The 71,303-nt window shown below is 41.2% G+C and overlaps 5 protein-coding genes across 5 annotated transcripts in view; 1 reads left to right on the forward strand and 4 right to left on the reverse strand.

Annotated features, from left to right (window-relative positions):
• Nucleotides 1-3,876: 3,876 nt before the first annotated feature.
• hsf4 (heat shock transcription factor 4) lies at nucleotides 3,877-22,001 on the reverse strand. The gene is made up of 12 exons (XM_070831391.1): nucleotides 21,876-22,001; nucleotides 18,596-18,704; nucleotides 18,314-18,441; nucleotides 16,260-16,384; nucleotides 12,488-12,563; nucleotides 11,157-11,224; nucleotides 9,985-10,084; nucleotides 8,387-8,505; nucleotides 7,858-8,088; nucleotides 7,567-7,684; nucleotides 7,283-7,348; nucleotides 3,877-3,936 (listed from the first exon to the last, which is right to left on the reverse strand). Exons 1-12 carry the CDS (start codon nucleotides 21,999-22,001, stop codon nucleotides 3,877-3,879), a joined length of 1,326 nt encoding a protein of 441 aa, XP_070687492.1.
• Nucleotides 22,002-24,477: 2,476 nt separating this feature from the next.
• LOC139202053 (cytochrome P450 2F2-like) lies at nucleotides 24,478-30,869 on the reverse strand. The gene is made up of 11 exons (XM_070831525.1): nucleotides 30,670-30,869; nucleotides 29,996-30,158; nucleotides 28,026-28,190; nucleotides 27,686-27,846; nucleotides 26,916-26,984; nucleotides 26,365-26,469; nucleotides 26,105-26,243; nucleotides 25,790-25,875; nucleotides 25,553-25,654; nucleotides 24,835-24,976; nucleotides 24,478-24,724 (listed from the first exon to the last, which is right to left on the reverse strand). Exons 1-11 carry the CDS (start codon nucleotides 30,829-30,831, stop codon nucleotides 24,531-24,533), a joined length of 1,488 nt encoding a protein of 495 aa, XP_070687626.1. The 5' UTR covers nucleotides 30,832-30,869; the 3' UTR covers nucleotides 24,478-24,530.
• Nucleotides 30,870-31,823: 954 nt separating this feature from the next.
• LOC139202054 (cytochrome P450 2F2-like) lies at nucleotides 31,824-43,872 on the reverse strand. Its single transcript, XM_070831526.1, has 11 exons — nucleotides 43,698-43,872; nucleotides 42,495-42,657; nucleotides 41,198-41,350; nucleotides 40,684-40,844; nucleotides 37,905-37,973; nucleotides 37,551-37,655; nucleotides 37,261-37,399; nucleotides 36,349-36,434; nucleotides 35,872-35,973; nucleotides 32,898-33,039; nucleotides 31,824-32,773 (listed from the first exon to the last, which is right to left on the reverse strand). Exons 1-11 carry the CDS (start codon nucleotides 43,857-43,859, stop codon nucleotides 32,586-32,588), a joined length of 1,470 nt encoding a protein of 489 aa, XP_070687627.1. The 5' UTR covers nucleotides 43,860-43,872; the 3' UTR covers nucleotides 31,824-32,585.
• Nucleotides 43,873-48,575: 4,703 nt separating this feature from the next.
• psme3ip1 (proteasome activator subunit 3 interacting protein 1) lies at nucleotides 48,576-57,615 on the forward strand. The gene is made up of 8 exons (XM_070831531.1): nucleotides 48,576-48,631; nucleotides 50,188-50,324; nucleotides 50,422-50,520; nucleotides 51,891-52,012; nucleotides 54,132-54,271; nucleotides 55,401-55,486; nucleotides 56,414-56,620; nucleotides 57,167-57,615. The coding sequence occupies exons 2-8, from the start codon at nucleotides 50,198-50,200 to the stop codon at nucleotides 57,169-57,171; spliced, it is 786 nt and encodes a 261-aa protein (XP_070687632.1). The 5' UTR covers nucleotides 48,576-48,631; nucleotides 50,188-50,197; the 3' UTR covers nucleotides 57,172-57,615.
• Nucleotides 57,616-60,849: 3,234 nt separating this feature from the next.
• The window catches only part of cpne2 (copine II), a 48,838-nt gene continuing 38,384 nt past the window's right edge, over nucleotides 60,850-71,303 (reverse strand). Inside the window, exons 15-16 of the mRNA XM_070830049.1 lie at nucleotides 65,865-66,101; nucleotides 60,850-62,175 (exon numbers count right to left, since the gene is read on the reverse strand). Of these exons, the coding sequence (XP_070686150.1) occupies nucleotides 62,068-62,175; nucleotides 65,865-66,101 (345 nt within the window). The 3' untranslated portion in view covers nucleotides 60,850-62,067. The remainder of the gene's footprint in view (nucleotides 62,176-65,864; nucleotides 66,102-71,303) is intronic.

The following is a 71,303-nucleotide window of genomic DNA, read 5'->3' on the forward strand; positions in this document are numbered from 1 at the left end:
ATGTCATCTGAACACACATCCGTTCATTTCCAGTGCAAATGATTAAAATGGAAAACAGAATAAATTAAGAACACAACAGCAACTGAATGTATGTATTCATCACTCTTTGAAAAAGAAATCATTAACACTCATATTATCATGGAGAACAAGAATAAATGCTATGTCTAAAATGTACTGTATACTCTCAAATATCATACAACTGTGATTTTTAGTGCAATTTCACTTGTTATACATCACGGTTTGCTTTTTCTCCTTTCTCCCCTAAGTATGCACTGAGAAGGAAGGTCTGTCATAGAAATGTTAACCTGTAAGGGCAGTTTGCATTAGCTTTTTAATTTGGCAAATTCAGTATAATGTTTAGATAAATCTACACAATATGAACAGTTCATTTTCCCCGAGTAATTTATTTCCCAAATTTTGCAGAACCACACTGTACCAAATCTAGATGCAAAGTTATAATATTATGAATCAAGTTATAATAATGATTATGATGAAGTTATAGAAATTGAAGTAATAATAAATGGTAGTAGTACACAAAGATTCAAGTACCATATCATAGAGAAAATCAATTTCCAAGCCATTTTCAAAAAGGTAATGCAAATCGCTGACCTGATTTTCAGCCTTGCTAGCAGCAGCATGGAGTCCTTTTGGTCTGACTCTGTGTAAAGAGCTAAAAGGGCTTTTAAATTCAGACAGGGGACAAAATGTACAGCTATTTCATGCAAAAATGCAAATTCCTAGAGCTGAATTTATAGTTTTCTGTTAGGGGGTAAAGCCGCCATAGCTTTGCTGTAAACTAAGATGTAGCTGGCGTGCGTCTTCCCAAAACTGTAACTACAAGTTTATACTTTTGTCCGGCTTTTAGACTCACAGGCTAACATTGTCCTTCTGCAGGGCATCTTACTACAGTGTGTTCCAGTCCACCACTCACAGTTGCTCATTCCTACATTCCTATGGTCATCCATGTATTGCAATTTTGTCAGTTCTCACAGTTTTGTACAGTATTGCACGATTCAACTCATCTCCAGGAAGCTTCCCATGAGAATATTTAGCACAAAGTTACCCTTTAAACTGTTGCCAGCAACCAGTGCTGAGGAGGAATATTTTACATCAAATGGCATGATCTGTTGTTATTGATTTTTAGTAATCCAGAGAATTAATATGCATTTTTTCAAGCAGGTATTCATGGTTCGATTAAATTCTCAAGTAACCACCCCACCATACATTTAATGAAACACAGTCAACCATAATAAAGTCTGGCTCCTGGACAGTTGAGTATCATATGTTTTTTTTTTTTTTTACTTTTGTTTTTTTTTTACAAAGTATGAAAAGCAGCATCCCACTGTCGTGACTGTTTATCAGGGTTTCTACGTTCTATGCACACTCAAGTCTTCAATCAACGTGTGGCCTTTGTTTCCAAATGAAAACAGTAATAACAGTGACGGGCTTCAGAAAACCCCGTTATTGAGGCCAGTATCTCTTTTAGACATGCATGTGTAGAGCAACAAAGTGTTGGTCATCTACAAACAGAAAATAAATGACCTGTTGTCATAAACTATATATAAGTAATGATACAGATTGTGCAAAAATGCAGTGGTGTTCATGGTTTTGTCAAATGAGAAGTCTATCTTTCAATATTTCCTTTAAACTTCACATTTAAATGGACAGAAGAGAAGTAACTCTAAGTCTCTGGCTACATGTCAGGCCTGTGCAAAGCTACATTAGATGGGTACTTAAGTGTGTAAAACCTCCTATCATCATATGCTCCAAAAAACTAAAGGTTCCTTAATGGATTTATGAGTGGCTTGAATCCATATTTTTGCCAGAAGAACCTTTCATATCATGGAAGGCGAACTCACCTCTGATCTATGTCATCACATTTATCATTATTTGAAATGAATTAGGTGTATGAGGAGCTTTTAAGTTTTCTACACTCTTACACAGACTGAAAAAAAAAAAGAAAATCACAAAACTTGTAATATACAGCGTGGTACATTGCCCCCCCCCCCCCAAGATGTTTTTTCACAGTGACTTTTTTGCCAAAGTTCTCTCTTGGATACATATACAGTATTTTTGTAATAAGGATAAAATAATAAAAATATTCATTTGTACATCAGTAATAGATTCTTCATACAGTAAGAAGAAAAAGTCACTTCCACAAGCAGGAACTCCCTCTCACACAAAGACTAAAGTGCTGGAGCCAAGAATGCACTGTCTGCATCCAGCTGGCTTAATACTGGAGTCTAGATATAATTATGTCATAACACACTTGTCTGTTTGTCTGTTTGTTTGCTTGGGTAACTATGAAAAACTTAGATCAGCTCTCCTCATGCAGGCAGCGGTCGTACCCACGGAGCAGGTAGCTCATAGGTCCACTGGCAGTCAGCTGACCAGGAAATATAAAGGTACCCGCTTTTTCAGCGCTGCATTTTGTAGGTACGAGAATGTAAAGAAAGAAAACAGAGGCAGGTGTAAGATACAGCCTGGCAGGGCCGCGGGATCAAACTCCTGCAGAGTTGAGTAATGAGAGGAAGAGCAGCCTCTGTGGCCTGAGGAAAGAAACAAGAAGAGATGACAGTCAGTCTGTTTACACATGGAGGAAAGGAGCTGAGAAAAACAGCTGAATAACCTGTAACTGTTGGATGAAAATACACTATGGGACACTGTTTGCAATAAATAAAGCTGCAGGGGAGCAATCGAGCTGAGTCGCAGTTCTCACAAATTGGCAAGAAGGAACACTTGAAGATTTTGAGTTCACTTTTTGTCTGTGTTAGTTTACTTTTCTGTTTAGCTCCTGTGCTGGTTTAATGAAGTGCACGAAACACAAAGAAGCTGCATGAGACAATCATTCAGACTCTCATTCATTCAATCAAAGTTCAATCAAAGCTAATTCGTAGCGTTAGGAGTGTGAGTTAGCTGAATCAAGCCATTGTTGAGAGACACACAAAGGGAATTTTATACTAACAAGACTGAAGGATACTGATGTGATGTATCTAACTCAGACTGGAGCCTCATAGCAGCGTCAGCCAAACCTAAGATTTAATTTTTGTGTCGTTTTCCCCTGCAGATAGAGCCCCCTCAGTGCAGGTAGGATTCTCAGTTGATCTTCATCATCTTCAATGAGACACACAGGAACAACAGAGGATATCGAAGGGACGGTGTTCTCTGTTCTCCATATATGTGACTGTAGGGTTTTGCACAAAATTACCAAATACTGTACCATGTGCTACCCACAAGTTTAAAAAAAAAAAAAAAGAACCACTCTCTTATCATAGATACAAAATATGAGTAATGTAATAAGATGGACTTGAAAAAATCTGACTTGAAAACCCTCCAATCCTCTTTAACTACTACAATATAACAACACTAGACCTGCCATAGTGTTGTCCTGTCCTGGTGGCTGGTGGAGGCTGTTTGACACATAAATATCTGGTGTTCCCGTTCTAAAGGATAAGTCTGTAGTCTATATTTTTCTTATCGCCAACAAATCCAGTGCTCTAACTATTATAAACACCTGAATGGGCCACAGTGGTGTGTCAGTCACAAATACACTGTCCTGTTGCTGGAAATACTCATCAGTGCACCAAATGTTTCTGACACTATTTACCCCTATTATCATTTTTCAAAGTTGTGCGTGTTTAGTAGGAACTAACAGGCTTGAGTGCCACAGACAGGCTGTATTTCATTTTGATGTTTTCTAGGATTTTGTTGAAATCACCAAAAACATACAGCATCACCAGCCTTATCCTTTAATGTCTTGGTACTGTGACATCACTGTGTCATCCACCTGTTGAAGTACTGACCACATCACACTCACACTGAGTCACACGACAGTTACCTTCCACTTTGAAAAGGACAGTCCACAGCACAGATCGATCACTGTTCCTCACAGCCGGTGGCTGGAAAGGCCTCCGCTTCCTGGTTCTGAAACATGTACTGTGGAGGAAGAAACAGACATATTAAGCATCTTTATACCTTTCATTTTATAACAAATAATAAAATGTTTGTATCTATCTAGTCATTATCCAACTAGGGCTGCCAAAACCTGCACCGGGACTATCAGACTCAACACTTGACCCGCTGCAGCCCTTGTTGCTCCACTTTGTTGCTAATATGAGAGCCCTGGTTGTGGTCATCTGGCTAAGTGACCAGGAATGATTCAAACCCACAAAAACTGGATGGGTGTTTTCTAAAAGCACATTAATGCAAATTTGAATGTCTCCTTCCTTATTAACCACTACATCCTCTTGCATTAAAGTGCTTCTGTTAAGCTACATAAACTAGTCAACAGTTCTCAGTGCTCTGCGGTGCCTCTGGAGGAAGTCTAGCCCAGTTGGGCAACAGAGAGGAAGACAAGGAGCAGTAATGAAGAGGCTAAGAGGAAGAGGGCACAAAGAAGGAGCATGAGGAAGAAGTGGATGGATGAGAGAGCAATGATAAGAGGAATATCTTGATTTGTCTGTTGACCCAGGACTGTGGCTAAAGGGAATAAACAGACATATGACTGCCTGTGAATGAAGCACTTGAGAGACAGACCTAACACAGCAAAGCCGGAGCTCTGTGGGGGCAAGTCATTTCTTGAGTAATACTCAAGAATCAGTGAAAGCACCAATGCATTGTATTGCTTCTTGTCCCTAATGAGTGAAAAAAAGATCTTCACGCAGTGCAGAGGCTCTCTAAATATGCTTTACAGAAAAAAAACAGAAATTAGCAGAACATGGGTAAAAACAAGGCGCACACAGACTGGGACTAGAAAACCTGCAGCACTCCCTGATTACTGGGAGTGGTGTTGACTGTCAGCTGCACAAACAGAGACAGAGGAGGAATGAGCTCTCTTTCATATGAGAGATTACTTGAAGCATCAACAAATCTGCCTGTGAGAAGCATAACCACAGCTCTGGATGACGGAGGATGGGAAGATTTCCTACGCAGGAGCTGCTCATGCTGTAATCCACTCTTTTACAGAGGCACTTGCAAAAAGTGAGACATAAAAAGGATGACTATCAAATCAGATTCTCCCATATGCAGAAGAAAAAAAGGTTATGGCGCTCAGACATGTGCCCTGTGATGCAGGAAAGACTAAATGAGATATCAGTGAACAGTTTGGGGAATTTTAAGAGCTTTGTGAAAAAGCAGCCAGCAAAATAATTGCAAAAATCAATTGTATATTATACGACCACAGTTTGGCCGTGCGGAAGGCAAGGGAATGATATATAATGTTTGATCTGTACACTGTAAAAATGACCAGAAGGGGTTTAATGAGGGGTTTTGTGCTGGAAGTATTTCTTGGCGACCAGTAGCCGGTCTCTGCTGGTCACAGGAAGTCACAATAACAAGCCAACTCCATATTTGCAAATTATAATAAAATAAATACACCCACTACTGTTATGTGAATATTAGATGCTGGTTGCACTAATTCTACAGTTGGGACCGTTAAAGAGGAAGAGGGCACAATGAGCAGCAGTCAAACCTCAAATGATGGCAATATGGCATATATGTAAGTTTGAAGTATTAATTAAGTCAAAGCGATAGACTCTCCTGAAGGAGAAGACTGCTGACTCTCTGAATGCAGCAGTCCTCCTTAGACGTAAAAATATTGCAGTGCACTGAGAGAAATGTCCTCCAATCAGAACAAGTGGTCAGAGGAAAAAGAAAACACGATGAGACGGCCGAAACAAGTTCAAGAGAGTGGTGCAACACACGGTTTTATGTTGAATCAGCATAATCACTGATCAGGACATTACGAAACAGTAGCGATCACTTAAGGAACTGTTCGGGGTCACCGATGGGGACACATTGCACAAGTACTCAAATTATAAATCATTTATTCATCATTTCATGGCACCTAACTTCCCTCCACTTCAGCTGTGAAAAGCAGTATTTAAAGTGCAGATGAGAAGCATTTTTGGAGAGCTGCTGTGAACTGTTGGGCTGCTTTGTGCTCTCCCAGCGAGAGCTGTTGGTGGTGACAGAGCTTTTCACAGGTAAGTCACTTTAAAGACTGTGTAAGCTCTGCAACGTGTCGCTATAGACTGAACTGCCTCACCATCCTGATCCAAAGGTGGCCAGAAAATGGACTTCAGTGACATTATTGATCAATTTGCCAGCAGGCTCACTGGCATTGGAGGCACAAACTGTGAAGGGCGGGAGGGGGCAGTTTTTAGCAATGCCCTAAATACAACCAGATCCTGAATTTAAGAGTCACGTTGAACAATTTGATCTAATGTCATTTGTTTATTTGACAGGGACGGTGCACAGTGTTAGGGACAGTGTTGGCTATGAGCTAATTTCCACCTGTAGTCCGTGGGTAGGAAACAAAGAATAAAATATGTTAAGAAAATCTTCAGACTCTTTTGTAAGCTGCATGTAGAGTAACTATTGTAGTTTGGACCTGCAGCAAAACATCCACACCAACGCAGCCCTGTGAGTTATTTTTTAAAAGAGTGCTGTTTTTGCTCTGGACCATGGGTGATTAAACAAACAGGTCTACTGGCCCTGGTCCAGAGACCCAAGTGCTCAGGGGGCCACTAAGCCAGAGCTGCTGTGTGGAGTTGGTGTTAACTTTCCATTTCTTGTTGCATAATTAAAGGTGTTAGTCATTCATGTCAAAAACAGAGCCCCAAAAGTCCTACTGGAATTGAAAGAATAGCCAAAACTTTCATTTTGAAGATGTCACAAGAAAAGTGAGTTTTTAATCCCATAGTTTGTCTGTAAGGACGGGTGGGGGGCAGCACTGGTGATCAAGGGCCTTTCTTAAGGAACTGTGGGATAGCATGTGATACACAGTTGTCTATGCAAGGAGAAGAGCGGTGTCGACAGTTAAAGCTGTTATAATCAATATGACACAATTATGTTTCATGTGAAAGGTGTCGCTCTGGGGGACAAATCCACGGAGAATTAACACCTGACTGATCCTATTTTGGTTCACTGTCACAGCTCTCATCAGCTGCATTTCCAGACGGAGCAGGCATCTGTTTTCAGTGAAAATGCCACGTTAAACCCACTGTACACCTACTCAACACCAACCAGCAGAGAGACAAACTTAGCAACTAGCTGGTGAACATTTAGCAGCTAAAGAGGAGTCGGTGGAGAACAAAACAGAGCTAAACAGACCACATGTTCACCACTTTATAAGGTGAGGTCAGTGTTGTGCTTGTTGCAGTGCCCTCAGGTGGCCAAAAAGAACAGCTAACGGAGGTTTAATGACAAAAGAAATTAAAATACCCTAAGACTCCCCCACCCTGAGACTGAGATTGTACAGTTGTGACACTATACGACTTACTGATTTGAGGTTGGACTCCATTTCTGTGAAGTTCCACTCAGTCAGAGGCAGGCTTAAACTGAAGGGCTACACAGGGGCACAGGGAAAGAGAGAGAGACAGGAGTGAAAAAATGTCTTCATGGCAGTCAGCATGAAGGAATAGTTCAATATATTGATCACTGTGTGCTGTGTTAGCAGCGACAGTTACAACTATCCGTTTGAAATGTCATCGATCTAAATGGATGTGCAGTTAAACATGTCGCCTGTCAGTGTGTTTTTGTGTGTACAGTAACACATCTACTGACATCCATAACAGCGCTGCTCCCAGCTTCCACGGTACTCTGCTGATGGCTCCTGAGCAGCAGCTGCTGCAGCTCCTCCAGGCTCATATCCACGTTCTCCACTGCATCTGAAACCTCCACTCTGTCCACACACACACACACACACACACACACACACACACACACACACACACACACAGTAATAAGTGATGCATGAACAAAGGGTCACTTACTCACTACTTTGCATCGGTGTGCAGTTTTGTGTCTGCATTCTCTGTGTGTGTGTGTCCACCACTGATTGGTGTGAGCACCCACCTGTCCAGGGCGGGTCTCTTACTCCTCCTCTCCACCATAGAGGCCACAGAGCCCCTCCCCTCCAGAACAGACTGGACCATTGCGACGGGGAGGACAGGAGGTTCTGAGGAGCACACCTCGCAGGAAGACGTGAGCGTGGCAGCTTCTCCTCCCCCGACACCGCCTCCTTTCCCTGCTCCCCTCACTCCTGGACTCACAGGCTCCTCTTTGATAAGCATCATGCACTTCTCCCTGTTGGTGGAGTCCGATTCTGTGAGTGCTAACTACCAATAGCTAAAGGTGGGCCAAGAAAATATTAAAACAGGATCCATTGTGTTCACTTTGTTCTGCCCTGCTCTACTGTGAACACACTTTCTCAAGATACATCACACACTGCTATTGTGCACATTACCTGCGATAAACGTTCTAAAATCCAACATCCACAATATCTTTCAGAGTGGTTTGAAAAAAATAGGGTAGTAGATGTAATGCCGATAGCAGAGGTCTGCTTTTATAGTGGGAAATAGTAATGTCATATTGCATTACTCACCTGGTCTCATCAGGCTGCATCTGGAGCGCCATGCTGGCCTGAGATATGTCAGTAACGTCTGATATGATTGGTCCTCCTGTCAGCCCACTAGTGGAGCAAGAGGCAGTATCACTGGAAGGCTGAGGAAGAAGAGGAGAGGACTGATGTGATGTTTGCTCTTATTGTTAATTGTTAGTGATGTAACATTGCAGATTGTACTGCCCTACAAAATAAGGTAAATTCGTAATTTGGTCAGAGTAAAGACCAGAATCCCCATATCAAAAATAAAATGTTACAGGAATGTATTTCGTTGACAACAGCATAAAAATTTACATTACCTACAAAATGGAGCTTAAAACCAAGTCAAATCGCAATAACTGCACCGTGGGTGTGTAGGCACTAATAACTGCACCGTGGGTGTGTAGGCACTAATAACTGCACCGTGGGTGTGTAGGCACCAATAACTGCACCGTGGGTGTGTAGGCACCAATAACTGCACCGTGGGTGTGTAGGCACTAATAACTGCACTGTGGGTGTGTAGGCACCGATAACTGCACCGTGGGTGTGTAGGCACCGATAACTGCACCGTGGGTGTGTAGGCACCGATAACTGCACCGTGGGTGTGTAGGCACTAATAACTGCACCGTGGGTGTGTAGGCACTAATAACTACACTGTGGCTTTTTTATATCTGGGCTATAAAACCCAGTGTTGCACTTACTGCACTCTCACAGAGAAACAGACAACCACACAGCCAAAGCAAACAAGATAGCAACAAGTTAGGCTTAGCTGAAGCTAAATTGAAAATTGAACATATCAATTCTGATGAACAACCATCGTGTTGGTATCCAATACTAAATGAGTAAATGAGACAGAATCTAAATCAGGTTTTAATGAAGTTCCTGGAGTTTTGTATGATTAAACTACTTTTAAATCAAATATTTAACATAGTGAATAGTAGGCCAATACATGGCAAAACACAGAGATAAACCTAATTGCTATTTCAGGTCAATTCAAGGCGTTAGTTGATGCCGCCTGCCACACCACAACACACATTTAACCCTCCAAACCACTGCGCACTGCTTCCCTCTAGTGGCAATATGACATAACAGCTGGACTGATGGCAGCAGGTTAAAGGAGATTAATGTCCTGATAATATATTCACTATGATGTAGTGGACATGCCATTATTCATGTACTCTATAAATTTAGATTCAAATAAACGTGTTGAACTGCTGAAGATTTCCTCTGTATTAGGAACGGTGTGTGCTAAATCAACTGGCTTCAAAGATGAATCTAAAATCCCATCAGGGCTTTTCTTACAGTAGAAAAGCCAGCCAGAAACTTCAAAGTTGATGTTTACTGCATGTGGCTGCCAGCACCATTTGTGCTGAATGTGGAAGGTCAGCAGCACAGGGCTTTACTTATTATAGTTCCCAGCAAAATGTGCCATTGAGAAATGCTGCAGAGCACAAAAAAATGAGCACTAATAATTCTACAGGAGACTCAGATCATTTTTTTTTACCAAAACTATGATAATTCCACTGACTTCATACACAGTCACTGGGTTATAAAGCACAGTCACAAAACACATTAGGTGTGTAGCTTTCATATTTGCTCACCGACTGGATGTAGAAAGGCTCATGCATGGGCTCCATTGGGTGACTATGGCTGAACTTGGAGGCAGGAGGGCTGGGAGAGCCGTCGTCCAACATCAGGGGCCTGGATGCAACATTAGTTTTCAATCAGTAGCACATCTGGAGTCGCACGGTAACTACACACAGTCTATGACAGCAGGCATCGTCATCAGAGTATTAATGAGTTGAAACTGTTTCAGATGGAAGATTTAGTGGGTATGACATCTGTTCACTTCTCTTTGAGCAGTTCCTCTGTTTTTGAAAGTGCTGAATGGTACAAATGTTGGATTCTGATTTTTACTCTACATGGACTCTGCTGCTATTCAGCAAATGTTAGAACACTAACACAGAAAAACTACGATGGTGAACATGGCAAACACATTGTACCTGCTAAACATCAGCATGTTCACATTACCACTGTGAACACATTAGCATTTGCTGCTGATGTTAGCATTTAGCTCAAAGCACGCGTAGAGCCTCAGAGAGCAGCGAGTGTGACTATAGACTCTTAGTCTTTGTGTTTTCTGGAGCACTTTTTGCCTTTTTCAGATTCAGATGATGTGGCAGGAAATGAGGTGGGAGAGTGAAGGGACGAGTGAGTCATGAGAGTGGGTGGATGGTAAACACTGATTCAGAGAGAGAATGAAAGGCCATACATGACTATCAATAAAATATGGGGCAAAATTGCACCTTTGCCAGGTAGCACACTGGCCCTGAAACACACGTTTCTATAGCACTTTTGTGTTGCAGCGTGCCTTTCCTTTCTCATGTCGGCCTTGTTCACACTCAGCAGCAAAGCTGAACCAGCATTTTACACACACAGGCTGTAGCAGGGTCATGCACTCTGCTCAGCCTTCACTGTGTGTGAATGTGCGTGTGTTTGTGTGTGTGTGTGTCTGACTGACTGATTCAGCACTTGTCGCCATTCACAGCGCTTGTTGAGTTAGATTGTTCAGTTTGTCAGCTGAGCCAGCCCTTCCCTCTGCCCCACTGTGGCCCTGTTTGTCTCACTTTTGTTGATTGCTCCGCTGTGTGCCTGTGTGTGTGTGTGTGTGTGTGTGTGTGTGTGTGTGCGTGCATCTGTGCATGTGTGTGTGTGGTGTGTGTGTGTGTGTGTGCGTGCATCAGTGCGTGCGTGTGTGTGTGCATGGACTCACAGCTTTCTCTTTAGGCCCACAGTGCTGGGTGTGTTGGACTGCATCTGGCTGAACAGAAACTGAATCAGCTGGCAAAGAGAGAAAAAGCACAGCATGAATCAGCATCCTCCTCTCTCACACACACACACACACACACACACACAGACCCATTATTTCTGTCTTGAGACATAAAAGCTGGAAATGGAAAATAAGTTGCATGACCCATTAGCCACCACTCTTGTGATAGGAAGCAAGAGCCTGACGCACATTGGACCGTGATTCTATCATACACTGTAGTTGTAATGTGTTGTGTGGAACAATGAGGTAGAAATAGAAATGGCTTTGATTTGGAGCATTTCAAACATGGAGTTTGTACAGTATGAGGAATCGGAGCAGTATTTATGAGGGTAGAAACTTCTACAGTTCACAGTTTTGAGCCAAAAATGAAATACATTTTTTGGTTTTATGAATAAACTCATTCATCATTTTGATGAAATATGCTGTGAGAGTATCCAGACTACAATCTGAACACTCTAAGGCATGGACCAATTCCTGTCAAATACTGGACATTGGTAAAAGAGTGGGCTATAATAGTAATGAAAAAAATCATGACTGCTGGAAGAAGCCACAAAGAAAAAGTCTGCTATACTGTGGTAGTATTCACATCATGCAAGTAAAACTCATTCTACTAGAGTGTCTAAGTATTACCACTGAAATGTATTAAAAGTAACAAAAGTAGCCATAAAGAAAATGGCCCCTCCACAGTATTACTTTATGGAGCCCCAAAGGTCCTGAAAGTTGATATTTTTTATCTTCTGCAAAATAATAATATATAATAATATTCTTTTTTCTTCAAGGACCCGGTCGTTGTTTTGCTGCAGGACAAGTTACATTATTGATATATTGATACTTTATCATTTATGATACATATGATAAGCTCCAACCTGAGCCGGTCCAATCAGCCACATAACTCAAAAGACCTGTGTGGGTATTTTAATACTAAAGGAAATGCTTTCATCAAGAACATTCGGTCACACCACTAAACAAAGTTGAATAACTTATCACACAAGAAAATATTTGTGTGTGATCACATTGAGCCTAATTAGCAACCCAGATCTCAGCAGGCAACTCCCACGAATGACAACTGAGAGTGAAATTATATACTCATTTCACACAAATGCAGATCTCTGGCTGTTGCATCAGTTACAGTAGTAGTAATAGTAGTAGCACTAATGGATGCAGTAGTGGAGGTAGTTCAGAGATAACAGGAAGTGGTAACATAACTAGCAATATGCATACAGATTATTGTCTCACACACACACGCACACACACACACACGCACACAGACTGACCTTGTTCATGACTTTCTGCTGCTGTGTGTGGTTCTGCCTCAGTGAGACCACCTCTCTCCACAGCACCTCATTCTGTCTGCAAACAGGACGAGGAAGATGACAGGGGAAGGTGGTGAGGAGCGAAAAGGAAACAAAAAGTAGTACTTTTGAGTTATTATAAAAGTTGGTTTTATTTTCACCTGGTTAGAAATCTAGACCCCTTTAACCCAAATCTAGAATCACAACAAGAGTCTTGGCAGGTCCAATTTAAAAGAAACCCCTAGTGATAAAGCCTGCCGCACACAAACACTGAAAAACTGTGAAAAACAAATATTTTCTTCTTAATCAAACTCCTAAAATTCCCATTTCTGCGATGTGTTTAAATGGTAAATGGTCTGTATTTGTATAGCACCTTTCTAGTTATTTCAACTACTCAAAGCGCTTTACATGACATCCTCATTCACCCATTCACACATCATTCATACAGGAGAAATGTAATTTGGAGGAGACTATTCTTTCATACTCATTCACACTCTGAAGCCATGCTTCAGGAGCAAGTTGGGGTTCAGTGTCTTGCTCAAGGACACTTCGACATGTTGACCCATAGGAGCTGGGGATCGAACCCCCGACCTTCTGATTGAGGGACGACCCACTCTACCACTGAGCCACAGCCGCCCAATGCAGGTATCTTCCTCTAACCTTTCACTGAAGAGTGTGCCCATTCAGCCCAATGAGCCCCCCCCCCGCTGCTCATTGATATATAAACCTCGTCCACTTGTCCTCTGTGACACAAGACGACAGTCTCACTACAGATTTGTACATCACAAGTGTGTGTGTGTGATATTGCTCTTCCTGCCCAGGCTTGATCGTTACAGTCAGAGCTTATTGAATGTGTCACCACTGTACAGAGGACAGAACAGTGTGTTTATGTACTGCCCCTGTTTTAGTCCTCTTGCTACCTCATGACGGCTGAACCTGAGGCAGTGTACCTGTGATCTTTTTGTTGAGAAATGTAAAGAACTTTACAACAGTTTTTCCAGCGTGATGCATCATGGTAGGTGCAAATGACTCTGCTGCTAATTGCACCACTTGGCTAATTCCACCGCAGGCTACTCAAGAGATCAGTCCCAGGCAGGGATGTTGGGACAAACATTGTTTTTGGGACACATGTAGTCCAACTGTCTCAGTGTAATGCAAAGTGGCTCAACTTGTGCGTGAGATCCCCACGGTTACTCCTGTCCTTCTGCAGAGCACAGAGACTGGTGAGGACAAGCAGCTCAGTCCAGGCTCATCTGTTTCTCTTTCACGTCAGACTAAAGGCATTTGCTTTATAGTTATGCTGATATCATCTTGCATTGTTCAGCGATGGCTTGACCTGTCCACCATTTCTGCTGATTACAAAGAGGTGAATTAATGTGATTTGAGGGTGCAGTTACCCATAAAGCTCAGTTTCATTAGAAACATGAGGTGAAGCAGGATAACTCTTTTATATTACATATAAATATATATGTATATATATTTAAAAAATCTACTGTATTTTTAAACCTCGGTATTTTCACATATGTTGGGTTCGTACTGACTGGTAAACACAAAAAGCTGTAAAGTAGATTGCTTCAACCAGCAGCCGCAAATGGGCTGTAAATGAGCTACAGTGGCTGTAATGTAATCCTACAGGCTAACTGCTCCAATCAAAGCATGTCCACTAGAAGTGCTTGCTTTTGCCGCTGACAGGCTCCGATTGTGTCTGACAACATTATGGAAAAGATCCCTACAGAAAGAAACTTGTAAGATACCCTTTGTTTAACCAGAAACAGCCATTACATCACCACACACAAAAATAGTAATTTTATGTCATAGAAAATGGTCGTTGAAGGTCTACTGCTGCCTCAATTGTCTAATATGTTTGTATTATTGTGTCACTTTTGTGTTTTGAAGAGTTAGTTTGGATCTGAACTAACATGTTAAAACACCAAAGTCACAGCAACTAGAATAGCAACTCCTGTTTTCCACGAGGTAAAAATACTGTTTCTGTTCATTTCGCCTGGCGGCTTTGAACCTAGTGATACAACGTCTGTTCCAGTTTAAGCAAAAAGGATCTTACAGGTCTATTTCTGTAGGGATCCTTTCAGTAATATTGCCAAACAGTAGTAAGTAATCATTTGAACCAAAGACAAACACTTTTAGCGGACGTACTTTGTCTGCCCTTAAGGGCTATATTACAGCTGTTGTAGCTCATTTACAGCCCGTTTGTGGCTGCTGGCCGAGGTTATCTACCGGAACAATTTAAAAACATTTTGTACATTTTGTCTGCCCAGACACATCGTACTTAAAGGACTTAAACACTTTCGATTTTCATGCTCTATGTAGTTAACATCACAAAATACAAAAGACAAAAGTCTGTGGTGGAATATTTTCATAGAGCATTGTACATGTGCACGTGCACACACCTGGTCATCCTTTCTAAGAATGTCATTATTGGTGTGTATGTGTGTGTGTGTGTGTGTGTGTGTGTGTTAGTCAGGTGAGCAGGTGAACATTCTCTCCTGTCATTAGCAAACAATACTGAGCACAAAGCTGCTCCACCACACAATAAACACACAGCAGCTATTTTCAGCAACAATAGCCTCTAGATCACTGAGTGATTTGTTCCAACTTAGTAAGAGGAATAACAGACAGGTCAACTGCTCTTCTCACATTTTCCCCCTAAAATGCATTTAAACTGTATGTTGATGTGTGAAGCTAGAGCAACATTTTGTATTTTCATTGATATGATTATATTCTTAGTCGGGCTACAAAGTCAGCACCCGGTTTAACTGTCCTTCTTTCTTTGTAGAAGATGTTGTTGCTGACTATGCTGTACTAATTATCGTCGTCAAATGCCAAATTGACCTGACATGACAATTTTTATTTTCATTTACATAACTTTCACACCATAAACTGTAAAGGGGCCCAAGGGCTCTGCCACTTTCAAGTTCCCACTGAGCACAACAGCACAAAGGACTGTGTTGTTGAGGGCCAGTTGTTTCAGGTGCTGGTGAGATAAAGACATAAGATCCAGGAATGCCAGTCTTTGTAATAGGCTTTTATCAATTGGAAACACACACACACACACACAGTTTATAAGACTATAAGACAAGATTTAACAACTCTGGAAGGATAGTAATCATTTTATCTTTTGTTATGTTAGTTATTCGCTGAGGCAGAATCCTGAATACTACCTGGCAGCAGATTTCCTGTCTGTCATTTAATTGGGAAGAATTTCATTGAACAGAAGCATAATATTAGCAAAAATAATCCAGGTGTTAAATCTGAATTTAAGGCACCTCTATAAGGCAGGGCCAGAGGATAACACAACATGTTAGCACACTTTGTATACTAGTTTTGCAGATTGCTACGCAAATTTCCCAAACAACCAATTGACACCAGTTGAACATGCGGCCCCTTGGGGATCTGGGGCCCCAGGATAGCTGCCTGCTGCTAACCCAGTTTTGTTTCACACCTGGAGACCACCAACAACTAGCTTCACGGGAACAGTTGTGGTTTGAGTACCTTGCTCGGAGGTATTTTGATGATAACTGTTTCCCCGTTTAAGCGAAGAATCCCAACCGGAGAAAGCTTCACTCCAACAAAACAGTATTTCACCCTGATTTATATGGGAGATGTTCTTTATAATATGAAAAGAAAACATGTTACTGATGTTCAGACGTGCATTAAACCACATCCCTGCTGGTGTCAGTCACACACCAACAGCAGGTAAAGGGGGTGGACTAAGGGCCTGTGAATCTCTACTCACTGTTTCATGTCCTGCATCTGACACTCCATGTTGTCCTGTTGTGTTCTGAGAAGCTGAACTTCATACAGCAGTTTACTGAGGTCCTCCTGACGAACTTTGGTCTCCTCACTCTTCACTATGGATACCTGAACACACCAAGCACAGTCTAATTAGGTAACTTACTGAGATGTCCATTATGTGACCACACAGCTATGTTTGTGAGCAGAGACCTAAGTGGAACCTTTAGCCATGTCAGCAGCGTGGATCTGGGGACATCAGTGTCACTTTGTCCTTCTTTGGTCTTTCAACTAAGAATTGCCAAAATTTTGCTCAGATTTTCATGGTCTCCAGGAGATGAATCCTACTGACTTCGACAATCCCCTGATTTTGGGGTTTTTGAGTGAAATGTCTGTGCGTTCATGTCCCTCTCAGGGTGTAAAATCCACAAGCCTCTGATCCATGAAATCAATTTTACTTTCATAGAGTATCATTAAATCTTCGTGTTTGGATCACATACGGTGCAGCTTGCCAACAAGGGAATGACCAGGTAGATACTGTAGCACTATATGGCAAGACCGGATATATTCAATAACCTTTATTAGCTAGACTGGATATAAACTGCAGATATCCATTGTTCAATTCTAACTAGTCAAAAAGAACATTTCAGATATCCACATGTCATGTCTTGGTCAAATGAGGTCACTTTTGGCATTCATGTGTTTTGGGCTTTGAATTTCAGTGTCATTTTGACATCTATAATGAACATTCTGGATATTCATACTAATAAAAACTTCCATTTCAGATATCTGCAGTCCTACAAGTAATAACTTTAATTTCAGATATCCAAATTGGAAAACTATTCCAGATATCCATAGTGTAACTTTGACTGTCCAGAAATACATTGTGACCAGTGAAAATGCATTTTCAGATATCTATAATTATAAATATGACTAGAGACAATACTACTGGAGATGTCCACAAATATATTTTTACTAGTCAGAATGTGTTTATGAAGGCCCAAAATGCTAATAATGAATGCCAAAAAGGCTCACTTCACTTATGACTTGCAACAATTGGATTGTAGATATCTTCAATAAAAAGAAATATATTTTCTACCAGTAGCATTGTTTTTGTGGATATTGTTAATTACCATTCTGACTGGCGAGAATACAGGTTTGACTGGGAGAAATGCTATTATGGATATCTAAAATGTAATTACAGATAGGGATTAAATGTTAAAACACCTTGCCATACTGTTAAGACTGAGCATTCGGCCCACACCAGGTCCATTGTGAGACGCTATAGTTCATATCTTTCGCTAACTTGTTACTCTCTAATGTGTTGTCCTGCCCGGTATTCCATTTTTGTTTCTAATATTTTATGTGATGTATCTACAAAGCATTAAATTATAACAAATAACTGAGGTTGAAGATCTAGATTATAATCCATCAGGTAATTCCTGCTGGGTTTGATAAAATACTCCACACAGCTCTTTCTCATCTCTCCGCATACTGCAGCATTTTTATCCATTCATGACTTTGGTTAAAGGCCTCTTCATTCTAGGAGGGCAGATGACTTTAATGGGTAAAAACATGCTCAAAATAAATCTAGTGTAGTGCAGATGTGGTGAAAGCATCCTATACATCAGTATTTCTCAACCTTTTTGGTGTCAAGGACCCACAAATTAGTACACATCAGGCCACAGACACGTATTTGATAGGATGCAGCTTCAGGAGTCCTAGTTTGATAAGATTTAGTTATTCCATAAGGGTCTATACTGTAGACTGGCAGATTAACAGTGAAGAGTGTGAAACCTATGAACAGAAATTAATTATTACTCATTTTTCTGGTCACTGGAGCCCCAATTGAGAATCCCCGGGGGGTCCCTGGACCCCAGCTTGAGAACCACTGCTTTACATGCTTCATTTACATGACTTAATGAAATACTTCTCCAATGCTACAAAGGTAAAGCCTGTCTGCACTGTTTTAAGACACTTTCTGATCAGTTTGTCATTTAGACATTGTGTATGGGTGCCTGTGTGTGTGTGTGTGTGTGTGTGTGTGTGTGTCCCTACCTTCCTCTTGATGTGTTCCAGCATGTGTTCGTGTCCCTGGAGGAAATACAGGTGTTGGAACTCTGTATCGTCTCTCTCTGGCTTCACCAGACCGCTCTGCTCGATGTTCACCACCTTACGGAAACCGTCTAGACACACACACACATAAGAGCACACACACACGCAAAGTATGAACACACACTGTAATTAAGAGAAGAGAAGAGAAGAGAAGAGAAGAGAAGAGAAGAGAAGAGAAGAGAAGAGAAGAGAAGAGAAGAGAAGAGAAGAGAAGAGTGTACTCACACATGTTGAGCTGTCGAACGAAGCTCGCCATATTATTGTGTTTAAAGTACTTTGGCAGGACTTCCTTGGCAAAGCGTCCCTGGTCAAACACATGGAAACTAGTCCCAGTCTGAAACAGACAACAGTCAGGAGTGTAGAGTTAGTTACAGCATCTCTGGTCACATCTCATACAGCGCAGAAAGAGGGAGGACGGATCACTGTCGCCTGTAAAAGATGGCTGCCATCTAAGTCTTTTTCTAGTCAGCCAATCCTTAACAGCTTGTCTGCTTGCTCATTATTTCTTTCTCGTTGCTGCGTGACTGAAAACACAGACTTTCAGATGCCAAACTCAGAAGAAGCTTTCAACAGCTTCAAAGATGGAAGAGTTGTTGCAAAAAGAAAAAAAAAAACAGTGTAGAAACCTGCTGCTTATTTGAATCTGCTTTTGAAAAACATAAAGAAGTGCCATCTTACAATGCGTGGGATTGTGTTTAGGTAAGACATTATGCCCTGCAGTGCATACAGAACTCCAAGACCTTTGCAGTGATAGGGAAAACAAAACTACAGCTATCAAATCAGATTTAAAATAAAAGCTATAAAGGAGACTATGAAATTAGTCCGAACTAAGAATCTCATGCTGTGAAGTCTGGCAAGTGTTGAACTTGGTTATTCGAGCATGCTCAGCCTGCAATTACAATATTTGTGACAGTATTTGAAGGCTGTTGTTGGTGACGGTGGGGACAGTTTGACATGCACACCACATCAGCTTGTATTCTTCTGGCAGGGTTACAGCAGCTTTATAGTCACTTTTAATCTGTGTACCCAGGTGTGTTCTTGACTTAAATAAACAAACCAAATACGACAGACAATTCAACTCGGACTGATTACGGTGACAGTGGAATTGAAAGTCTGTGTGTTAAAACGGAGAATAATTTGATCGTAACGTGTCCAGCCTGTCCTCCAGTCTGTGCCCCACTGTGCTTGACTACAGTTCTGCCTCTGATCACAGAACTTGCAGAAATGATCTGAACAAACTGTGATATCATATAACTCCAAACACAGAACGACAAATGAATCATTACTTGGGTGGTAATGTGCATGTAAATCTAAAAGGCAATGTTCAACTTTTGAACCCAAAGCAGACAGGTTTGGCTGTGGAAGACTTTTTTTTTTGCTGATTAGAGATTATTCTGCACGAGTTGTTTGAAGTCATTTGGAGGTCAGTTTTGCACTTTTGTTGCCATTTTTTGTGAATCAGCACTATGTGTATGTTGATACACATTTTTATCTTTACCTCTTCAAAACTGCTGCCAGTCATGTGTACCTTCACAAACCTGACTCACCGCCTGTTACTAGCTGATTCCTGTATGTGAAATAATGTTGCTTAAATGATGAAAGGAGTTTTGTAAGGAGGTTTTCCCCAGTGAGCAGGATCTATTCATCAGCAGCCAAATTCAGTCCAGTCAGCCAATCAAACAGACTCTCTCTCTCTCTGAGTGATGAGTCATGCTCCCCCATCCCAACATTACAGTCTTACTTGGCAACTTCAGCTCTGTTTTACCCTGAAAAGAAGTATTGTGTTAAGTATTGCAAATGCTGTAAATCAGGAGTTACCTAAACCCCTTTACAAAGCTGAGACCATTCTAATAAGGCATTTCTGTCACCTTGTTTATTGTGATGCTCATTTGCCTACTAATAGTCTGACAATGCAACAGCTGATGCTGCACACTCCAACTATAGATGTCATGGGACTGGACAGCATCTGTGTGTGTGTGTGTGTGTGTGTGTGTGTGTTTGTCTCCCTATGAAGAGGAACAGAGAAGCTGTCCTCTTCCTGTTTACCTCTGAAGCCTCATCTTTGTGCCACACATCAGTCCTGCACAGCTCATTCCCTGGGACCAACACACCAAAAGCCACATATGGTCTCTGTTTTCTATCGTCTAGATGATGCTATCAAAACTCACTTCCTCGCTAAAATGCAGGCTCGCAACCTGACAAACAGAGAGTGAGTTTTAAATGCGCACTGTGATGGTTCATCACCGTAAAATACTGTAAAATGTCACTAATAAATGCTTCATCAAGCTATAAAACAACCATTAATACAACCCGTGAACTCTTACTCTTAAACACACCTTGTAGTAAAGTGGTTCTGTGTTAGGTTCACTTTACACAGAATGCATCACGTACACTTGACAGAGGTGTTTCAGCCCAAATGACCACTCTAAAAGATGGATTCAAGAAAAAAAATAGAGGATTTTACATAACTCCAATTATTCTAGGACTGCTTACAAAAATATCAGTGTCTAATTGGGTGACTGATTCTTCTCCTGTAAACTTCTCAAAAGGTTTCATTCAAATCATTGTTGAAGGCCTGAAGAAGTAAATCTATCCAATATTTTACAAAAACAAATGAGAACAGTTTAAAAGAATGAATACAGATTTGTGTAGTTGATCTTGTTATTGTTGTTATTGTTGGGAACCATTTGACTAAACTACCTCACTGTAATTACTCAGTACACATAAATGCATCAGTCACAGCGGCAGAATGAGTACTTTTGATACTCAGTACATTTAGCTGATAAAACTTTTTCTTTTATTTGTAAAGGAGTAGGTCTACATTGTGGTATTGGTACTTTTACTTAAGAAAGGATCTGAGCCCCCCCCCCCCTTGTTGTCCTGGGCTCTCCCTCTGCACCTACCTGGAGTTTCCTATCAGGACAGTGAGACTGTGAAACAACCTGCCCTAACAGCACAGGCCACCGCATTCCTTAACTCAGCTTTATTGACTTTTGTGCTTTTGATTTATGTTATATTGTAGCCTGTATATTATTATGTTCATATTATAAAAGACAAATCACACCAGTTAAATTAGAATCATTAGCTAGGCAGCTAAATAAGCGGGAACAGGTCTTGAGAGTGACCTGTTGGGAAGGGAGTTAACTCACTTACAGTAAAACTGTTGGTTTAATATGCATTCACCTTAGTTCCTCACTTTATTTTCCTCCTAAAGTTTGCCATTTCTACAACTTATGTGCTTTCTGAATTGAATTTGCAATTTAAGAAGAAAAAAAAAAAGATTCTCATGTTGTAAGATCGTTTTGTGAAGATTTGCTGCTCCTAACCAGAGAACAGCAGGTAGATGACGAACACTTGCACCAGTGTTTACTGATGATGGCTAAGAAGACATAGCTATCAAGTCATGAAGTTACCTCGAGGTTTGTTTGCTTTGTAAACTGTAATTAGATCCTATTAGACCTCTTACTACAGCATCATGTACAGGATGTTCTGAGGACTGACTCACAGCGCTCCAGCAGATGAGGTGGTTGGTATCTGGATCCTCCACCAGGGTCCACAGCTTGGTGAGAAAAGCTGGAACATTGCTGGCGTAGCTGCCATCTACACCCATGGCACCTGGAGACTCCTGCATACTGACACCTGTCCACTGCCAAGACGGCTCACAACAGGAAACCAAATGTGTGTGTGTGCGTGTGTGTGTGTGTGTGTGTGTGTGTGAGTAGAAGGTGTATGTATGTATGTCCCAGACTAGTCCATGTCTGAGAAACTCCACTTCTGATGGTCCGTTACTGATAATCCCAAGTTTGTCTCAGTCTCCTTGATTCCATTTCAGTCGGCCACTCTGTACGTCCTCGTCGACACGATCTCACCTTGTCTCTGAATTTCACTTTTCCCCCCCTATCTCTCTAGCTTTCTTCTTTTCTTGACTTGTCCACACTCCTTTAATCTATCTGTGTGGCTCTCTCAGTTTATTTTTCTCTATTGCCCTCCTCTCTCTCTGTCCTCCCTGCCACACCAGTCATCCAACTGAATGTCATCACAGAAGGTCCATGTCAGCACACACACACACACACACAAACACACACATTCAAGCCCCCCCCCCCACCCCTCCAGCAGGCCTCCAGCTAACAATCAAGAGACCGCCCAGTAAAACAATACAGCATCAACACAAAAGCTTCAATAATACGCCGCTGTCCAACCATCAAAGGGCTCCTGGATAACTGAATAGTGCAGGGTTCAGTGTACCTGTATGCCAGGTAGAAAAGACAATGGTCATAAATGTCTTGTGTCGTTATCAAGTGGACACAGTGCACTGTCTGTGCACTAACACCACCAGAATGATACTGCCCTTATATACTTTACTTTTCAACTGATTCATTCCCAATAACAGAGACGGTATTAGTGTCTCACAGTGTACGTATATGACATTGTAAGTTACAGTATCACATATAACAGGAAAACTGGATTTTCTATGTAAAATCTGTACAAACAGCTGTCAGATTAATGTAGTGGAGTACGATGAACAGTGTTTCCCTCCATGACCTTTCCTTTAGTGCCACCAACAGGTCAGAATTTCCACTTGTACACAAGTTATATCAAAATCTAAGGGGTAGATTCACATTGGATGTTATTATACTAATTATTTTCACCTAGATGATAAACACTCTGTCCTTACTGACAGTGGCACCCACTATCAACCATTCTTTATTGAACAGGTGACAAAGTTACATAGGAATTGATGTTGCAGTTGTTGTTTATATAAAATTACACATTACGTAAAAGAATTACAAACACACAATTTTCTTTGAATATATGAGTGTAGTTTATAGACAGTCTTTTCTGTCCACTGTGATTTTAACCCTCATCCTACCGGCTGGGGTCCCTGCAGACCCCAGAGGTACTTTTTGTCATATTTCACATGTATTTTATTTTATCATCCCAATTTCTCTGGACTTTGTAAATCAATTATTCCCTCATACCTTCATATCATTCTTTTCTTTTTCTGTTTTAAATAGTGCGTTTTAAACACACCAATGTATTGGGATAGCCATTCAAGAGAACCCAATTTTGCCTATGCAGTTTTAATAGATGCAACTATTTAATGGGTTAATGTTTGCTATTGGTGTAGTGCTTAGCACTGTTGCCTCACAGCAAGGTTCCAGGTTCAAATCCTGCAGGTTGCGGTTTGAACTTTTCTGAGTGGAGTTTGCAGATTCCCCCCTGTGCTAGCGTGGGTTCTCTCTGGGTACTCCAGCTTCCTCCCACAGTCCAAAGACATGCAGGTTAATTGGTGGCTCTAAATTGAGTGAGTGCCAGTAGTTGTCTGTCTCTATGTGTCAGCCCTGTGACTGACTGGCGACCAGTCCAGGGTGAACCCCACCTCTCGGCTAATGTCAGCTGGGATGGGCTCCAGCCCCCCCCCCCCATGACCCTCAAGATTAAGTGGTACAGACGCTGGATGGTCATCTTGAAGGAGGCAGACACAGATTTCCTACCCTAAATTTTGTTTTACAGAAAATGCAAATTAACTGCAACTTTCCCAAAATAATAATCAAATTTTTTTCAGATGACATTAGTTACTTAACTAATAATGTTTTTGATAAGTAATTTTATTAACAATCTGCTGTGATGGTTGTTTTCTTACACTGTTTTTTTTTTTGGCCACTTGGGGGCAGCGGACAAGCTTTAAATACAACAATGTTGTTGTCCTTTTTTCTGGCTGCTCCCTTCCGGGGTCGCCACAGCAGATGATCCGCTTGTAGATTTTGGCATTAGTTTTTTACACCAGATGCCCTTCCAGACGCAACACTTGCCCATTTCTGGTAGCCGGGACTGGAAGGGAGTCGAACCCGGGTTCCCCAGGCCGATGGCATGCGCAATTATCCACTGCGCTAGCAGGTCTTTAAACGCATAAGTTGGTATGGCTAACATGTTAGCTGCAGATGGAAACTAAGGCGAAGGGAGCTGTTAAACTGAACCAAACATTGTGGGTTGTGAAACCAAAGACTAACTGAACAACTCGATAGAAGCCTTTTATATGACACACAGTCACTTGTTTGATTGTTCAAATAGAAATATTAAAAAGGGATAAATTTGGTTTTATGTCTAAAAGATGAATATTGTTTGGTGTCTCAGTAAACCAATGACAGTATGATAACTTCTATCTTACAAAGGTACTTCTGAGTTGGATGTTCATCCAATAAGGTTTGGGGGTCTGGGTCGTCCCAAAAACAGGAGTGTAGTCTGGCTGTCCTGCATCCTCAGGCCAGATGAACTTAAACTTCCTCAGCAGAGTCACCACGAAGAGGAAGAGCTCCATTCGAGCCAGGCCCTCTCCGAGACACACACGAGGACCTGCGGGTTCAAACCCCCACATATGTTCAACAATCCAATGATATTTCCTTAATCAAACCCCCTAATCAATCTTTCCGTCTGACTATGAATGTGATAATCTTTTCACTCACCTGCAGAGAAAGGCATGAAGGCCAATGGCTTCACAAACTCCCCCTTCTCGTTGAGGAAGTTTTCAGGGTTGAATTCATGGGGGGATTTCCACTGTCCTTCCTCATGGAGCACTGAGGACAGGTTTGGAATGATAATGGTTCCCTGAAGAACAAGAACCAAAGAAGAAGAGAGGTGACTATGAGCCCAGACATATGAAGTTCCACTGGATATGTAAATCAGACACATCGCCACCTTTTGCTCATTACACATTATTCTTTTTTACTTTTTATAAAAAACCATTGAACCTCTTGAACTCTTGATTTGACCCTTAAATTTAGGGTATTGCAGTGACTAAATTTTCTTAAATCTGGAAAAGTTTTGACTGTATTATGTACAGTATACTCAGTGCCTACTTGTACCAACCCTCTATTGACGCTGTATAATACTTAAATTGAGTTATATATTCAGGCCCAAGATGTTATGTTTTAATGGCTACAAAGCTTCATTGTAAAAAGCCCCTTTGAATCACTTTATACACATAGATCTCCCCAACTTAATTCTAAGTGCTGCGCTTTTGAATAGTGCCTCACAGAATGAACATTTTAGCATCAGTTGCTCTCACTCAAAAGTTTAACTACTTCCTCTATAGCGCATTTTAAATGCTCAGAGGGATTTTACTATATGTCATGTCTATATATTTTTTTTTATAATGATGCACAAATTATAATTCCTACTTACTTTGGGTATGGAGTACCCCATTAACTCTGTGTCGTTGGTGGTGCAGTGGAAAACACTGAGAGGAACAGTGTCAGCCACCCTCTGGATCTCATGAATGACAGCCTGCAGACAGAGACAGCTGTCACAGCGTCACACTGTACCATTGTAACATCTGGATACATGAGATCAATGAGATTTCAAAATTAAGTAATAAGAATTCAGAGTGTGACTATGAATATGATGCAGTAATCTTTATACCTGCACATAAGGCATCTGGTGTCTATCTTCATAACTGGCTTGATCCTTCCCATCCAGAACTTTGTCTATTTCGTGCTGACAGCGCTCTGAGGGACAGTGTGGACAAGGGGAGAGAAAGGGTGAGACATGGTGGCGCAAGAGGATAATCACAGTTAGTAAGACAAATCGTCTAGGAATCACGAATCTGTATGAAATTTCATTGACCCATTTAATAGGTGTTGAGATATTCCAGTGAGGTGGACTGAGTGACTGCCAGACTGACTGGGAGCCATCAAGCTAAATAAATTGTGGCTGACAGATGATAGGTAGACTTGCCCTGTATCAGTGGATAGTTCATTAGGTACAGGAAGGCAGTGAGCGTGGTGTTGGCGGTTGTGTCAGTCCCAGCAAAGTGAAGATCCAATAGAAAGGCACAAAGCTGGTCTTCAGAAAATGATGAGTTGTCACCTCCTCTCTATGCAGGCAGGCAAGAGAGAGAAAGAGCGAGTTAATACTGGTCATTCTATCACCACCACCAAAAACTAGCCTGTTCATACCAGCTGCACGCACACACACACACACACACACACACACACCTTATCTAGTTCGTCCAGGTAGCAGTCTATGAAATGCCGAGGTTCACCAGGGACTCTGGTCTTTTTGTTCTCAGCCAACATCTCCAAACGTTTTTCATGTGCAGACTGGCAAGAAGAAAAGTGTTGGTGAAATAAACATCTAATTTTAATCAGAGAATTAAAAAATAAATAAATAATGAGATTCAAGGGATTCTGGAATGAATTTTAATAACCTAAGTGATCATCAAACTTTTCTTCTAGCATCATCATAGGTCAAAAGTTCAATTTCTCAATTTCTTTTTTTCTTATCCTGCAAAACTAAGGACATTGCCATCAGCCTCAGCTGTTCTCTGTCTATAGTGCTAATTCGCTAATGTTAGCATACTAATATGTTTATCTCGCACGCTACACTTTTCCTTGTGCGCTTGTTAGCATGCCGACATTAGCATTTAGCTCAAAGCAGCCTCTCAGAACTACAAACCCATGAGCTTGAACCCATAAGCCATTATCTCTTTAACAAAACAAAACGTAATAGTGGACATTCTTTGAAGTGAGCCCTTTACAAAACGTACCTTGAACAACTTAAAGGCCCTCTGGAAGGGCAGAGGCAGGTTGCGCACTAAAGGAAAAGAATCATAAATCTGTAAAGGAGAGAAAAATTAAAAATGACAAAGAAGCCTGAAACTTATTTGAGTAGTTCTGATAGTAGTGTTTTACTGTAGCTGATGATAAACTACTTAACTTACTACTATAGAACTACACAGAAATAATAAAAAGGTACTACATGGTATTTCTGAGATCCATCTCCAAATCCACTTCCTTTTGTTCTTACACGTGTTTTCTATAAGCTAATTTGACATCTGAACATAATGGTTCAGTATTTATAACCTATCTCCCACTGACTGAGCTGGATTACATGCTTAACATTTAATTTGGTTAAGGAAGGGAAGACATTGTGTGAATGGGCTACTTGGTTCCTTTGACTACTTTGCAAAAGTGTGCAACGTACTACAGTCGTATGTGTTGACATACTTGCAAATGTGGGGTTTCACTCACACACAAGTTTCTCAACATTCCCATCCAAACCACTGTCCAGTCCAGTTGTCTGAAGATTGAGCCCTACCAACCAGGCCGTGAGTCTCACTTACATTTTACTATCCAGAATGTTATTTTCTGAACCACCTGAAAGCACAGTGTTGTCAACTGCCTGCATTTCTGTAAGGACAACCTGGCCCAGTTATAACCCAGGTTCTGCGATTGCAACATTAGAAACTATTTGAAATAAATCAAATATTCTACATTTTTAGTGATGCTAATGTCATCAAGTGGTTTTGTTACTCACCATACCCCAGCGCCCGTTGATTAATTTGGAAGTCTCATGAAAAAGGCCAACAAAAAACTTCATGAACTCATCCTCGTAGTTGAACTGCCTGGCAAACAGAACTTGGCAGATGACGTTGGAGGCTGCATTATGGAACAGCAGGTGGGGATTCGTGGTCTTACCTGGGAAAACCACATAAACAATGACTTCTGGACATAACTAACATATGGTCTAAATCACATGCAATGGATGTTCACTTCTGAGTTCCAAAAATCTATTTCTAGATCCTAATGTCCTGGTTAACATCAGTGTTTGGCCGTATAACAAACGCCCCCCGGTCCTGTCTGTAGAGTGGACATACCGACACTCTGCTCCAATAGCTTTACGACGTAATGTATCTCTCCCAGAATTCTCTGCTCCATGGATTGTTTCCCCATGCCAAAGTTTCTGAGGGTCATCAGACCAAAGCGTCGCTGCTCTCTCCAGTGAGGGCTGTAATCTGCCAGAACCACTCCGGGAGCATGAGCTGCATGACAAAAGGTCAACTCAGAACTTAGAAAGAAAGGTGCATTCACTTCCAAACACAGGTTAGAAATATACTGGATGACGTTTCAGTGACGTGTTTTCACATCTGTGTTATTATTAACAACAGCTTGAGCCGCCTGTTGACACCCCATCATCAACTTGTACAATTATACTGATGCTTAACGTGGATGTGTGTAGAAAAAAGAAGTAATCCTGGTGAAAATGTGCTCAGTAGTATGCACACAGTGTGGTACTTGAGCACTGAACTGTACTAAGTTGTACTTTTACATTTCTCAAGTATTATTTTATCCTGACATGTTTCCGTGTCCATGTCATAGTTTTACATTTTACTACATGCTACATGTATTTGACAGATCTATTAGTTTCTTTTCAGTTTAAGATTTTATATAATACAAACAAATGGTCAACTTATAAAATAAACCATACTGACTTGTTTTTGGCTCATGACCGCTCATAAAAAAGTTGTATCTAGTTGTTAACGGTTCCTAATCAGGACTTTCTCTCATTTGAAGACCTGTTTGAGTCACAAAAAGGTAAAAAGGAGCCAATATTTATACTTTAAAAACAAAGATTCAGCCCAAGTCCAAAAATGAACAGATTTATCTTGTGACCCTTTTAGTGGGCCTGAACCTTATTTTGGTAACCAGTGGTTCATGTTATAATTAGACAATGAAATAATTAAAACTGTCTCACCTTGGCCAACAGTAAAATACTGCTTTTCACATTAGTGCACTAACAATCCTTTATTGTCATATATAATATATCAGTCACAGGGGGGATCTTTTTTATTTTACTTTCGATATTTTAAGCACATTTTGCTGACATTACTCCTGCACTTACTCCAGTACAAGATTTGAATACGTCTTCCACAACTGTTACCACCAGATGGTGCCAAATAATGATTTTTTAAGCTCAGCACATAGTGTGAGAGTATTTATGTTGTTAGTTGGAAATTATGTTTTAATGGCCCGTGTACTGGTATAATATTATATTTTTAGAACAAAGGTATTTCTCTTGCATTGCCAGTTTACTGAATACTGGAAATTAAGTTTACCTAGGTCCTGCACCTAGCCTACTAGCTTTCAGAGAGAAAAACACACATTTTATCCCTCTATATTTTATTTGACAACAGTAGATTCTACTCTTAAAACATATGATTGTCTTATAGGATGCATCATTTAAATGTAACCAGTCAACAGCAGTAGGGAAACTCAGTGTGCCCACTCACAACAATAAAATCACTCCAAGTATGAAGAAATACGATACACACACCATTCTGCTAAAAAATGTACTTTTGACTTTGTTTTCTTGAAGTGAACCTTAAGCACCTCCATTCTGAAAGCAAGCAGGCTCATCTGACTTGTCAAACTCATTTGGGTCAGTATAAAACCTTGTAATGTGTAGATTCTAAATATTCCAAAGTTTAATTATAATACTTCTACGTTGCTACAGAATAGGCAAGATCTGCACATCAAATCAGATTCTAGTGAAGTATTGATCAGTTATCAAAGCCAAAGTTAAATGACTCTCCACTTTTGTCTTATGGCCAGGAAACAATGAAAACCTAAAAAACTATGTTGGAAATAAGGTTCTTTAATGTTCTAGTAAGTCATACTCAATGTTTCACACAGTAATTACAGTGTGCTGAAATATGAGATTTCAGATTGTGCAGACGTTCTTAAATGCCTTTTAAACACTTTATTACTGATAACCTCAATAGACCCTGCACAAGCATGTGCTCCCTGGTTGATGATCACTGCGTTAACGAAAAGACAAAAACTGTACCTTTCATTATTACAGCATCAGTGACCATTATTCCTTTGGGTCTGCCAGAGAAGTCATCTGCTTTGTTGACCAGGGCCTCTTTCAAGGCCTGCAGCCCACTGATGACGACCATGGGCCTGGGACCAATAAAAATGCTATAGATGTTACCATAGCGTTTGGCCAGCTGGGGACAGAGACACAGTTTATAACTACTGAAACTGTGATTGACCTATATTAAGTGCAATGACCAGCTACTCTTGACCCAATTAATGATTAACAAGTTATGATTAGTAGGAATGGCGGCAGTAGAATGAGTGACCCTATTTTTAAGCACATATTACTAAAATAAACCACGTTGATAGATATTTAAAAACAGAAAAACAAAATAAGCTACCCCACATTGAAGCATTATTCAAATCTGGATTTCAATGCTCTTAAATAATCAAGTGTATGATGACAGAATAAGGCACCCCAGACAGACAGACAGCTTTTTCTGCCTCTGGTGTGAAATAAATTAAATGAATCTCACTAAAAGACATGCAAAAATAATCAGAACTGTGCCATCCCATAGAATCTCACATTACATTGCTTACATTAATTTTAATGATTCAATCTTAAATAATGCACCAGAAATTGAAATCAATATAAAAAGAAATAAGCATGTAGGGTCTCCTAGTGACGTTATTCAACTTTACCCTCTCCAGATCTGCAATGGGGTTCTCCAGATTGAGCTGCAACAGGTTTCCAAAGATGGGGATAGGTCGAGGGCCTGGAGGGAAGTTTTTGGCCCTGTGGGTCTGAAGCAGCAGCAGCATGAGCAAAACAGCCACCGAGAGCAGAACCACAGACGCAAACATGATGAAGTCGTGATTCTGATTGACACTGTCCTTCTCCCTCTGTCTCTGTCATTATATGTGCTTCACAAGCACAAACAACCTTTGCACAGTCATGTGGCTTATGGTGACTACATCAGATCATCAACTTGCAAGCAACTGATTTGACCTGAATCTGCAGCAACCATGTCATCACAGTTACATCCGACAGAAAAAAAACAACTGAAGTTTTGGACACAAGCCAAACATTTCTTACTGAGCATGCTTCATTCCTCAGTCCTGTCTGCTGCTATCAACTTTACAAGATTTATCTTTTACAATATTTATCTTTTGTATACCCAGAGCATACAGACATGTAGGCATATAACACTGTCTCTGGCCCCATAACCATGTTCATTCACAAGATTTGGTCTTTTGATTTTCTGCAGTGAAAATACACACATCGGTTTTCTGTAACCATTAAATTGTCCACTGCATTGTGCTGAGTCTAGCAAATCCATTCCACGTTGTCTATACAACCAATAGACACAAGATGGAAGTAATTATAATTTAAGAGAACTCTTCATAACAGGGGCGACTGGGAGACAAATGTGAGTAAATGGCATCTGGCCAGCACCACGGACAGCAACACCTAAAACTGCTTCAGCTCACGTGCATAGACAGTACCTACCTTAAAATGTACTGAGTTACATTTACCAGGTACACCAGCCGCCTACCGCCACAGCATTTGTACTGTATGGATCCTGTATAATGTAACGGAGGCCTGATTGCCTCAACTAAGACAATGTTGCTCACTTGACTGTTATCAGAAGATCCTGACCTTTGGCTTGAGCCCTTTGTCTTAATAACAAAAGCACGCAAGATGTAGAGGAGGAGGAGCGAGCCGAGGTGTGAAGAGAGAGCGCATCACAAACTTTGCCTTGTGTACCGTGCTCTGAGCATTAACAGTGTGACAGCACCGCAGGAGGTTTTTGTCTTGTTCCTCGTTGTCCGAGTGGGATTATGCAAATGCAGCGACAATTAATATGGCAGTTTATTTACTTATTTAACTCATAAATGCATATCATTAAAATACTGTTACAGTGAATGTTACACACCAGACTGAAAACATGACAAACTGGTCAGAATGGCCTCCATCTCATCAGTTCCATATATATCAAAGACAAATCAATGCAGATTTTGGTATACACGAGCAAGATGTAAGTATACATGTGCAATACTATTATTTAAATATGTGAACAAGCTTTAAGTATACATGTAAAAGCATATAATGAAGTCAGCACCTCCTCCAAATTAAACAACAAAATAGATCATTCGTCCGCAGCCTCCAGAGCAACACATAGAGGCATTTTGTGATCCGACGCCTCTATCGGCAAGAGGTCATCTTTTGTCTGTTCCTTGCAAAAGCGTTAAAAATTACTGCTGAAAAATAAAAGCGTTTAATGAAGGAGCATGGAGTAGATCACCTGGTTGAGTTCGTACAGAAAGGACTGAGTCCTTACCCCAGAAGCCCAGGTTCAAGATTAGTGTCATCGATTCAGTGTCCAACTAAAAGTCAAACATGGTCACAATCTCCTCCTCTGGTCCTGAGTTATGGCGTTGAATAATGGCTAGAAAAATTGGTTTTGTGTCATATTTGACCTTTGGAACATAACATGTTCTTACCTCATCACTCTATCCTATTAGACATTTGTGTGAAATTTTGTCATAGCACTCAAAGGCTGCTGGTGTTAATTTGGGTCAACCTCCACATGTCTGCTAGGTGTCTGCAGACCGCCTCACTGCGTTGCCCTGACTTGGACCCTCATGGGATAAGGTTTGGGAGTCAGAGTGACCCCATAGACTGGTGTGTAGTCTGGCTCTCCTGCATCCTCAGGCCAGATGAACTTAAACTTCCGCAGCAGCGTCACCGTGATGAGGAAGAGCTCCATACGAGCCAGGCCCTCTCCGAGACACATACGAGGACCTGGGGCATAAAAAAAAAAGACCTCATCGATAAGTGTTTGACGACACCCGGCCTATCTGTGCATGACACAGCAGGTCTGACACAACGACACTCATACTCTCGTTTGGTTTTTATGCTCGCATACCTGCGGAGAAAGGCATGAAGGCATCTGGTTTAACAAACTCTCCCTGGTCATTGAGGAAGTTTTCAGGATTGAATTCATTAGGGAATTTCCATTGTCCCTCCTCATTCAGCACAGAGGTCAGGTTAGGAATGATCAGCGTACCCTAAGGAGAAAACAAAGCGAAAAGAATTTCTTCTTTTAGAGGAAGGCATATAACATTGAGAAGAGGTTAACGTTAACCTACGCTAAGCCAAGTAAAGCTAATCATGTCTGTGCCATTACTTCCCTACATGTTGAGTAAGTAAGACACTTAAAACCTTCAGAATCAAGCAAATAGTGATTAGATGTGAATTACAATTTGCAGAAAAGTCCCATTTGACTTTGCTGCCTGCAGAGGTTACCTTAACTTGTCTCCACTTGCAACACTGCTACAAACTTCTATTACCACATAAAGCTAAACAGTACTGCAAGGTTTCTTTCCACGACACTGCCACTATTCAAGATGTTTACTCTCACTCCTCTTACACCAGTGCACTCATGTGAAATGCTTTGGCAGGGAACTCTGTTGCAGAACAATGTATATACACTACTCACAAAAAGTTAGGGATATTCGACTTTCAGGTGAAATATATGGAAAATGTAAAAAGTTAATGCGACAGTGATATTATATCATGAAAGTAGGACATTTAAGTAGAAGCATGCAATGGTCATTTTATTCATTTTAAACAATTTATTTGAAGAAAAGCTAACAACAGTGGTGGGTATACCACAACAAAACATTTTCGGTGTCTCAATAAATTGGGATGTGGCCAAAGGACGTCCACTCCTCTCCTTTCTGTGACTCTTCCAGTCTCTGTATCACTGTTCCAACCTCCTGATGACACTCTGTGACCCTCTAAGCTCAGTGAACACCTCCGTCTGAGGACTTCCTGTTTGAAGCCTCCAGTGTTGAGGTGCTGCTGATCAACTGTTAGGTGTCGTCTTGGTCTCATGATGTCAGAATGTGAACAGCATGATGAGGAGGACTGTTTAAATACCAATTCTAACTGAAGCAGGAAATGTATTGGTCGATTCATGGATCAAACCTGTTGTGAAATTTCACCTGAAAGCCTTTTTGTGAGTAGTGTATATATATATATATAATAAGAAAATATAATAAAGATATACATACAGATCTGTATATAGATCTTTTTTTATATAGATATAAAAAAACAGAATGAGGTAATGAGATATGACAGCAATGAAAGGTAATAAGGATATCTATGTATATACAGTTGCAAGAAAAAGTATGTGAACCCTTTGGGATTACTTGGATTTCTGCATAAATTCTTCATAAAATATGTTCTGGTCTTCATCTAAGTCACATCACTAGACAAACACAGTCTGCTTAAACTAATACCGCACAAAAAATTATAAGTTTTCATGTTTTTATTGAACACAACATGTAAACATTCACAGTACAGGGTGGAAAAAGTATGTGAACCTTTGGATTGAATAACTGGTTGACCCTCCTTTGGCAGCAATAACCTCAACCAAACGTTTCCTGTAGTTGCAGATCAGACCTGCACAACGGTCAGGAGGAATTTTGGACCATTCCTCTGTACAAAACTGTTTCAGTTCAGCAATATTCTTGGGATGTCTAGTGTGAATCGGTCTCTTGAGGTCATTCCACAGTATCTCAATCGGGTTGAGGTCAGGACTCTGACTGGGCCACTCCAGAAGGCGTATTTTCTTCTGTTGAAGCCATTCTGTTGTTGATTTACTTCTATGCTTTGGGTCGTTGTCCTGTTGCATCACCCATCCTCTGTTGAGCTTCAGTTGGCGGACAGATGGTCTTAAGTTTTCCTGCAAAATGTCTTGATAAACTTGGGAATTTATTTTTCCGTCGATGACAGCAATCCGTCCAGGCCCTGAGGCAGCAAAGCAGCCCCAAACCATGATGCCCCCTCCACCATATTTCACAGTTGGGATGAGGTTTTGATGTTGATGTGTTGTGCATTTTTTTCTCCACACATAGCGTTGTGTGTTCCTTCCAAACAACTCAATTTTGGTTTCATCTGTCCACAGAATATTTTGCCAGTAGTGCTGTGGAACATCCAGGTGCTCTTTTGCAAACTTCAAACGTGCAGCAATGTTTTTTTTGGACAGCAATGGCTTCCTCCGTGGTGTCCTCCCATGAACTCCATTCTTGTTTAATGTTTTACTTACTGTAGATTTGTCAACAATAATGTTAGCATGTGCCAGAGATTTCTGTAAGTCTTTAGCTGACACTCTAGGATTCTTCTTCACCTCATTGAGCATTCTGCGCTGTGCTCTCACAGTCATCTTTACAGGACGACCACACCTAGGGAGAGTAGCAACAGTGCTGAACTTTCTCCATTTGTAGACAGTCTGTCTTACCGTGGACACATGGACATCAAGGCTTTTAGAGATACTTTTGTAACCCTTTCCAGCTTCATGCAAGTCAACAATTCTTGATCATAGATCTTCTGAGAGCTCTTTTGTGCGAGGCATGGTTCACATCAGGCAATGCCTCTTGAGAACAGCAAACTCAAAACTGGTGTGTGTTTTTTATAGGGCAGGGCAGCTTTAACCAACACATCCAATCTCATCACATTGATTGGACTCCAGGTTGGCTGACTCCTGGCTCCAATTAGCTCTTGGAGAAGTCATAAGCCTAGGGGTTCACATACTTTTTCCACCCTGCACTGTGAATGTTTACATGTTGTGTTCAATAAAAACATGAAAACTTATCATTTTTGTGTGGTATTAGTTTAAGCAGACTGTGTTTGTCTAGTGATGTGACTTAGATGAAGATCAGAACATATTTTATGAAGAATTTATGCAGAAATCCAAGTAATCCCAAAGGGTTCACATACTTTTTCTTGCAACTGTATATCCTATAAATATAAACAGCCTAATATCATATATAAAACAGAATGTAAGCGATAAAAGGTGCTTATGCAAAAACGACCCAGTGCCAGTTGGTTCTTACCTTGGGAATGGAGTATCCCATGAGCTCTGTGTCTTTAATCGTGCAGTGGAAGACGCTCAGTGGAACAGTGTTGGCTATCCTCTGTATTTCATGGATCACAGCCTGGATGGACAGAGATTTATTATGTTCTTAAACTCAGCCACAAAGCACACCTACTTCCAAACTTCCAAAATGGAAACCTGCCAGCAATATGATGACAACCATTGGAAAAAGACCCTAATAAATGTTTGTTTAAAAGCAGCGATTCTTGTGAATCACCAAGCTCATGGAGCAATTTTCATTTACATAAACATTATCACTGAAGGCCTGTGGTAATAAGCAGAGCAAACTGACATAAATGGATTCCCTCGCCAGTTTTATTGACTGACACTTTTGCAAATGAGCCCCTACCTGAAACAGAATGATGTCACTCTAACAAATATGCCTCTCAGACCCAATGAACACATGAAATGACAGATGAAATGTCCGATGACATACCTGCACGTACGGCATGTTGTGCCTGTCGTCAAAACAGGCCCGATCCTTTCCCCCCAACACCTCGTCTATCTCCCGCTGACAGCGCTCTGAGACAGACAGTGGAGAGATAAATGCTAGTGCAGCTACACCGAGGAAGGTGGATATTTATGATAATCACTGCAAACGTCTATCCGTAGAGTGGGAATGTATTGTTGGTGTGGACATAAGGACACTAACAGTGATAATGCTGACCAAGTGAAACATCCAGACGTCCTCTGTGAAAGAGATCCGTGTTGGAAAGCCTGAGTGGAGACTGTAGCTAATTGTCGAACCTTACATAAAAGGAGGAGAGGGACCTGGAGCTGCTCTTTGTTCTTGGCAGAATCCTGGATGGTAATGAGCACCCATCAAATCTGCATGTGCTTTGTGGACTACAGAAGATCCCTCAGGGTATTTTCATTGTCCCTCCAAGGGAAAATCTTCCACAGAGTGTGCATTATGTTTGCCTCCAGTGCACAGACGCAAACAACAACCTACCACAACGATGCATTTATACAGACTATACAGTAAAGTCATTAGTGAGCAATGGAATTCAGCACCACTGTGGCAGAGGGGACAAAACTTGTGCCTTTACTGCAGTAATGTGCAGTGGCTTAGCTGTTGCTATGACATACTATCCTTGTAAAACAGGAGTGAGAGCTTTATCCCTACTTGCAGCAAAGGGCACATCCAAGGTTGCATCTTGACAACTATAGGCCTTTTTCCCAAAAGACATTTTGACACGTGTCCTAAATGCCTATTCTGTTTATGACTGTCATAGAAAGAATTCCTGGGCATGAAAAATGGATGGATGATTAGATACAAATTGTAAATAAAAGACAAGAGAGCCAATGGCAGAAAATGAACAACCCATATTTCCATGTGGAGGCACACCTTGTATGTGTGGGTAGGTCATAAGGTAGAGGAAACCAGTAAGCAGGGTGTTGGAGGTAGTGTCAGTCCCAGCAAAGTGGAGATCTAGAGCATACATAGTCAGCTGCTGTTCTGAAAATGAAGAGCCATCATCGCCTCTCTGAAAAGCGACAAACAGACTTTGACTGCGGTTATACCTTACTGTCAGTCGCTACCACACACACAAACGCAATGCAAGTGCTTGGTTTGAGCTGACACTTCTAGGGCCTCGTATACACACGTGCCACACACACACACACACACACACACACCTTATCCAGTTCATCCAGATAGCAGTCCATAAAGTCTCGTGGGTCTCCAGGAACTCTGGTCTTCTTGTGCTCATTCAGCAGGCCAATAGCAAGACCCTGACAAGTCTGAAAAACATAAGCAAGCATTCATAATTTGTAGATATTGAATATATTTTTTCTTTCTACGGGCAGCGTGTATATATGTTGCTTGTCAGTATATACTGTATGTGTGTGTGAGGTCAGAGAAAAAAATCCATTTTACCATTGATCATTTTTTCTCTTTCAAGTTTAATGCTCAATGTAATCTTTTTTTTTTTCAATTTTCATACGTGATGGTAAATATTTATAGTAAATCTCTAGGCCCAATTAACATACCTCAACATTCTTGAAGGCCTTCATGAAGGGCAGGGGCAGGCTACGAATCATGGGAAGAGAGTCATACAGCTGTAAAAGGAGACAAAGCAATAGTAGTAGTAGTTAGTAACTGCTGGAGAGGATTATTCAGTGGGTTCATTTGCACACTAAAAGTCTGTGAGGCGAGTAGAGGACATTTGTCAAGCTGGAGAAAACAACTCAAATCAATCAATCAATCTTTATTTATTTACTTGAATCAACCCGAGAAATAACCAAGACGCCGACAGCTACCCCTGAAGTTTTTCAGAACTATGGATGGTTTGAAACTGCAGTAATTCAAGGCCTAAAGGGGATTCTGAGGAATGACGTTGGCAAACCACCTCATCCAAACCCTCCTCTTCAACGTGTCCCCGTCTACAGGTGTTTTGTGTTTTTATTCATTCTGATCTTCTGACAACTATTGGATGCACTGTCATGAAATTTTGCACAGACATTAATGTCCCCCTCAGGATGAATCGGTAACTTGTCCTCCAGCACCACCTTCAGATCACAACCTCAGTTTGTCCAATTCTTTGGACCTGCAAAACTTAAGCCAACTAAGCTAAGATATGAACTGAATGTTTGAATCTATTACACCTGGCCTGTAGATCGTCCTCGACAACACCGTGTCTCTAGAGGGAGGTTTTTAAAAAGGTTAAATGTGTTGAACAACACAAAACGAATCCCTTTCACCTACACTGTACTGGGATCTCTCAAACGTCCTCACATATACTGGCTTAACAAGACTTTGGAGCCATTCATTGTACGTGATGCATAGAAGCCGCCTACTTTGTATGACCTGCACCGCTCATTGGATGTTGTCCAAGAACACAGGTATTCAACTCTGCACAGACAAGGGCAATGTGTTATGTAACCGCATGCAAACATCAGCAGCGCTGTTGTGAACAACTCTTGCTCTTTGAAGCATATTACACACACACACTCCCCTCCAAAAGTATTGGAACAGTGAGGCCAGTTCCTTTATTTTTGCTGTAGACTGAAAACATTCGGGTTTGACATCAAAAGATCAATATGAGACAAGAGATCAACATTTCAGCTTTTATTTCCAGGTATTTACATCTGGATGTGATACACAACTTAGAAGATAGCATTATTTGTAACGGAACACCAAATTTTTAGGTGAGCAAAAGTATTGGAACAGATAGACTTAAAATAGATTAACGTGAAAAGACTTAATATTTAGTTGCAAATCCTTTGCTTGCAATAACTGCATCAAGCCTGTGACCCATTGACATCACCAAACTTTTGCATTCTGCTTTTGTGATGCTTTTCTGCAGCCTCTTTCAGTTGTGGTTTGTTTTGGGGGGTTTCTCCCTTCAGTCTGCTCTCTAGCAGGTAAAATGCATGCTCTACAGGGTTGAAGTCTGGAGACTGACTTGGCCAGTCTAAAACCTCCCACTTCTTGCCCCTGATGAACTCCTTTGTTGTTTTGGCAGTGTGTTTTGAATCATTATCTTGCTGCACCATGAAGGATCTCCCAATCAGTTTGGTTGCATCTTTCTTTAAATTGGCAGACAAAATGTCTCTGTAGACTTCTGAGTTCATTTTGCTGCTGCCATCATGTGTTACATCATCAATGAAGATGAATGAGCCCATCCCAGAAGAAGCCATGCAAGCCCAAGCCATGACATGACCTCCACTGTGTTTCACAGATGAGCTTGTATGTTTGGGATCATGAGCAGATCCTCTCTTTCTCCAAACTTTAGCCTTTCCATCACTTTGGTAAAGGTTCATCTTTGGCTCATCAGTCCATAAAACTTTGTCCCAGAATTTTTAGGCTTGTCTCTGGACTTTTTGGCAAATTCCAGCCTGGCCTTCCTATTCTTCTTGCTAATGAGTGGTTTGCATCTTCTGGTGTGGCCTCTGTACTTTCGTTCACGAAGTCTTCTGCGAACAGTAGACTGTGACACCTTCTCTCCTGCTCTCTGGAGGTTGATGCTGATGTCAACAGTTGTTTTAGGGTCTTTCTTTACAGCTCTCACAATGTTTCTGTCGTCAACTGCTGCTGTTTTCCTTGGTCTACCCGTTCGACGTCTGTTACTTAGTACACCAGTGGTTTGTTTCTTCTTCAGGAGATTCCAAATAGTTGTACTGGCTATGGCCAATGTTTGTGCAATGACTCTGATTGATTTTCCATCTCCTCTCAGCTTCACAATTGCTTGTTTTTCACCCATGGACAGCTCTCTGGTTTTCTTGTTGGTTACGCCTCTAACTATAAATGCAGTCTGCACAGGCAAAACCCAAATCTGAAACTGAACGTAGACATTCAGCGCTATTTATTGTTTGAATAATCAATGTAATAGGACACACCAGGGCAACAAAACACACCTGTCAGTCACATGTTCCAATACTTTTGCTCACATGAAAAATGGGTGGGTTCAAACAAAAGGTGCTAACTTCTAAGTTGTGTATCAGATCCAGATGTAAATACCTGGAAATAAAAGCTGAAATGTTGATCTCTTGTCTCATATTCATCTTTTGATGTCAACCCCAAATGTTTTCAGTCTACAGCAAAAATAAAGGAATTGGCCTCACTGTTCCAATACTTTTGGAGGGGAGTGTACCTGCAAAACTAATGACAACCACACTAAAATGTAAACATTATACCTGCTAAGCATCAGCGTATTGTTACTGAGTGAGATGCAAACATTTAGCTCAAAGTACCATTAAGTGGAGCCTCACAGAGTGTAGCATATAGATTCTCAGTTTTGCTGATATTTCTGAGCCTGGTGAGACTCACCATAGCCCATGGTCCATTGGCTATCTTGGCATTCTCTGTGAAGCACTGAACAATCACTTTGATGAAGTCGTCATCATATTCGTAACGTGTGCCGAACAGAACCTGGCAGATGATGTTGGAGGCCGCGTTGTGAAACATTAGTTGAGGACTGAAGGGTTTGCCTGTAAAAGACAGAACATAAACTAAAGTCAGACACAGAACATTAAACTTACAATACAACAATGCAAAATTCAGCAAGTGACAGAAAGATGAAGTGCAATGGAACACAATGGAGGAAGGAACTCCAGACAACCCACTGACAATGGATGGAAATGTATGACCAAAATCTACCTTGTAATGTTATTAATTAACTAGTGCAACGCCTGTTTGGAACAGGCTAACAAACTGCACACAAACCCTTCACATCACCTTCCTTCCCTTATAGCCGGATGCTTATAGTATTTGAGGTGTTCAGATGTCTGTCACTGATTGAAGTTAACTCTGCCTCCTGTATCAGGACCCTCAGAGGACATACCGGCGCTCTTTTCCAGTGTATTAATGATGTACTGTAACTCTCCGTGAATCCTGTCCTCCATGGAATTCTTCCCCAGACCAAAGTCCCTTAAGGTCATCAGAGCAAAGCGACGATGATCCCTCCAGCTGGAGCCATAATCTGCCAGAATCACTCCTACAAAGAGCATACAGTGTGAGCCTACAGGTCAACTAATGGAACATTTTGTCAACATATATATATCAGATAAATCATTACTGTCCTGTTCCAGAGCTTTCTACCCAGCTTTATCGTTTACTCAACAGTACTTTATTTCTTTATTTACTTCCAAACCTGAGACATGATTGTGCAACAAGATCCAAATCAGTGACATTTATTTATAGTCACTATCTGTTCGACTTTGGCATTGAACCATTAACATGTGTGATTCATGGGTGCAAAATCTACTGGGTCAACAAAGCTTAGAACGGATGGAGGATATTTTGCGCCGTAACAGCATGTTAACACTAATTAAGTTGTACCTCGCGGGTGACAATATACATAGACCGCTTCACATGTGACATTTTTCCACGGACATTGTTACACCATGTGCTGTAAAGACATTAAATGCCGAGAAGGCCTGTGATAACTCGAGTGGCACTGTTTATGGAGGACACTTAGAGGACTCGGTGTTGAATCTAATATGATAAAAATGATCAAATATTTCTTTCACACTACCAATAGTCATAAACCCATAAAGAACAGATGAATGAATTTTACAATATCCCTTCAGTCTCATGTTTCCATGCCTCCCCTCCTACCTGACTGCTGCAGGGACAGCTCACATTAAATGATCTATAGGCTCTTATGGAAGGGAGGTTATCCACAAATTACCTGACGACAACAAATCCTACTCATTCTGCCTTTGAGTTAGAGTTCACTTATAAATGGACTTTAACCCTTGCCTGTGTGTTTTCCTCATTTTCCCTCCTTTTGAGTTAAAAAGCTCATTTTCACTTAATAATAATGTTGGCAATATGAACTTAAACTGCACTGTGACCAAACCTTTTATCAAGACATGCTGTTATACTGCTAATGGTGCTACCCCTACATCCAGTACATAAAAAGAGACATTACTGACATGTTAAGAGTGAAAGGTGTACATAGTGTAAATATTACAATATTTTTCTACTATTGCTTATTTTTTCTATTACTGCTTATCTTTCCCCCGGCCTTTGTTGCTGCTGTAACATGCAAATTTCCCCCGCTGGGGGATCAATAGAGTCCATCTTATCTTATCTTATGTTAAGTTTGATAATACATCTGCTGCCCCATGTTGTACCTTTCCTCTGGGTGGTGTCATTGACAAACAAGTCTTGGGGTCGTCCGGCAAAATCAGTGGCCTTTGTTACTAAAGCCTCCTTCATGGCCTTCAGCCCACTGATGACGACGGCTGGTTTGGGCCCGATGAACAGACTGTAGACATCTCCATAGGTCTTCCTCAGCTGGGAGAGGACATGATGACATGGCAGCGTTTCAATTATACATAACCTGCATATTACTAGTTTAATGGCCAATTCGCTGAAATCCCAAAAACATTTGCCCTCTTAGTTCAGCACCGTCTTTAATGTCTCACATGGGAGGTTTGCCTTGCAGCGTCCAGACACAGCAGAGCGGACTCAACCACCAACCAAGCAGATTAAGAAAGAGGAATATTCAGAAACACTAAAATAATAATAAAAACAATAAGAAACACAAAAAACAAATTACAGGATTACTGACTTCACTGCACACACTACAGATGAATGTTTGAATGCATTGCACCTGGCCTTGGAGAGTCTGTCCCTCCACCCTGGAGGTATAGACATGCAGATAGCTTTGGGTAGTATTGCCCAGCACTGAGATAAGTGCTCAGACTTTAACCGCCACTTCAGGACCTCTGGGGTGGATTTTGCTTGTATCTGTAGCGTATCAACAGCAACGTCTCTTTCGGGAAACCTTGTCCTGATTACTTCAGACATCTGTGGATCGTCCTCCAGGACACCGTTTCTCTAAGGGGCAGGTGGCTGTCTTTAAAAAGGATTTTTTTCTTAATATTGCGCAACACAAAACGAATCCCTTTTACCTACATTGCATTGGCCTCTCACAATCCTCCTCAAAACTACTGGCTTAACAAGACTTTGGAGCCATTCATTGTATGTGATGCATAGAAAAAGCCCTATTTGTATGATCACCACCACTCATCGGAGTGTATTCAGCTCTGCACACACAAGGGCCATGTGTAAACAGCACAAGGGAGTAACCTTTCACTTCAGACACATATTGTTCAGATAAAGCCTCTGGAGGCTTTTCACACTTCCTACCAATGGCTTTCACCAACAGTCTACAGCTGCAGCAGCACAGCGGCCACTATACGACCTTTACAACGACTATTTAACCATTTTAGACACATTTAAGTAGCCTACTGAAAATAGTAAGCGCATCTATGCTGTGACAATTTTAAGCATTGGATGAACAGCATCGTGAGTTTCAGCGTTTGTCTTACCCTCTCAAAGTCCTTCAGGGGGTTCTCCAGGCTCATGTGCAACAGGTTCCCCAGCACCGGCAGGACGAAGGGGCCCGGTGGGAAGTTCTTGGGCCTCCGGGATTTCAGCTGAAGGATGATGAAGAAAACGCAGAGCCACAGCAGGAGGATTGAGAGAAGCATGGTGGGACGGACGGATGGACTGGACTCGACTGAGGGAATTGGGCAATTGCCTGCTTTCCATGTGAGGTTCAGCTGGAAGCCCTGCCTCCTCTGACCAGCCAATACGGGGGAAGCTACGCTCCACTCAGCGAGATTTACATAAACCAGCCAGTTAGTCAATAATACATAAAAACACAAATAAATACACTTTAAAAATACATAAGTAAAAAAAATTAAAATAATAATAAGAATCTAAACATGCAAGGTGCATTTCAGGAAAAAACAACAACTTTAAAAATCAAGGTTTTGTCATTTCAATAGTGTAAATAAATAGTCAGAATGACAGTAGACCACCTCAGGGTGTCACTGAACAAATGTCCTGTCTCCACATGCCAGTTTGGTATGCCAGTGGGTAAAATTGAGTGAATTGAAGGGGCCACCCCTACCTCTCCTTGCCTCCAGCCTCTCCACCTGTTTATTAACTGATACACTCTATACACTTAACATGAAGCAGATGTCCGGAGCTCAGTGCTTTTGCTCCTACTACATCCAGTCTGTTGAGAGCTGCTCTGACTGTTGTTCACCCATAAATACACATAGTCTAATCTTGATCTTATCTTTGCTCTGTAAATTATTAATTGCATACCCTGGCTGGCCAACACCCCATATCCTCCCTGAGAGGGACTGCATCACAGTTCGATCCCCAGCTCCTCCAGTCCGCATGTTAAAGTGTCCCTGGGCGAGACAGTGAACGGCAAACTTGCTCCTGTAGCACAGCCTCAGTGTGTGAGTGTTTGAATGATTAGTTCCCTCCTGATGGTGGTGGGTTGGGAACCTCCTATCAGTGTGTGACTGAGTGAATGTGACTGTAAATGTAGTGCTAAAGCACTTTGAGTGGTCAAAAGGACTACAAAGTCACTATACAAGTACAGACATGTAACCTTTACCATTTTACCCTCTCCACTGCCTGTCCATGCTGACATTCACTATTCCCACATATGACATACTGTGTTTTTTCTATCATAAATCTGCCTCCCCAATCACCTATTTTATCCAACGCTTCCAGCACTAACTCAATTAAGTGTTGAATATTTCTGCCCCAGATTGCGACATCATCTGCAAACAAGGAGAGACCAAAACCAGCGCTAATATCTTACAAGATATTTATCCTGGCAGGCTTTGTCTCCAACTGTCTCCTATACTAACAATCTCTGTTGTTAAATTGGTTCCACAGTTTATCACAAAGCGCAACATTACGTCATGGCTTGTCAGTGCAGTGGAAGAAAGTAATGAGTGGGCCAAATAAATAAGAATGAGTGGGTATTGAAATTTGCTGATCAGAGGGCAACATTATACTGGATAACTTTTATAATTCACGCCCATCAAACTATTTATAGGAAGCAGTTACACAGATAAAAATGTATTGAAGACTTGACAGATGATGGATTGTTGGTTTGTTTGAAGAATGGAGGTGGTGCATAGTAAGAAAGATGATCACAAGCTTAGATCTTCTACTAGTAAGTGCAAACATCTCCACAATTAGTAGTGATTGCCTCCCAGTCTTCTGCTCTTCAGATAAAAAACATTTTCAGATGCAGGTGTTTTCCTGAAGCTCAACAGGATGAATTTAAGGGATACTGTGGAGAATTAGGAGGGAGTATAAATATGGAGGGTAATGCAGATGAATGCACAGAGACACTTACAGGTAAGATAATTACAGCATCTTTGTATTTCCAACAAGTAAAATAAGTGGTGAAAGGAAAGATGTAGCTTAGTGGAATGATGAACGTGGCAAGCTTTTAAAATGGTAGGAAAGAATTGAAATCAAGAAAATGTTATCAAAGAAAGAAAGAAAGCTAAAGATTAGGGAACTCATTAAATCGACAAAGAGAAATGCATGAAGGTAATTTGCTGAAGAATAAGAGGTGACATCCAATTAATGAGGGTTGGATGGTGTTAAAGAAAATGGGTGGGAAAAACTGACCCGTTCACATTCCTGTTCTAGCTGACGGTAAACAATTAGCGATAACTAATGAGGAAAAGGCTAATTTGCCTGGGAAAATGTTTGCACGAGTGCACAGTGGGAACCACTCGCAGAAAAGGCATAGCCGGGGAAAAGGAGTGATATTAAAAGAAAACTGCAGTGATCAGGGATAAAATGGATTCTTGTTGGGATTTAGAAGTCAGTGTGCGAGCTGAAAGGGGGCCTGGATGGTCATGGACAAACTGCTCCTGGACAAGACATATTACAGTGGGGCAAAAAAGTATTTAGTCAGCCACCAATTGTGCAAGTTCTCCCTCTTAAAAAGATGAGAGAGGCCTGTAATTTTCATCATAGGTATACCTCAACTATGAGAGACAGAATGGGGGGAAAGAATCCAGGAAATCACATAGTAGGATTTTTAATGAATTAATTGGTAAATTCCTCGGTAAAATAAGTATTTGGTCACCTACAAACAAGCAAGATTTCTGGCTCTCACAGACCTGTAACTTCTTCTTTAAGAGGCTCCTCTGTCCTCCACTCGTTACCTGTATTAATGGCACCTGTTTGAACTGGTTATCAGTATAAAAGACACCTGTCCACAACCTCAAACAGTCACACTCCAAACTCCAGGTCCTGGAGTGGCCTAGCCAGTCTCCAGATCTCAACCCCATAGAAAATCTTTGGAGGGAGTTGAAAGTCCGTGTTGCCCAGCGACAGCCCCAAAACATCACTAGAGGAGATGTGCATGGAGGAATGGGCCAAAATACCAGCAACAGTGTGTGAAGACTTACAGAAAACGTTTGACCTCTGTCATTGCCAACAAAGGGTATATAACAAAGTATAGAGATGAACTTTTGTTATTGACCAAATACTTATTTTCTACCATAATTTGCAAATAAATTCTTTAAAAATCAGACAATGTGATTTTCTGGATTTTTTTTTCTCATTCTGTCTCTCATAGTTGAAGTGTACCTATGATGAAAATTACAGGCCTCTCTCATCTTTTTAAGTGGGAGAACTTGCACGATTGGTGGCTGACTAAATACTTTTTTGCCCCACTGTATGTTCTGCAATATTTAAACCCTTACTTAATAACATTTTGAATGTTTTTGTTCAACAAGATCTGAGATGAAGGGAAACTTCCTCATGGGTGGGAAAGTGCTCTGATACGTCCTTTTGTAAAACCAGATAAGATAAGGACCCAGTTAGTGCAGGTAACTATTGGTCTTTAGCTTTAACATCACATTTATGTAGATTAAGGGACAATCGTAGATGAGTTTACCTGTTATGGCACAAAGGACTGCTATGACCATGGTGAAGTGGATCCTATGAAGTTAGGTGAAGAGGAATGATGATGTTAAAAAAAAACAATAAAGGCAGTTGTGTTCTTAGATATCAAAAAGGCAAATGATTCTATGTGGAAAGAAGAAGGGCCACTGATTAAAATGAGTCAGCTTTGTATGGAAGGAAATCTGAATGACTGGATACCTAATTTTTTACGATAAACAGTATATTTAGGCACGTGAACAGAGACATACTGTAAGTGGTGCGTTATATGAGGATGATCCAAAAAGAGGGGGAAATGTTAATCATGTGATTAAACGTGCTTCACTGATTGCTGAAAGGTGGAAGGCTTCAGTTGCTGAACCATGTTAAAAGCACCAATTAGCATCACCATATTTCTATGAGGACAACCTTTAGAGAGAGGGGCAGTGTTCGCATGTTAAAGGTTTATGGTTTGATGAAAAAAAACACGTGGAATTTTCATCTAGAAACAAAACTGTAAAGAAAGCTTTGAATCTCATGAGGGATGTGTGTGGTTATGACTGTGGGGCTGATAAAGTATCACTGTCAAATATACAACGGGCACTAATAAGATCTAATAATTCACCACTGGTTATGGATGTATGGATGTATGGATGGATCCAAATGTTACAGCTCCTAGAAGAAAAGAGGAGGTGGACAGTGACAGGTGACATTCATCATATTATATATAGCAGTATATTCAGAGGACTCCTGATGATGGGCATGCAGGAAAAGGTAAATATATACCAGAATTTAATATGAGTGTGTCTCACAAACTGGCTGATACACTGTTGATATTTTCAGCAGAAATTATTTTTGGCCTTTGGTGCATTGAGCGAGTACAGCCATTAAACAGCAGCTCTCAGAGGTGTATCATCAAGGCAAACAGTCAGAAATTAACTTGTGTTAGAAATTCACATTATGCTTTTAATGTTGATGGGTGTGGTGGTGCAGTTTTGTTGGGTCACTGCTCATATGATAAAGGGAAGTATTGGAGATTCATTGGAATGATTTAACGTCTGACAGACCGTAAAGGGAGGTATTCTAATAATATACAGAAGTCAGTTCATGTTGATCGGTTTAAACACGAGGCATCTAACTGCACAGAGGAGCTGGCTAATCCATTACGTGAGGAAGGTTTGGGTTAGTACATGCAGGTTACTCCAGGTCATGTGTCACAGGGAAAAGTCAATCAAATCCATGTCAGCGGTGTAAAACTGGAGGATGTGGTAGATATTATCATGCATTGTTGTTAACATAATTAAGAGAGGGAGGCATGAAGATATATAGTTATGAGACAGACGGGGGTTGGTAGGTTATATGATGCAGGTGTTATAAGGAAATACGGTGTAGTTTATCTTCAATTAGCACGTCTGTGGTTTAATGCCACGGTGCGGTAGGTGGCGCTCTGCACCGTAAAGTTAGTTTGTGACCCGTCAATACACACAGAGACGAAGAAGTCATTGAATTGGAGCAGTGTTACCATATCGACTAGCCGAGCTTGGTAAGTTCTAGTAGCACAGAAATGCTTTAACATGGTGTGCAGCAGCCACTGGCGGAGACTGGAGTGTGTCTGCTTGTGCCTCTGACCGTGTGGCTCCTGCACCGTGACACGGTGTCCGGTGGCTGACGGCGGTGACTGCAGCTGCCGTGGATGCTAACGAGGCTAACGCTAGCACACAGGGCACCTCAGCTTTAATGTGAGAGCTCGGGGGTTTAAAGTGCATCAGAAAGTGAGCGAGGCTGACTGCTGTGCTGCTCACTGTTCGCTGCATCGATAAACTGCAACATTAGCCGAGTGTGTCCGCTAGCTTTGAAGGCTAACCATTAGCGGCTAACGCTGTTATCGTCGCCTTTGGTGACGGAGAGTGAATCAACAGGGCCGATAATAACCAAAGGCGTGGGTCCATCGCACTTAACCCGTGTTTACCTCGGTCGGCTCTTCATTGCAGATCGGTTGTGACACCCGTGTGGTTTTCCTGAGCTGTCTCCTTTGGAGGAAAGTTCTTTTAAATAGGTTTGGTTCACCTACATGTGACGATCAAGGATGGCCACATGGTGGAGCCAAAGGCCTGCAGGTTGACTTCAGCTTACACAGTCTGTCAATGTTTAGTGAAATAGCACTATAAAAAAAATCAGCTTAAACAAATCTCACATGCTGTGGTTACATAATTGTTGTTTTGGTTCACATTTGTGGTCTTTTTCCTTATCTCACTGCAGCAGTGTGTCACCACCTAAGTGATACAACTAATAAGTAACTGCACCATCACAAACCCCATTAAAATGTAGAACTTAAACATCACTGTGGAGTTTAAACTATTGTTCAACAATAAATAGTTTTCTCACAATTTACACCATCTGTGTGTACTTCTCTCCTGCTGCATCTCTCCTCAGTTTCCATATATTCTCAATAGGACATCACAGGTAATGAAACCATGGTGACACATCTGTGACTGACTCATTTCAGGGATGTGATCTGTTGAATGGGACCTTGGTTCATCACCTTGGTTCGTTACTACAGTTACATGAATCCAACACAAGATAATATGATAAATAGGATGGCAATACATCTAAATGTCAGGAGAAGTCTGTAGTTTTGTAGATTTTCTTTTCTGATAAGGCAAGATGTGCATCTCCTCTCACATTACACCTTAGCAGCTCTGATACATAGCTAAGTGTAACTACTAAGCTCTAATGGTGGTACGCTATGTAGAAACAGATTATATAAGTACTGCAGCCTCTATAGCGTAAAGACAAATGAATGTTATTGCCCTGTCCATTGGGAGTTTGCACATGCAGGTTGTGTTTATTCAGCAGATCCTTGAGTTGTACTCTCAGGCTGCTTTGGTGGATTGATTTCAGTCTTTTCCTGGACTTCATAGACAAAGAATAAATCTGTTGAGTCCATGAATTCTCAGCGTGGGTACCCAGAGAAAAAAAAACACTGTTAGAAACATCTTCATCTAGTAGTCCATCAGGGTCCAGCGAAAACAGACTGTTCAGTCTTAAGTAAAAAACAATGAATTGCTAAGATGTCAGGTGTGTCTGTGTGTTGTGAAGGTCAGCTGTAATGGCAGGGGGAGGGGCAGCAGGCGTGGACCTCAGCAGGAAGTTTGTGTCGGAAGCTGAGCTCGATGAGAAGAGGAAGAAGAGGCAGGAGGAATGGGAGAAAGTCAGGAAACCTGACGATCCAGAGGGTAAGAACACGTACGCATACACACACATCCAAAATACACCAAACCTCCAAAATACATATCTGCGCATACATACACACGTTTGTTTGTGTACTCTCAGAGGCGCCGGAGGAGGAGTATGACCCCCGTTCCCTTTTTGAGCGACTGCAGGAGCAGAAAGACAAGAAACAAGAGGATTATGAAGAACAGTTCAAATTCAGTGGGTCTTTGCTCCTCTTTGATATGTCTGCCATCACTTTTATTTTTTTTGTTGTTGTCTAGGTTTGAATTCACTCTTTTCCTCTGCTACTCCACCCAGAAAAAGAGCCAGTGGCTCATAAAGATCAACAGTCATGGCAAGAATTTACTATTACATGCTTATCAGTCCACTCCAGCACTCATTTTCTACATTTTCACACATGTAACTACTGCTCTTTTCTTATCAGACCAGGATGGGCCACAAAAGATGGTCCACAAAACTCAGAACTTATCTTTTTTCATGCTACTATGCTTTCTCACGGCGAGGCACTTCACCAACTTGTTCAGTCAGAAGACCTGCATAGCAAACAGGGGCCTGGAGTCTAAAGGATGGGGCCATTTCATTTCATTAAACTGACAGCTGTAGTCACTAGGTTCTTACATTACATACATTAAGGCTTTACATGAAAATCCTACAATAAGTTGATAGAAGACGTCACATTGTTAAAGACTGATGTTCACAACCTTTCTGGCTCATTCCTGTTGACAGAAAAGCTATGTTGGAGCCTCTCGTCCTGTCTCAGATGTCTATGATTTGGAAGCAGTTCCACCAAATAGACATTTGCCCTCTAAACCTCTCATATGGTTTCCTTTAAATACAGATATACAGAATACAGATTAGCCATTGTTTTTCCTAAAAAGTACACAAATGTCCACGAATGAATGTGGAGCTTGTTTTCTCTTCCCTATTAATGTTTGAAGGGGTCTGAGCACTGGACTGAACTACCTGACTGTGCATTAAAGGAACCCAGTGGAGTCCTGAGCTCCTGTAGCCCCTTGGAGCTGTTTGTCCCATGCATGTGACTGCAGGTGTTGGAAGAGTATTGGTGCTAATGGATCACCGCTGATGAGGGGCTAGTCAGTTGCATTATGGGAAATGTAGGATCCAGCGTCTTTGAAGCATCAGTCGTTTTTTGCAGCAGCCTCTGGTGCATCGATTTTGATAATTCTTTCTGAATCTGTCTTTCACAAGTCGCCCAACAGGACTATAACACCACTTCAGTCATCAGAGTACCCCTTCAGTTTTATAGGCAAGCTGATATTACTCTTAGTGCCTAATCACTTCTTTGTTTTTTAGATAGTATATATTAATTTACTAATCAACCGTTGTGTTGCTACATTTAATGATCTCTGCTCTGTATTTACAGCAGTATTAGTTCAGGTGCCACTGGGTGGTCTATAACCTCGGAGGGCGGTTCGATTTCAGCATTTTCTTTTTCCATGAAGGTCACTTGTGTGCGGATTTCAAATAAACTGTTAAGATTTGTTTTCTGAAAATTGCAGTCACTCCACTGCCATGTTTTGAGAGCATGTTTGTTTCCATGGTGACAGAGAACATGGTGAGAGGATTGGACGAGGATGAGAGCAGCTTCCTGGACGAGGTCTCCCGGCAACAGTGTCTGATGGAGAAGCAGCGCAGGGATGAGGAGAAGCAGGAACTGTTGGAATACAGAATATCCTTTTATAGCACGTTTGTTTGTATGAAAAAACATTTTAATTGGCCACTATCGCTCTCTCTCTCTGATCATTCATCTAAATCTGTTAATCTGCCAGATTCTGCAGGTTTAAAATAAGTCGAAGTCACAGCAGTTTCACCTCATTTGTCTTGTTTATTTTGTTGTTTATGAAATGAGGATCAGAGGAGATTTGCTCATGGGAATTTGGGAACGAACCTATTGCCGTACATTTTTAATATTCTGAAGCCATTAGGAGCAAGCAAATCTTAACCCACCAATTAAGCAAAATCGTGAAGCGATGGGTTTTCTGTCAGTCAGATAGTTGGTGAGTGAGTGTGTGATCTTTAGCAGCACAGTGAGCTGGATTTTGATTAAATGTGTAGCTACACGATGGACACTCCCCCTAAAGCCAGCAGTGAAGCCGTTTTCAGGTAATTCTGTGTGCTTCGTGCTACTTCCAGCAGTTGAAGGACATGCATTCTGCTAATGTGGAGCCTCTCGGTGCATATGTGATAAGCAGCTTTATGTGTGTTGGCAGAGGCAGGCTCAGCTCCACCACAGTCAAGCTCCTGCTGGGACTGCATCATGCATACATTATGCACACACACACGTGTCCATCCTCACGTATGATACCAGCTCGATGCTGTACACAAGTTGATCTGTCTATAAACAGCAATGGCGTCTTTATTGTACAGTTTTATCTGAAGAACTAAGTTATTAAAAGCAAAGTCTTTGTGATTTATAAGGGACTTTCTCTCGTAGTTTATTAATTACATTGAAATTGTGTACTCATTGGAAGAAGTAAACATGTATTATGTAATGCTATGGAAATATGATACTGCTTTGAAATAACCTCTTCTCTAACACTTGTTAGCTGACATACACACTGACCCCAATATATCTACAGTAAGTTAATATTGACCAATATCCACCTATCTGACCTGTCACCCTGGCCAGTTTCTCAGTCTAGCTCTACTAGCTAGCTACGTAGGAAAATGGCGTACCCATTCTTAATCCTGCCATCTAAGCTCTGATTGGTTACTGTTTAACCAGCTGAACAAAGCGGCCACAAGTCTTCACTGTAGGCAGTCAGCTTATTCTGATATCCAGATCCTATCTGCATTACATATCCTCAGGTTTTAGTCTGTGAAATTAGAACAAGAATATTATGAGGAGGTCCATCAGGGTTATCCAGACCCTGACTCTGCTCTTTGTTTCACAGGACAGAAGGCAACATGCATTCACACCGTTACTAATGCAAGTAAAACGTGCTTTATGTGTTCACAGTTGGTCAGTCTGCTCTGCTTTCTGTCTTTCCCTTCTCTGCTGAGAGACAGTTTATAATTGTAATTATTTGTCATCTAATTAAAGAAAAGAATACTACTACTGCACCACATGAAATTGTCCACAGTGCACATTTGAATGTGTGTGCAGTGGTTTTGCTTGTTTGTTTGTTGTTGCTCTCTGTGCTTTTCATCCCCTCCGTCACCCTCCCTTTGTCTGACAGACAGGTTTCTGACAGACAGGTCTGTCTGCAGATGAAGAAGAGAATGGGTTGTCGTGGAAACTGTATCAGGCTGGTAACTACGGTGACGATTTAAAGCAGTTGCTGTGAACACAAAGTACACGTGCACACACACACACACACACAGGTGCAGACCTTAGTTAATGCAGTGAAAACTCACGACTGTAGCTCACTTACGCTAATGCTCCACTTTGTGCCAGCTGATTCCTGTCCACCTGCCCCTCTCGTCTCAACCCCGGTGTGCTTTGTCTTTTTGAGTGTCTCTCCGTCTTTTTTCCCTGTGTCTGCATCTCGACCTGATTTCATGTCTCCTGAGCTCCGTCCATCTCCTCGTCTTCTTTTAGGCTCCATATCTGTGTCACCTCTCTCTGTCTGAGTGCTCTACTTAGCCCGTCAGAACGGTGTCACTTCCTCCAGCACAGCAATAAAGAGCTGTAATCCCGCCACCCACCCAAAGGGAAGTCAGGATGTAACTTGTTGAGTGAGCTGCCGCTGAAAGGGTCGTGTTTTTCTAGCTGCCCCTGAGCCCGACTCTCTGCTCCCTCTCAAAGGCTCCATTATGGTTTATTCACCTTAACTGTGTACTTTCACAGCGCTCTAGTGAAGCAAGCGTCCACTGACAGCCGCAAAGAGCCTGAAAAGAAGGCGGCACCGAAACATCCAGGGACGGAGCAAAGGACCAGCCACCTGTCTCAGGCCCATTTACTGGCTGGAGCTGTCAAGAGACGCAGGTACACTGATCAACATCCTTTAAACCTGCTTGAACAGATTGGCAGAAACACAACACTCTCATATATTCATCTCATGAAGTTAGAAAGATGTGGCAAAGTTTTTAGCAAGTAGTTACCTATTTACACATCTAGCAGACACTGAGCAGCATTATCATTCATTTTGAGTTGTGTTTGTGTCCATTGGATGAATTTAAATCCAACATTTAATCTTAAATTCTTAAGATCCTATGCAAGAGCATGTTCGGATCCTTAGCTTTGTCTTACTTTTTTGTATGCTTGGTTTGTACGAGTGTGCCATGTCAGATTCAGCAAACACTCCTAACTTAACTTCAGATAACGGTGTAAACATGATAAATGCTGCCAGTGCGTAATTTGGAAACTTGAGAAATTTAAATTTGCATAATTAACACCCGTAAAATCGCCATAAAAGGCTGCCCATTCTGCTCCGTGTGCGGGTGAGTTTCATTCATTTTATACCACAGAGCTTCACTTTGTGCTGAATCAGCAGACAAAAAGATAACAGATGAACCAGTGTCAGTAGTCCCATCAGAGCAGCGCTCGCTGTACTGTGACACAAACTACCAGTTCTATCACATGATGATAGAAACGTCTTTCTACAGCGAAGTGGTCCATGATTAACATGAGAGATATTGTAAGAGAGATGACTGAAACCTACAGCAGGTGATGCTACTCTGTCTGGAGCAACAGAGGATGATCCTGGACAGAAAACTGTAAAGACCCGGAGGCTGCTGTTCAAGTGAGAGAAGCTCTCTAACAACTTCTGAAACTGAAAATCACCAAGCTGAAATATGTCAATAAAATCCTAAAATCTAAAAGTCCTCTCCGTAAATTGACCGATGGTGATGATCAGATGAACAGAATATTGATTTTGATCTGTTTTAGTTATATCAGATCTGGACCACTGGTGATGTTTGTTTTTACCTCAGAGAAAATACCAAATATGAGAAAATTGGTGAAGGCCACAAATTCTCTTGCCCAATGAGCGGAAAGATGCTAAAATGGTCTGTGGAGCCAAGTGGAAGTGCTGAGTCAGGTGACTCTTTGTTTACGTGAAAATCTTGATGAGAGCAGCTTAAAATCACCAAAATCTCTTTGTTCTCTTGCCCAGTTCGTCCCAGTCGTCAGACAGCAGTAAGAAACAGAAGGTGGAAATCACAGCAGCAGCAACGACAGGAAATGGAGACAGACACACAGGTGGGCTGCAGCCTCGGGCCTATACAGAGAAATGTCTGTTTGCAGAGAAATGTCTGTCTGCAGAGGACAGATATTGAGTTGTCCTATTCCTGGAATCACTAAATGATGATAGAGCTATCAGATAAAGCTTCAGCTTCACTGCTGGTGAAGATGTGTAGATCTTAATGGTTTTCAGTAGATCCCACTGGACTGCACAGTAAGAGTATCCGGAGCTCTTTCTGGTCAACAAATTAGTCCTTTGCAGATTTCACATTTCATAGTTCATAGTTGATAACACAGAAGCTCCCTACTGTTTAACAGCTAAATTCAGTATGAGCCACTTTGACTTTGAAGCAGACAAGCAATCTGAAAACACAACATTAACACAATATTAACCTAATTAAGTTGGTATAGCAAGTATGACGGCAAACATTGTCCTATTTACTTGTCTAGCAGACACTTTCCTCTGAGCTCACTGAGGCACTAAATGCTAGCTGCCGTTAACTTTGTCACATGGCGGTTTGGTGCTGACCAGGTCGTCGACAGTGGAATTGTTAAAGCTGTTTGACTAAAAACAGCAGCCTGCTGTTGGAAACGAGGCCAATAAAAGCTGTGAGAGTGAACTAAACAAAACCATGAAGCTGTGGGCCATAAAACCAAAACAATGAGCTGAAAGATCCTAAAGTGCTCCATGGAGCCGAAGGGAACTGCAGAGTTGGTGTGATCACTAACAGCTGATATTTCTCTCCTAGTTAACTCCAATTTTCTTGTATCCCAGGTCTGCCTGCAAAATGGTTTTGAATCCTAAAAATGAGATGAAATAACTTATACAGTTTCCTCAAAATTTCACCTCTGACCTTTAAAAAAAAATAAAAATAAAAAAAAAGTCTGATGCGGGATGTCCGCAAAGTACGAGCTCTGAACCTGACAGTGAGTTGTGCTGTTCAGAACAGGAGGGTGGAGCAGGAGGTGGAGCAGGGGGAGCTGAAGATCAGCAAACAGTCCCTGGCCTGACAGCGAAGACCCCCACCACTCCCCTGAGCTCCGGACAAGGCGTGCTACACCTGCCGTCAGCAGCCGTGTGCGTCGGCGTTTTACCAGGACTCTGTGCTTATTCCGGCAGCAGCGACTCTGACAGCAGCTCGGACAGCGAAGGTAGCGTGGATGCAATCATGTTGCCGTACCCCCGGCTCAGCAGGGCTTACAGATAGACACACACACCAGCATCTACATGTACACACACACACACACACACACACACACACACAGACAGAGACACATACACAACCTGAAGTGTGTTAGCATGCCTTCAGAATGGCTTACTAACAGTCAGAAAAGGTAAGCTTCACACGTGACACACACAGACAGATTAAAGTTCATGTACACACACACACACACACACACACACACTACAGAGCATACAGAAGCGTGCCTGCAGGCCGCACAACTTCATATGATGTTAGAGTCATGCACTGGCAATACACACGCAGCAGACACTCAGTATTCTTGTTGTTTTCACAGCTGGGAGTTGAACTGTTGCTGTTTGTCATCAGCCAAAGTTCAGCCCAGTAACATAATCCTATTAAACAGTAACCAGTTTCACCTCTATTCTGATCTGTGTATCTATTTGTGATTTTTTGCTATTGTGGCACTCAAACATGACACCTCCACCCTTCCTTCCCTCAATCACATCTCACGCAGTTTAAGCCGAGAAACCAATCCCGCACTGCCTACCCCGACGACATCCTGCCCCCCCTACACCCCCCCTCCCCCTCCCAACACACGCCACAGCGACTGCAAGCTGTGCTGTTGGCTGAGGGAGCAGTGATTGACAGCTGCGGAGCGAGGAAGAGACTGCTTTAGACTGTGTCACATGACTCACACCTTTTAGCTTTCAGCAGCAGAGGAAAGGGAGCCAGGGCAGGACGCGCTTCTCTCTCCCTCTCCCTCTCTTTGGGTTCAATGCAAAAGTCGGAATGGTTTGGAAAATTAATGTTTTTATTTGTGTGATTTAATGTGTTTTCTCATCAGTAGTTTGTCTCAAAGTCACACCGTGCTGGAAAGTTGCTGCAATGTTTGCTGCCGTCTCAGACGCTGGAGTTTTGTTTTGTTTGGTCTGAGCAGAGAGAAATAAAGAGCTTTGCCTTGTAGTGTGTTTACTGTGTGTATTTCTGTGTGTGTGTGACGGAGGAACAAAGAGCTGGTATATTTGGTGGAAACTGAGATATTTTTATATATTTTTATTTATTTTTTTGATAACTGAGACCAATTATGAGCTGGAACTGGTATAGACTGCATTCATTCTTGTTTGTTTGTCTAGTAATAGGCACCACTTCCTTAGGTCAGCAGTTCTCAGTCATTTAGGCCTGTGATGATGTCAACATCTGATCACTCATCACAGGTCTGGTGACATGAATTGTAAATAATGAGCACCAAAGATTCTCCAAGAGTATCCAAGATTTTGGCAAAGGCAAGATTTAAACTGGTCAGATATCCTAATCTAAATTCTTATTTTAGGACCCCCTGGGATACCACAGGATAAGGAAAATACTGCAATAACCTATTCAATACATTTTTAAAAAGTACTGAGTAAAAACCACAAGCAGTGCGGCATATATGTTGTGAGCAGGTTTTAGAATTTAAAAGCGTTATTCACCAATTTAGGTTTACACTCTGGTGAAATATAGGCTACATAATATAATAGGGTTGTATAAATTATTGTGTCACAACCTGGCTGAGGGGATGTGACAAGCAGGGAGTCCACACAAGAGATTTTCCATAAACCAAGAGTGATTTATGTCAACAAGTCAAAACAAACCAAAAAGTGATGTAGCTGTATGAAGGGAGAGACTGAGCGATCAGACGGACCAGCTTTTATAGCTTGAAGCCCTGGTGAGCTGAATCAGATGACGACCCTCCCATGTGAGCCAATTTGCCTGCTTCCACAGCGGGAGGGGGAGGCGCAATCGTCAGACTCACTGTTTAGTTGTTTCTTCTTTTAAATGATTAAAATCAATGCAGCAGAACCAGAGAAAATGTCATATTTACTCCATGCATTCTTCCCCCCTGTCTAAACCTGGTGCCTACATTACCCACAATACAAACAGACAGTTTGGTTGGAGATGTTAATAGCAGCTGCTATGAACTGGAGCCGCAGACCTTAACCACAGATGAAGAGCGGGCTACGAAGTCTCATAGCGCTCACTTCTTTCTAACTCCACACCACCAGATTTCTTTCATTTTCAAACTTGTAGTTTTCAGCCTCAACCACCACAGACTCAAGTGATATCATTTGAGGCAATTTTTCAGACTTTGCACAGCTCCCTCTGGAGTCAGCCTACACATGTAGAAGAGTCACTTTTTATTCAAATCTTTTAATTTAGCAGACAAGAGTCTACAGCAATGCTTGGCTGCTCTGTGAGGCTTAGTGCCTTCAGCTAATGCTAATATCAGAATGCTAACACATTCATAATGGCGGTGCTGTGGATTAACATGTTTGATATTTATAACATTTACATAACATTTTCAAATTAGCACTCCAGATGAAGTCAGTTTGAAGCTGATGGGAATGTCATTAGTGTTGTGGGAGGTACTATTAGCTAAAGTATTAAAAAAAAATCATGATAAAGGCGTCCAAGCATAACCAAAGTTATTACAATTGATCCTAAAAAAACAACACAATTCTCAGATCTCAAGTATATAATTAGTCCTAATGTAATAAAGTGTAAGAAGTCCTACAGCTTATGGCTGAATATAAAGCTGTTATAGCACCACCATCATGTGGATCTGTGTTATTTTGCTGCCCGTGCACAGAGGGAGATCTGAAAGGCAAAAAATGAAGAAGAAATCAAACAAAAATGATATATTTCCAGGCTAATTGGCTGTCAACACTGAGGTACTAAATATATCATACAAAGAATGTCTTTAAAAGTTGTCTTAACAAGTTTGAAAGATAAAAACTGAAGATGAATGCTTTGACTAGATGACCAATTTGTTGGTGGTTTGAGGATCTGGGATGTAGCCAGACCTGCACGGGCCATGAAATTAATGTGTGAAATTGAACTAGATCAAAACTAATTTGGGTAATTGGATTCTGGGATATGTATTCAGTCCTCATTAAAACCTTGGCAGGAGGATTGTGTGTCTGAAGATCAGCTCAGCTGACTGAGATAGAAGACCAGGGTGACAGTCAAGGTGAGACAATATGAAAATGCAATGAATTCTCGTGTCATCCAACAACATAAGCAATGTTTGTAATTCTCTGTAGTGGATAAAATGTGTGAGTAAGAGTGTCGCTGAAGTTATGAGAGTGACTCGAAGCCTTTGTAGACACAGAATGCTGATGAGACCGGAGGATAATTTTATCTTGTTCAGGGTCAGTAAGAAACATTTTGCTTTGTCTGAGGACAGTTCACTGACTGCTCAGTATCACTGGTGTAGCTGTGAAAAGAGTTACCATGACGACAAATAATGTAACCAACATACACAAAGAAAATACCAGTTTTGAGATGTACGAAACGTGTGCTTTGGATGAAAATCAGACCCCAGCAAGCACATTTTTTTTGTTCTGGCAACGGTATGTTTAAAGTGGTTTTAGCACCAAGAAATCCTCAGACTGCCCAAAAAAGCTGAAGGATGGAACTGCAATGAGAATGAAATCTGGACTCATTTTTTAAAGAATTAAATACTGAATTCACTCTGTCCGTTTAACTGGCAGCTGCAGGCTGTAATTCATTATCTCTTCAGCACAAGCAAAAACAACAGAAAAAAAAATAATGAGCTGAGTCATGTGGAGTAAAACACAAATCTGGTATGAGTGTTTTCACCACCCACACCTGTCACTCTTTTCCGTGTCTTTGTGGTTATTTTGTCTTGGTGTAGTGATTTGTGCCCGTTTGTAGTAATTTTTTCCCCTTTGCTTCTCTTTGTAGTTGTTTTGTTTCTGTGTAGTAATTTTCATCCCTTTGTAGTCAGTGTGTTTCTCTTTGTAGTCGTTTTATATCTATTTGTCATCATTTTTGTCCCTTTGTAGTCACTGTGTTTCTCTTTATAGTTGTTTTGTGTCTGTAATACTTTTTGTCCCTTTGTAGTCACTGTGTTTCTCTTTATAGTTGTTTTGTGTCTCTAATACTTTTTGTCCCTTTGTAGTCAGTGTGTTTCTCTTTATAGTTGTTTTGTGTCTCTAATACTTTTTGTCCCTTTGTAGTCAGTGTGTTTCTCTTTGTAGTCGTTTTGGGTCTTTTTGTGGTCTGCTTTTCTTTCATCCACAGAGACAGAGGACATAACATTTCCTTCAGTTTATTAACCTGAGTGTGGACATAGACACAACTTTATAAAATCAATAGCAACACATTTAGTACAAATATGCACAGCAATACACATAGTAATAGTTTAAATACACAATTCAGCACTGCATAAAAAGTACATTAAAAACACTTCAGAAACATTGGCTTATCAGAACATAAACGGCATCATATAAATATACATTCGATATATATGCATATCAGAGACTGTTTTTCTGCTTCCACTCATTCAAACTCTTGACACTAACAGCTTTCTCTGGCACTTTCCGTGCCATATAACCCCACCGTCTCTTTCAACATAACCTCATCTCAAAATATTTACAAACTCTGATAAATACATAATTAAATAAAAAATCATGCATTTGTAATCATCAGCATCAGTTTGTAAACTGTGAGTAGATATTGGCGCCATGCAGGATGAACCGAAGTTATTAGAGATCAAGGGATTTTGAAAAAGCTAGCAAAATGGCCCCATATTTAACAGCATTATGAGTTCACACATTATCCCACATCTATCTTGTGTTGGTGCTACAGCTGCCACTACTGCCTCATCGTCCTCTGATTCTTTCCTGTTGAATCAAATAAGCATAGTGGGGGATTAAAAGCTGCCTCACGACGAAAGGTGGTGATCAAAATTTAAAAAATGAAAACTTCCCCCCTGACGACTTAGCAGGGGGGAAGAAACAGTGCTCTGTTCAGACTCTGATCTGTGATGAGCTCAAAAGCAAAAAGCCTTCATCTGATCCGCTACCTGAAAAGGATCCATAAGACAACAGGAGGTGATTCAACCACTGCTATATTTCAGCTTAGAAGGGACTTACACCAAGGAGTTGTATGTATCACATGGTATCATCACAAGACACACACATGCAAAAAGCAAAAAAACTCACATCCTGATTAATCATTCCATTTTTCATTTCTCTAAAACCAAAAGGCCAGTGTTTTATCTGCATATTCATATATACCCATATCATTTGGAGACACCTGTCATCACTGAAGAAATGCATGTTCCTTTACACATTATCATCACAGTTCTGTGTGCTTTAAGAAGCTTTACGAAACACAGAGAATATCACTTCCGATGGACTCACACTGGATACTGACCAAAAATTCTTTAACCAGTAAAAACTGCAAATATAATGGCAAGGATGTCTTCAATGATTGATTTTTTTTTGTCCACAACTTATTTTTGTTCACAGCAGATTTACACACGTTCATTCTCTATTGTTTGCTGTTAACGAGAAGAGAGGTTTTGTTGAGCTATTGTACAGCGTGTGGGCTCTTGTCTTTGGGGGCATCTCACTCTGGTGCTGTGTTGGCGGGAGGTAGATTCCTCTGTTTGAAGTACTGGGTGACCTGCTGAGGCAGCTCAGCCAGGACCGACTTGGCGAGGGTCTCCTTGGGTGCCTGACAAAGAGCAAGAGAGCACATCAACTTTTACAAAACCAAAACCAGAGCAAAATGAAGGTTGAAAAAGGTTAGATTACTGGTGACTGTGCTCTCTTTTGGTGCCTCTTTGAGTGACATTTCCAGTCTAGTCCTGGTATTTTCATGTCCAGTGCAGAACAGCGAGTCGATCTGAAGGCTTCAGATTAGACAGTTTACATATCACACCCTGTATATGATTTTATCACTGAACTGTCAATACAGATCCAGTCCAACTTGGTCAGATAAGTTGTCGAAATCACATTCATGATCAGCTCAACAGTACTGTGTGTCCCCACCTTTAGACAATAGTGTGCTTCCAACTTTGTGGCAACAGTTTGTTTTTGCCCCTGTCCTTTTTCAGTGTGACAGCTGTGGCCTGTGGGGTACCACAAGGTTCAATCCTGGGACCAGTATCCCCTCTTGTCTTTCAAACACCTCAAACTAATCTTCCATTGTTTCATTTCCTCACATTTTGACTACCGTAATACATTATTTTCCTCTTAAGGCAAATTTGCCAACTCCATGGGCATTAATATGAGGTTGGACCTTTCTCAGTGGTTACAACAGCTGTTACCTCTGGGGAGGTTTTCCACAAGATTTTGGAGTGTATCTGTGGTAATTTGGTAATTTTCGAGGTCGGAAACTGATGCTGGACAAGAAGGTCTGGCTCGCAACCAGTGCTCTAATTCCTCCCAATGTCTTTATAGCCCTGGTTTTGTGCACAGGGGCACAGTCATGTTAAAACAGTAAAGGGCCTGCCCTAAGCTGTTACCAAATTTAGAGGCACCCACTTGGCTAAATGGTCTTGGTATCCTGTAGCATTAAGAGGGCTCTTCGCTGGAACTAAGGGGCCTTGCCCCTACCCAGAAAGACAGCCCCAGACAATCAACTCTCCTCCACTGAACTTTACAGTAGGGACTATGCATCCCGATAGGTAGCATCCTCTACCAAACCCAGGTACCACCATCAGACTGCCAGACAGTGAAGCATGATTCATCACTCCAAAGAACACGTTTCCACTGCTCCAGAGTCCAGCTGTGACGTGTTTTACACCTCTCCAGCTGGCACTTGGCATTGCACATGGTGATGTGAGGCAGCTGCTCTGCCATGAAAACCCATTTCATGAAGATCCTGGCACAAAGTTTGTGAGCTGATGTTCATTCCAGAGGAAGTTTGGAATACTGTAGTGAGGGATTTTTACATACTACACACTTAAGCACTTGTTGGTCCCGCTCTGTGGACTCGGGTGGTCTACTACTTTGTTGCTGTTCTTGCTCCTAGGTGCTTCCACTCCACAGTAATGGCAGTTAGTTACAATTGACCAGGGCAGATCTAGCTGGGCAGAAACTGGACAAACTAACTTGTGATTAAAGTGGCAACCTATGACAGGGCCACGTTTAAAGTCTCTTAGCTCTTCACAACATGTGTTTGTCTATGGAGATTTCATTTCTATGTGCTGGATGTCATGCACATGTTGCAATAGGTGTGGCAGAAACACCTTAACTCAATAACTGGTATGAGACTCGTGGTGAGTGAACTTTTGCACCTAGATTGTGGAAGTTTCTCTCAGAGAGATCCGCATAGTGTTAAATCAACAGAAAGTTTGAATTACTTTCTTTTAGTGTGTGGCGTGTGGTCTCTGTTTCTTTGCCTCATGAATTAGACTAATGAATACAGTATATTATAACTTCTAATAGCTATTAACATTCAAAGTATCTAATCATCACCCACTACACCAACTTCAGAGAGATCATTTGTAGTAAAAGTTAGTCTGCCAACATAGCTCATAATTTCAGGTCACTCTCATTATCAAGTTTCCTTTTTGTCTTAGCTTCATTTCTCCCTCTTCCTCTCTATTATGTCTGCTGCTGTCTCTCACCCTCCCACCGACAAACTGGAATGAAGCCAGCAAACACTGTCTGTTCTTCCCACTACAGAGGAAGTCAGTTCGCCCACCACCAGCCCACACACACACACAAAATTTACAAAATGACCAAAAAATGCCTCCTGTGCACAGCCTATTAATGGGCGCACACTAATGAGCCAATTTTGCTCACCTACAGTAGACATGTATGAACACTCACATTAACACGTTTTACATGGACCGTATGTATGCTAATCAACACAGCACATCTAACACACACACACACACACACACACACACAGTGTCTCTGTGGAGTCTGAGATAAGCAGACAGGCAGCTCTTCCCATCTAGCATATCCTGTGTGTGTGTTGTGTGTGTGAGCAGCTACAATCTAAGTAGCAACAGGCTGCCATTTGGTAACACACTCACACTCAGACAGCATGACATCATGTCATTAGGTAAAGCCTCTACTGCAGAATTAAGATGGAGTCAAAGTGACAATGCAAATCACATCAGCAAGTCCAAGCATTAGCTGAAGTGGCATCTTGGCAAATGTTGGGTGAAAGACGTCAAACTTCACAGAGACCTATTTGGTTGTTAAACTTGGTGGATGATTCACAAGAAAGAGACGATTGTGTATTTTTGGCTGAATATTCGTGTTTCAACACAGTTCCCCACTGCTACTTACTTACTTGAGCAGGCTCTAAATTCACTTTTTAGGTATTGACATAAAAAACATTACATGCATGGTAAATTCAGTGTAGAGGATGGACGTTGGTTTGACAGACATCAGAATCAGAACAGTCCTCAGACAGTTTAGTTTACTCATTCTGCCAGAGAAGTGGTAAAATATATCAAAAAATATATGAAAAGCGGTCTTACTCCCTCTCAAACAATTAGCAAACAGTTGCTGATTTACACATCCAGCACATTTGCAACATTAGCATTTATTTGTAGTTGTGTCTCTGGAATTTAACTCCAATATGCATTTTCTTTTACCTCTGTTTTTGGTCTCCACCAACTCCTGAGGGAATTATGTGGCTCTTTAGGTGCTAAATGATCCACAGTGTTCACCAGCTAGTTGCTGACAGTCTGTCTGCTGTTTGGTGCAGAGGCTTTTAGAGCTTAAGAGAGCTTGTTTGCTGAAAAGCATATCTCCGCCTAAACGTTCACCTCTGGAACTTGTGAGATCGTGCATGAACACAAAGCATCTGCCAAAGTTATACCTATTTTGATTATTTCAAATCAGAGATTTCTGTCTGTGCCGTTCTTCCTGTGCTTGTCTCACAGGACTCCAAACTGCAATGCTACATTCTATGCAACTTTATTATTATCATCATCATCATCAACATATTGAGTCTGATGATAGTTCTGGGGATGTTTGCTGATGTAATCAAACAAAACATCAGCACAGTCCACACAGAGTTTGTTTTTTTTGTGTATTTTAGTCATACTTTGATTGTTGCTCTTTTAGTTAGTTGAAATCTAAAAATGTGAAGAAATGCAGAGGATTTGTGTGATCCAATCAGCTACTTTGATGCCCATATAAGATTGACAGATAGCGATACTCATTTAAGATACCTTGGACTGGGCTTTTTCTATGCATCTGTATATGTATAGTACTGTACAGTAAATGTGCTAAATGTGTATGTTTTGCTAAACTGGTACAGGAACAGTACAGGCAGTATTTGGAAGTGATCTAACAACAGTCTTCATAATCTCATCACAGTAAACCTCAAACATTTAGTACTTCCATGTCACCCCCTTGGTTCTCATTTTTTAACAGGCTGCGATCAATACTCACATTACGGAAATCCCTGAAAGGGACGAACTGCACAATGTCCCGAACGGCCTCCTCTCCCGTGTTGGACCTCAAAACGCTGGCGTCTCCATCTAAGAACTCCATAGCAGCAAAGTCTGCGTTGCCGACACCAATGATGATGATGGACATGGGTAACTTAGACGCCTGTACGATGGCATGACGCGTCTCATCCATATCGCTGATGACGCCGTCTGTTATAATGAGGAGATTGAAGTACTGCTGCAGAGGGGAAGAGGGGTGGTGGAAGGGAAGAGATGGATTGAGAGAGGACATAACAGGAAATGAGAAATCACATTTTTATGTGATGCCACTGCTACATCTCAAGCCTCTCCTAAAGTCACTTGAAGAGAAATCTGCATCAAGTAAAGAAGAGAAATTCAGTTACAATCACGATGATTATGCTGTCAGTAATGGTAAGCAGTGACACAGTGTTGTGGAGGCGGAGAAATGGGGTTAGGACAAAAACCAGAGAGAAGGGAGGAATGAAAAAAAAGCAATAAAGGGCATTTTAGAGAGTGTGAGGAGTGACAGTGAAGAGCAGATAGGAAATGATTCAAGGGAAATGGAGAGCTGGACAACGCTGCATGAGGGAGAAAAAAAAAAAGAAACCAGAATGAAAGCTTTTCAGCATTACAACAAAATGGGCTCCATTCATATGACAGAGCACACCATCTGTTCCCGGGAAAAAAAAAAGTCATGGAAGTAAAAAATTAATCCAGGAAGAGATGAAAAAAGAAAAGGAAGAAATAACAGTGAACAAACAGTTTAACATGAATCAGGAAGGAAAGGGATCGGGAGTCTGAAATATCCTGTAGCATGTTGTAGTCAAGTTCAGGTTCAAATATTTTATTGTTTGAGCTATTGCCTGTATGAACTGAGAAAAAAAGGGGGGAATTCTTCATGGCCATGCCTGGAGACTGTGCAGACAGATGGTACCCATTCTGTCTTTTGCTATCTTTATTTACAAATAACAAACATTCCCAAACTAGAAGGTCACTCTGCCAAGACCAATAGGCCTGTCTCCTATGATACGCTAATCTGCAAGTGCAACCACTTCATATGTCTGGATAGATTTTCAAAACTCTTAAAATTATGTCCAAATATATTTAGTGTGTTTAGTTGCACCACACCATTCACTGTCATAGACAACAGTGTTCTGGATCGCCTTCAAAATATACACTAATGGTTTCTTCCTTCCTTGGCCCATTCTTTGACCATGTTTCATGAAAATCAGACCAGTAGTTTAGGGTTAGGGTTTATTGTAAATACTTGAGGCACATAAGCTTATTAAGTAAAGGGCTAGGGTCACAGGTGAGGCAGACCAAACAAGCAAGGGAAAAAAAAGAAATCTAAAAGGGGTAGGAAGGAACCACAAAGTCCAAAGGGATAATGCAGAGGTTCTAAACAGGTTTCAGGTAACAGATGACAGCAAAGGCATTCAGCACATGGCAGCTTTAACAATATGGCAGAGGAACACTGGCTCTGGACTGGTACATGTAATGACTGGTTGATGAGGGAATGAGGAGCAGGTGAGGGTGGTGGGTGGGGAAGGCCAGGCAGCTGAAGAGCAGACGAAGGAAGTGGGAACAGGTGTGTACAATATCTGTTCCCTGGAATTTATTCACAATCTTGTTTTAGTGGCACTTATGGCCACTTTAGGGCAGCAAGCAAAACAATAAAAAATAAAATAAGAAAAAAAAAAAAAGCCACAATATTGACTAACACAATGTGTGTTTCTAGCCACATTAAAAACGTCCAATATTCAGGCTCCTTTTAGCTCTGCTTTGGGCTCCACCAACTCCTAAGAAAACTGTCTGGCACTTTAAAAACTAAATGCTCCATGTTCACCAGCTAGTTGCTGACTGCATCTATGTACTGTTTCTAGTTGAGTTTCCACTGGGGGAAACAGGGTTGATGAGATTGAACCAAACAGTAAAGCAAAACAACGAGCTGACAGACACTAAAAAGCTTGGTAGAACTGAGGGAAGCTGCAAATTCAATTCATAATTTTCAGTTGGTTAATAACTACGGGTGTCACCTTTCACATTTCATCTGGTCTCTGAGATTATAGGTGAGCAAAATAAACCCATGAAAGCAAACACGAACCAAGTGCATTCAATGCAACAGCAGTGAAAACAAACAGGGGACACCAATGGTACAATCAATTAGTGGGTTAGCCTGCTGTCTTTGGGCTTCGCTTTGGCTTCCCAATGCTCAAAACACCACGGTATCCCATGTTGCAAAGCTACTCTGATCCTGAGCAGGTTAACTTCAGAGGATCAGATCACAAATCTGTCACAAGTGTGCTTACTCACTAATCAGATCACTTGAATAAATAGTCATAACTCAAACACGATTCTAACTGGGACAAAAATCTTGAGTTTGCAGTAAAGTGATAATTAAGTGTGTAACAAGGTCTTAACTCTGAGCTTAAAGCGAAGCCTCTAACAGACAGAGAGAAAGCAAATGAAGTGCTAATTTTAAACCAGTGGGCGACAAATGCATCACGTCCTTCATGTTCATCGTGATTTATTTGCTAAGTCTGTCTCCACTGCACTTTCAGCATTTCCACCTGGAGTTTTTTATACAGAAATTTAAAATGCACATAAAGATAGGTGGATGGAAATGCACTTTACTGGCCAGCTTATGAATGGCGATTATAGCTGTGTTTTATTGCGCCTGATTTCCTTATTTCAGTTAAGGATCACATGAAGTGATTGTGTAGAAAATAACAGCTTTGTAATGAGCATTTCCAGCTCTTTCACGTGACCACGCTCAGAGGTGGTTTAGTAACCTGAAGTTTCATGAGCTACTACATAACCAGCCTCATGGTACAGGTTATCCAGCTTCGCCAATGTTAAGCCCTTTTTAGACATGATATATGTAACATTACTGACTTCATCTATCTGTTAAAACAGACATACGTTACATTTACATTAATGTTAAACTTAAATTGCCACTCAAAACTTAATCAGTGATCATAGTGAGTACGAGGGATGCTCACCCCTCTTCTCATAGTGGAGCCCCCACACAGATACATTCTCACGTCAACTTCATCATTTAACTTGGAGAAGAATTTCTGCTGCCTGTTTTATGACATTCAACAGTGCACTGAATGAAAGGATGTTAAGTTTCTCTAATTTCATTATTTGTCATTTGGGTTCAAATGTAGGGAGAGACTACTGGTCAGATTATTACTGTTGTTGTAGGAGGGGCTTTTAAACTCTTTTGCTCAACTCGCACCACAACGGGAAATACAGTGGAGATCGAAAGTTTGGGCACCCCAGATAAAAATTTGTATTAATGTGCATAAAGAAGCCAAGGAAAGATGGAAAAATCTCTAAAAGGCATCAAATTACAGATGAGACATTCTTATAATATGTCAAAAAAAGTTAGATTTTATTTCCATCATTTACACTGTCAAAATAACAGAAAACAAAATAATGGCGTCTGCAAAACTTTGGGCACCCTGCAGAGTTAATACCTTGTACTGCCCCCTTTGGCAAGTATCACAGCTTGTAAATGCTTTTTGTAGCCAGCCAAGAGTCTTTCAATCCTTGTTTGAGGTATCTTCGCCCATTCTTCCTTACAAAAGTCTTCCAGTTCTTTGAGATTTCTGGGCTGTCTGGCACGCACTGCTCTTTTAAGGTCTATCCATAGATTTTCAATTATGTTGAGGTCAGGAGATTGTGAAGGCCATGGCAAAACCTTCAGTTTACGCCTCTTGATGTAATCCACCGTGGATTTTGAGGTGTGTTTAGGATCATTATCCATTTGTAGAAGCCATCCTCTCTTTAACTTCAGCTTTATCACAGATGGCATCAAGTTAGCGTCCAAAATTTGCTGAAATTTTATTGAATCCATTTTTCCTTCTACTCGGGAAATGTTCCCTGTGCCACTGGCTGCAATACAACCCCAAAGCATGATTGATCCACCCCCATGCTTAACAGTTGGACAGAGGTTCTTTTCATTGAATTCTGTGCCCTTTCTTCTCCAAACGTACCTTTGCTCATTCCGGCCAAAAAGTTCTATTTTAACCTCATCGGTCCACAGAACTTGTTTCCAGAATGCATCAGGCTTGTCTATATGTTCATTTGCAAACTTCAAACGCTGATTTTTGTGGTGAGGACGTAGAAGAGGCTTTCTTCTGATGACTCTTCCATGAAGACCATATTTGTACAAGTATCTCTTTATAGTGGAATAGTGTACCACAACTCCAGTGTCTGCCAGATCTTTCTGGAAGGATCGTGCAGTCAAACGTGGATTTTGACTTGCTGTTCTCACAATCCTGCGAGCTGTTCTGTCTGATATTTTTCTTGGTCTTCCAGATCTTGCTTTAACTTCCACTGTTCCTGATGACTGCCATTTCTTAATTACATTCCGAACAGAGGATATTGGCATCTGAAAACGCTTTGCTATCTTCTTATAGCCTTCTCCTGCTTTGTGAGCGTCAACTATTTTCAGTGTTCTAGACAACTGCTTAGAAGAACCCATGGTGCTGATTGTTGGGGCAAGGTCAGATGAGTCTGGGCATTTAACACCTTTGAGATTGACATCACCTGGTCTTTCCAGACGATGATTGTGAACAATCCATGACACTGTCAGGTCTCAGCTTTCCAAAGGGGGCAGTACAAGGTATTAACTCTGCAGGGTGCCCAAACTTTTGCAGATGCCATTATTTTGTTTTCTGTTATTTTGACAGTGTAAATGATGGAAATAAAATCTAACTTTTTTTTGACATATTATAAGAATGTCTCATCTGTAATTTGATGCCTTTTGGAGATTTTTCCATCTTTCCTTGGCTTCTTTATGCACATTAATACAAATTTTTACCTGGGGTGCCCAAACTTTCGATCTCCACTGTAGCTGAAAGACTGAACTGAGTTGAGAATGGCCCAAAATTGGTTCAGATGAAACTGGCTCTTTCACAGTGTTTCATTGTTCAGTCAAAGACACTTACGCCAAGGAATTGACCATTTATAGAAAACGGTTATCCAGTTGGATTTGACAGAAAAGGCTGTGCTGCTTGAGGGACCCTCAGTGAGTCTGAGCAGCGATGAGGATCATGCTGGGAGAGATAACACCCCTTAATAAACACATACATGAATCTTAATTAAAACAGCATACAAAGTACCACATAAGGAGGAGGGTGGTGCAGCAAACAGCGTCAGTATGAGCCAATCATCAGCGTGAACAATGACAGTGTCGGCACTATACACCTGCAGGACGCTCATTGAATGTTGCTATGACAGCTGTGACTGAGCCAATCTTTGTTAAGTACATTGCAAATACAAGCACAACTTTAGAGCTCTGAAGCCCTGAACTAACACTGTGTTTAATTTCAGTAAGTGATGCTTGATACGCTAAGGGACTGACCATTTATGGTGAAAGGTTACACACACACACACACAGAACATGCAT

This window comes from Pempheris klunzingeri, chromosome 5, assembly GCF_042242105.1.
Source record: "Pempheris klunzingeri isolate RE-2024b chromosome 5, fPemKlu1.hap1, whole genome shotgun sequence".
NCBI classification, from domain to species: domain Eukaryota; kingdom Metazoa; phylum Chordata; class Actinopteri; order Acropomatiformes; family Pempheridae; genus Pempheris; species Pempheris klunzingeri.

Coding starts and splice junctions, on each gene's coding strand:
- hsf4 (XM_070831391.1), bottom strand. CDS start 22,001: ATGCAGGAGTCTCCAGGTGCCATGGGTGTAGATGGCAGCTACGCCAGC. Junction 11,225..12,487: donor AGCAGAAAGTCATGAACAAG/GTCAGTCTGTGT, acceptor TCTCTTTGCCAG/CTGATTCAGTTTCTGTTCAG. Junction 3,937..7,282: donor TGGAGTCCAACCTCAAATCA/GTAAGTCGTATA, acceptor CTTCCTCCACAG/TACATGTTTCAGAACCAGGA.
- LOC139202053 (XM_070831525.1), bottom strand. CDS start 30,831: ATGTTTGCGTCTGTGGTTCTGCTCTCGGTGGCTGTTTTGCTCATGCTG. Junction 30,159..30,669: donor CCATTGCAGATCTGGAGAGG/GTAAAGTTGAAT, acceptor CTCTGTCCCCAG/CTGGCCAAACGCTATGGTAA. Junction 26,985..27,685: donor TCAACGGGCGCTGGGGTATG/GTGAGTAACAAA, acceptor TCTCCTTTACAG/ATTTATGATTCTTTTCCTTT.
- LOC139202054 (XM_070831526.1), bottom strand. CDS start 43,859: ATGCTTCTCTCAATCCTCCTGCTGTGGCTCTGCGTTTTCTTCATCATC. Junction 36,435..37,260: donor GACCTACCCACACATACAAG/GTGTGCCTCCAC, acceptor TGTCTGTCTCAG/AGCGCTGTCAGCGGGAGATA. Junction 32,774..32,897: donor CTTCATGCCTTTCTCCGCAG/GTATGCGAGCAT, acceptor TTTATGCCCCAG/GTCCTCGTATGTGTCTCGGA.
- psme3ip1 (XM_070831531.1), top strand. CDS start 50,198: ATGGCAGGGGGAGGGGCAGCAGGCGTGGACCTCAGCAGGAAGTTTGTG. Junction 50,325..50,421: donor GAAACCTGACGATCCAGAGG/GTAAGAACACGT, acceptor GTGTACTCTCAG/AGGCGCCGGAGGAGGAGTAT. Junction 52,013..54,131: donor AGGAACTGTTGGAATACAGA/ATATCCTTTTAT, acceptor GTGTACTTTCAC/AGCGCTCTAGTGAAGCAAGC.